Source organism: Dipteris shenzhenensis, chromosome 12 (assembly GCF_047967505.1).
Source record: "Dipteris shenzhenensis isolate YYH24624 ecotype China chromosome 12, Dip_SZ_1.0, whole genome shotgun sequence".
Taxonomy (NCBI): domain Eukaryota; kingdom Viridiplantae; phylum Streptophyta; class Polypodiopsida; order Gleicheniales; family Dipteridaceae; genus Dipteris; species Dipteris shenzhenensis.
In genome coordinates this window covers 54,063,170-54,135,258 of record NC_141607.1, presented here as the reverse complement: position 1 = coordinate 54,135,258, position 72,089 = coordinate 54,063,170, and the positions used below count along the sequence as shown (strand labels likewise).

The following is a 72,089-nucleotide window of genomic DNA, read 5'->3' as shown; positions in this document are numbered from 1 at the left end:
CCCAAATCTGTCTGTCGAACTGTCTCTTGCTAGGGTGGGGGATGTAGTCTCTTTGATCTCTATATTAGATGGGCTATGTCGAGTGGCACCTTGTCTCTAGCGGTCTCTTCTGAGGAGAGCTGAGATAAGCCGGACCCGATCATGCGGACTCTAGTCAGTCTGTGTGGTGTGTGGTCTCCGCGTCCCTCGCTCGGCAGCATCGTGTCAACCTTCTTGGCAATCACTGCCCTCATGTCAGCTAGCTCTTCCATCTCCACCCCACTATGTCTTGGAGCTGACTCATATGCATAGAACCATGACATGTTTCTGTGCTCGGTCTACCTCAGCCACATGTGGTGTTGTCCCTGCCTACTGCTCTCTGATCTATCGCAGTAGTGTCTCTCTGTGTCGTCGCATCTCAATGAGATAGAGCCCAATGCAGACTTGGTCTTAATGAGAGTTAGTAGGCTGGGCAGGCGCATAAGAAATGCTCCTCTGTCTTGACCTCCCCCAACGTGCATAATCTGCAGATCTGCTGCTTTCTGGGTATACCTGCAGCTCTCCTTGCCTCCATCCTCAGCTGGTGGGATGAGACCTGCATTTGTCCAATGACAATCCGCGGTGCATGTGAGACTCCTCTATCGTCGAGTTACTGGGGTCTGATGATGAGTCCATCCTCCGATACTCTCAAGAATAGAATTGAATCTTGGCGGGGAATTCCTGGTTCCCTCCCCAAGTCCGAGATGTATGGAGCTAGAGGATATCTAACTGTATGATACAGTTAATGTCGTCTCATGGGATCTGCTCGAGTGGTGCATTGGAGCGGTGTGTGTGTGTGTGCATTCGCATGCGCGTGCGCATTTGATCTCACACTTGTCTTCGATAGCTTTTAGTCATTGGCAACCTACACACTCGGACTTTCTTTTGGGTCACATTGATGGCAAAGTAAAGGGTTGCCCTTATGTTTCTCGAATGCTGAAATGGAAAGGCAGGGTTACTCTTGCAGGCAACTCGCTCATGGCGAGAGCATTTATTGGTCAAAGGTCTTGCTACCTCCATTTGCACTGTAAGAGCCTAGACGCTCATATTTTGTTTCTTCTAAAAGGATACTTACTGTGGATGATGCTGGTATAGTGATCTCTTTTCCTGAAGCGACCTGAAAGTATGCATTGGGGTTGCGTTATAGACCTCTATGGCATATATTATCTTGCATGCTTCATGATTTTTAGCCGGTCCCTTGTCTTGAGATCTCTGACTGTCTCAATGATTGGGTGCTTCAATCAGATGATATTTGTGCGCCTTGTGTGGCTGCTGGCAAATATCATGGTTGCATCTGTGTATAAGGTACTGGGGACTGAGTGGTGAGGGGCCATGTGGAACGTGGGTGTGGTCAGACCAACTGAGGAGGGGAAAGGTGGCTGACTGAGGGGTAAGGGTGGCAGGAAAGAGGCATACTGTGGTGGGGCATAGGGGGTCGGGCTGAGATGTGTTGAGGCTGCCCCTAATACCAACAATGATGGTGCTGCAAACTCTGGTGCTGGTACTGTCACACTTGGAGATAGTAGTGCTATCACCTCCAGGGTTGGGGTAGGGGATGTCAATGACGATGGGGGTGATGATGAGGGTGATGTGGAGGCCAATGTCGACATTGAGGCTACTTGGGAAGGTCACACTGGCTGCCTTTTGTGTGGCAGTGCGATCAACCTGAAGGTCACTATGGTGGCTGTTCTTGTTCACATCGTCAATCTTGGGCTGGTTCTGTTGCTTCTCCTTCTTGGGTTTCGCTTTATCATTCTCAGTTATGTCCCCTTTTTCCATCTCGCTTCTCCTGTTTTCTTTCCCTCTTTTTGTTATGCAGAAATCTTAAAATTATGGAAGGGGCAAAGGCACACAGCCCTGCACACATACTAGTGCCTGAAGGAGATCAAAGTGGTGGACTGAAGGGGGCACCCAACTGTTCCTTGGAAAGCAAATCGGAGTTGCAGGGCTGATTACAGCAAGTGCAGGTTCGGTTGCAGGTGGAATCTGCTGGCAGTCCTGCACAGACTTCGCGACTACCCTTACAGCAACCTACCTCTGTTTTTTATGCCCTGTGTGGTGCAAACTCTGCTTGTACAACTCTTTTGTGCAAAGCCCCACGCAACCCCCTTCCCTGGCACACCCCATTGATGCATTTTCTTTGTATAAAGACATTTATACATGCAATGGTCACAAGTGATGTATGACTCGTGCTATATAACAAGTGATGTACTTGTTTGAGTTTGATAAGCTTCTTGATTTTGGAGAAGGTCTGATAGAAGCCACTGTGGCAATAAATCACAGTTTGATTTCGTTTGATTTGAGTGCAGAAGCTGGAGGCGTGGTTCTTGATGCAGGAGGAAAGCCATTAGACTTTTCTAAAGGCAGATATCTAGATGTGGACCATGGTATCATTGCAACTAATCCACAGCTTTTAGAGAGACTTCTGACTGCAGTGCAAGCTGCGCTCCAAGCAGAACGCTCTAAAGCTTCACTATAGTGCATATTAGCACCCTTGGCTCAATTTTGTCATGGGCTCATCTGCTTACATTGTAAGCCTGCCTGCATATAATACTTCACTAGAGTTTTTGGTAGTCACCAGAGTACATCTCTTACATCTCAATTGGAGTTCATTCAACACCTAAATATTGATGCAAAGACATTTCTTTTAAAGCTTCACTATAGTGCACATTAGCACCCCATGCTCAAATTTATCATGGGCTTCGTCTGCTTACATTGGAAGCCTGCCTGCATATGATACTAGTCAGCTTAAACTCTCGTGTGGAATTCCTTCAACACCTAAATATTGATACAACAACATTTCTTTTGGATTCGTAACACGCAATGTAGGTGAACTGCAAGCCTGCGATCTTGTATAATGCTAGTGTTGTTGGATGCAACCTCCTCGTGGTGGGAATATGTGGCCAAAATATTTCATACAGATGTTGTCATTTAAGAGATTGTGAGCGTTGATCTTAAAGCAGGAGGTATTGTATCACGCCTGATTATGGTGGTAAAGTTTAGAAATGTAACTGGTTTTATATTCATTATATACAAGATGACCTTTTGCATTTATGAATTGTATATCTATGCGTTACATGAAGAGGGACAAACGGAAGCTAAAGAACATACACAACATACCGAGGGACAAACGGAAGCTAAAGAACATACACAACATACCGTACTTTTTTTTGGATTCCAAAATGAGGGTCTATTCAAATAAAACGAAACAAGAAAAGTGTTGGACAATCTTTTTGAAGACCAAAAACAAAATTGTACAAGATACATCTACATTAACAACATTTACATATTGTCTAATTGAAATAAACAAAGGGGAACATATTCCAAAAGTTAAGATTCCCAAAACTCCAACTCCATGAGGCAATGCTATTGAGCATTATTTGGCTAGGTGACACATTCAAGCATGATCGTCTTTATATTATACCATTAAGTGACAAAATTTATATGCTGTCACAATCAAAGAGGATAGGGACTTAAATGCGTCAAAGCCAATATAGGCCACACACGTGTTTCACAAAGATGCTGATAGAAAGCCATTTATTCATACACGATTATGAAATCCAAAAAACTTATGTGTACTCGACATACATATGTGTAAGCTAGTGGTGATAGACAATGCTCCCACACCAACAAACTATATTTTTGTCCTAAAAGACACAATACAAAAGGAGTCCCGAATCCCACCAAATTGTGCTCCTCTATCACCTCTAGATCCCTAAACTTGCATGCTTCTCATCGAGCTCCTGTAGACTTTAGTCATTGTGCCTTGTCCCATTGAATGTTAGCCTAGGTGTGCAGCCCCTTCTTGAGCTATGTTTGCAACACTCAGCTCCTCTTGATGCTCTTGGATGTAGGCCCAAGACGTATTGTCTAGCTTGCTCTTGAAATGCTTCTCCAGTGGATGAGTCATGAGCCTCAAGGGCCCCTCCAAAAAAGTCAACTAGCTAGCCTTGATCTGGCCGACTTTTGTTACCTCCCTAGCCAATTGGGGGCCTAGCCTTCTAGTCTGTGAAACTTGGCTTGGTAGGGTCCTCTTCTTTAGGCCTTGTAGACCTCGCCTCACCATGTGGCATTTAGTCACTAGCCCAGGTAGATCTCTCTTTGCCCCAACCTGTTCGCGGCTCTTTTGTTGGCCTCGATATGTCTCCAAACAAGAGCCTCCATAGCCTTTCGTTTCACCTTTGTCCAGGTTGTTTGCGACCCTTGGAACCTTTGCAAAACTTTCGTATAATCTGTTGGATGCTTCCATATAGCTGTTCTTGTCATCACCCATGGACCATGTTGTCTTCTTTGCACAAATTGACTCCAACCAATCATTGACCAACACACGGCAATTCTATATCACGTCCACGAATTGGCTCCAAATTGTTAGGTATGAACCCCTTTGTACTACCCACATGACAACCCATGTGCTACCCATGTGACAAACCCATGCACTCATGTTTTGTTGTATGTATGCTACCCACATGGCAACCAATGTGCTACCCATGTGGCAGCCACCTAAGTCCTTAAGTACAACTCCCACATGCTCTCCTCATATGGGGGCTTACAGATGGGGAGATGACTTTTCCAACACCCCCTCTCATTGACACATGTTGGCTTGATCCCAACTTGTGGATAGTAGCTCCCATGTTGTAGCCCTTTGGAACATTGCAGTGTCCAATGTCACTTCCTAGCTATTCATCCAGTGGCTCCCTACACTGCCAAGTTCGTTCCTACACAAGCAAATCACTCTCGTACACAAGTCCAAGGTTGCACTAGATCGCACCACCTTCTCTAGTCACATTCTTGCCTTTGAACTCGAGCAATCCAAGTATCAACATCCTCTTATTGTCCCCTCATGATGGGTTCCAGCCTCCATGCTCTCAAGGTCTATTTCAACTCGTCTTCCATCTAGCAAGGTCTACAACCAAATAACATACTCGAGAAATAAAACCCCAAGCATAAATCCAAATTACCTACACTATCAGCTTCCTTGTGTGGTTTTATAATGTCCCCCTCTAAGTCATGGCCTCCATTTGACTTTGAATCCATAGGTCCTATCGAAGGATTCTCCTCTATGTCAGTAATACCATGAAAGCACCTAGATGGCTCCAAGCGCTCAATGCTATCCTTCAACTTCACAAAGGTTTTGGACTCCTCATCTGACCACATCTCAATGTCAGACATCCTCATCGTAACATTGGGGTTTGCATACGTTATCTCAGCGACACTTGAAGATGTCACCAAGAAAAGCTCTTCTGTAACCTCCACATTAGTTGCATTCTTTGACTCCTCTGAATCTAAATTGGCCCCCTTCTTTTAATCTGCCTTCTTTTTTCTGTAATCCTTTGCAAAATGACTGGCTCATCATAATAGAAGCATTTTTTCTTTTGCTTCCTCTCTTTTTATATTCTTCATCTGAAGAGTCCCCTCCATCATCGGACTTGTCTTCCCGTCCTGAGCTATAAGGGCTTTGACATTATATCCATCGTATTTCTTCTCCTGAACCTCTTACGACACTAATTTGATTCTCATCGTATTCAAGTTTTGCATATCTCATTTTAATTAAGGCTTTTCAACAAATAGACCTTGTTATCTTGGAACAAGTGGTGCTTAATTGTAAATTGTTTAATCTCTCCAATTTTTGTGAGTAATGTAACTAAAATGTCATTATTTGGTGTGATATCTTACACATTTTGTTGTTTATTATAAGGTCTGTATGAAGGATTTCATGCATCATTTGAATATTGTGTGTTAAGGTAAGTCAAGGTTGCATTGATTTCCACAAGAATCTACAATAAAGCATTGATAACTTATGCTCCCAAACTTAAAATTCCACTTGTTATCCTACTATGTCATAGCTTATCTAGCTCTTATAACTCATAAAACTAGTATAAGAAATGTCCAGATCAACAAAGTTTAGAAGAAAAAATTATGATTGATATAGTGTTCAGGAGAAATTCAATATCCAAGGAGGATAAAGGAATATATGTATACATATGCATATACATGTGGGCATGAGATAGGCCAAGACAAGTGTCTTATCTTGGCATATCTCGCACCTGCATACACATCCAAAAGAAAAGAAAATTTTGCTGGCCCGCTTCTCCTTCTCAGGCTCTCCCAACATCTTCCCAACACTGAATTAATCATAACTTATGCTTTTGAACTCTATTTCTTACACCATTATGAATAGAGTGAGACGACCTACAACATGATAGAGATAGAAAGTTGGAAGCATTTTGTAATACTTAAATGACCTCAATTTTATCATTTGAAAGTCTCTATGTCATCCATATATGCTAATGTTTTGCAAAATCTATGTGGTAGATGACACATAGAACTATATTATATGCATCTATAACACATAAAAAAGTGTGTAGTATATGGATGGATTCTATTTTTTTAAATGTTTATTGCTAGCTGCTTTATTATAATTATATCTTTTAACTTCTTTTGTATCCTTGTGGATGTACACCATAGAAAACCTTATTTTTCAAGTCATAGTTTATGCATATCCCATATGGATCCCTTTTACTTTTACATACATGGGTATTCACAAAAATGTATGCACATTACACTTTACAATTTGATATTTGCAAAAAAAAACAACCAAATTTATTTTCCATCTATTATGCCATTTTTAGTTATTTTTTAGTATCCACATATGTCATTGAAACCAATAAGAACAAACTTCACTCTTAAATTTGTATCATTACAAATATACATTATTCTTATAAAAGCATCACCAATCTTTCATAGACAATATAATACTTAAGTAGATAACAATATGATCTTGATTACTTTAAAAAAACATCTCCTTGTACCTCAATTCCTAATATATGTACATGCATGTATATGTGTGCACATGTTTTATGCTTACGGTACAATGAGCCAAATTATATGATCAATGTATTGATCATTCCAATGTTAAAAAACTTTCTATGTTATGGATGATTATGATGCATATAATGGCTTTTGGATGCTAAAAATTATGATCAAACCTTGATGGATATATTAGCTTTGAATATTTTAAAACACCATTCTGTCCACTTCTTTTAATGGAGACATGTGACAACGTTTTGTCGGGATTTGTTCCCATCGTTGTCCTATCCTACTATAAAATTTTGCATGCTTGCATGCCACATCATTTTAAATTGATAAGTGATAAATTCTATTTAATAAATCCAAAGGTTTGGTCTTATTAAAGTTTAAGAGAACTTTTTTGGTTCCTTTCAAGGTCTTTAAAAGTTGTAAAATTGACAAAATGTGGCTAAGAAATTTTGTTAATGGATATTAAAAGATAGCATCCCTTCTTATATTTGGCATCGTTGGGAGTTAAATGAAAAGGAAAACTCACCTAGATATGCCATGGTAGGTACACTTCCAATACATCGATATCAAATTACAAAACAAAAAATAGATTTACATTGTTATTACAACCAGCGATATCATTAAAGCATGTATTATCAATGAACATTGTTGTCATCTCCAAGTTGCCAACTTTCCTTTTTAAGTAAGGAAGGAATTCGAATGATCACATGCAAATCGGTCCTCCCAATTTAAAAAAATTAAAAAATTATTGATTTGTGGAAATGGGAGGAAGGGAGGGGTGGTAAAGGCCATCGGAGAGGGGTGGCATGGACTTTTCACTATATATGAGGGAAGGGATCCGCTACTTTCTTATTTAAAAGAGTAAGAATCTAAAAACCTTTTAAAATAAAACTTTTCACATCATGTAGCCTAGTGGAAAGACCCTATGAAAAGGAAAGAGTATCTTGAGGTCCAACCCCCCTTTGCATGAAATCTTAAAGTATCCCTTAGGCCTTACCTTAATTAGTCTATTTTCAAAAATTTTGCCCAAGAAGTAGATTGAATTCCTTTATTGAAAAATAAAGAACTTTTTCACCCAATAGAAAAATAAAGGACTTTTCTAACACCTATGCATATATTTCGTCTACAAGATCCCACACATGACCTAACACCTAAGAACTACTCTTACTCATGCACAAACTAGTATACTTCATGAATGATTCACATTATTACAAAAACTCAGTCCAACAAATAAATATAAACAATCTCCTAAAGTGGTACATTTTTAGAGCATCAATACAATAAATATTAAGCCAACTTATGGATATTATTGTTGTAGAAAATTCTACCTAGTTTATTATTATTATTATTATTATTATTTTGCTACCTAGTATATTAAATTAAATAATGTATAACCATTGGAGAAGGCTTACAAAATCTATCCAAGAGGTGAAACGATACTATACATTTAATCATCCATGAAGTGCTTAGTTGTGCACTAGGTACCTTAGAATTGGATGTTGATACAATGAACACTAAAATATGTGTGCACATTGTGATCTATATGTTGAAGATATTGAGACTAGGATCTTTAAGCACATTTGAAAATAAATATCTATACTCTTTTATAATGATTTTTATTTCTTTTCTACATTGAAAAAGTTGGTGGGAAGGCACCCACATATCATAGCAAGTTCTTTGGATGGGGGAGCAACCATCTACATTGGTTATACATTATTTAACTTGGGGGAGCAACCATCTACATTGGTTATACATTATTTAGTTAAATAATGTATAACCAATGTAGATGGTTGCTCCCCCATCCAAAGAACTTGCTATGATATGTGGGTGCCTTCCCACCAAATTTTTCAATATAGAAAAGAAATAAGAATCATTATAAAAGAGTATAGATAAGTTAAATAATATATAACCAATGTAGATTGTTGCTCCCCCATCCAAAGAACTTGCTATGATATGTGGGTGCCTTCCCACCAACTTTTTCAATGTAGAAAAGAAATAAGAATCATTATAAAAGACTATAGATATTTATTTTCAAATGTGCTTAAAGATCCTAGTCTCAATATCTTCAACATATAGATCACAATGTGCACACATATTTTAGTGTTCATTGTATCAACATCCAATTCCAAGGTGACTATTGCACAACTCAACACTTCATGGATGATTAAATGTATAGTATCGTTTCACCTCTTGGATAGATTTTGTAAGCCTTCTCCAATGTACAATAATAAGTATTGTCTAGATACAACTTCTTGTGTTCCTCCATTTTTCTACTAATCAATTGTGGACATTACTTCATTTGTCACAGCTAGTGTAGTAGTGCTTGGCATAGGAATTTAGTTGCAAGAACTAGCTGCTTAATTTCTCCATGGAACTCCCAAAATGTCCTTATGAGACTTTTCAATGGATATCTTTCCACTTTACTAGAAGGTAATAAGTCTGGAAAATTGACAAAGCAATGATAACTATACATATGTCAAGTATAATGAGACAAAAATAGCTAGAATGGAAAATCGATAGCTATAAAAACCATAAAATAAATTGTCCTAAAATTCACACAAAATCCTACAATTTGAAGGAATGTCAGGCTAAGCTATAGGATTCAACCCCATGTTATAAGTCATATATGTAAGCTAGATGCTCACAGTTGAAGTCTTTCACCATTTTGCAAATGCAACAATATGTCATTTCAAATGTTTCATTCCTTTGTTTTTATAAATTTTTAGAGATTTAAGTTGGCCAATCATAGAGGGTTCCATTGTGACTCATAACATAAGTGTTAAATTCTTTTGAGTCCAAACATGATTTGTATCCTTCACTTTGTCATACACAAGGGTGGAGGCCTAGCTTTGGCATGCAAGAAGAAATGGGATTCGTCCTACTTGCAACATAAAATCATTTTGAAATATGAAAAAAGAAAGAGTAAGCACTTCCTAAACTTGTTACAACAACTTAAGAGCTATTCTTTCCTTGCAAGAGGTCTTGAATGCAAGGGAGCCATTGGGGGGAGGTATGGGATGGATATTGGTTTGTTTTTTGGAATTTTGACAATTTTTACTTTTTGGAGGGAAGAGGATATGCAAGATTTGGGGCCCATTAGGAAGATGAGAAGGGGTACTACAAGGGTGGGGAAAATTGGGGAGTCATAGCAAATGTTAGAGGAGGGGACAAAAAGGGTGGGGGGGTTGTTGCGGGGGAAGGGGAAGTGGTAGCCTACTAGAGATAGGGATCTCCACCAAATGGTTTTCTCCCTCCAATGGTAGGTCTCTCCACCAATGGGAGACCAACATGGTTTTCTCCCAATTTTAAATGCGAAGCCTTCCTATCGTTTGTTCTATAAACTTTGGATTAAGGGGCTGATTAAGGTGCTGCTTACACTCCTAATCCAAGAGGCCCTTTTTGAGTCTAGATGTCCCTTAGTGGTCTTGTTATTCTTGCTTGGTAACATAAGGTCACAGAATTAGGAAAGCACAACAAGGACTATGGAATGTGCACCTTGCAATAAGCTTAAGCAACATGGATGGAAATAGACTACATAGTACATAACTAAGGATGTAGGCCATAAGTTTGTATCTACACTTCCATTCATTGCATGTGTAGGCATTCGCCTTCAAGCTTTTAGTGACATCATCCCATCCTCAACCTTCACACAAAAAGAGTATGTTGTGCAATATGTGAGCTATTGGTACCATTCTCAAGAGCACGATGAGGAATCGCTTCTGTAATGTGCCATGCAACTACGGTCATGTGTTCTTCAACATTGTTAATGCTCTTGGTGAAAGAGAGCCCATAATTGAACTTCTCGTTCTAGATATAAAATCACCAACTGGAAAAAAGCATATACCCATTTTCATCAACAATGTACTTAAGCACTCAAAGATTCCATCTTTAAAGTTGACATATTCAAAGCTTCTCCACATTCAACGCTTCTTATTGATTCAATATCATTCACAGATGCAGACCATCATGTTATGATGTCCATAAACCCCATGTTAAATTGCACTATTCCTTGCATGCAAATGGAGAGTACTTGGTCTTCTTATCATATCAATTACATGTTAATATTAGCCACATCGATATCGCAACACAAAGGGAAGGGATCCAACCACAATGTAATGGTTACAATGCATGCATGCAACCACATCAACAATTTCCCCCATACCCTCTTCAATAACTCCATATTAATATGATTCTCATAAATCACACCACAACAATTGTGGAACCCTTGTTTGGAGTACAATTCTTACTCCATCATTTCAATTTCCCCTACATTTCTAGGAGCTCTAATGTGGTTAAAGTAAGACAGATTCTCTACTGCATAAGAAGAGCTAGCGCTCTTTGTATGAATGGAGGTGCAGGGGTCCTCCATCTCTAGAATAATTGCATAGTACGTTATTTCTATGAACACAAAAACGGCCTCCTATAGAGCCCATTTAAAGATTTAACTCCTCCTTTGATATTTTTCTATAATGTTTTGGACTTATGGATTTACGTATTCTATGCAACCTATGTCTAAAAATAGCATTAGTGTTGCAACTATCTATAAGACAATTGATAGGAACCCATTCTACTCTACATTAACCAAAACCAGTCAAGAGAATCAACCCCCATCACTCAAGAGAATTTATGAATTCAACCACATTGGAGGACCATTTTCCTCAAGTTCCTTTTTTTGGCTTCAATATCAGACTACCATACAATCAAGAATGGACTTGACCTTCATTCCCTATCCCAAGCGTATGAGTTATGAGTGGGAAAAGCTAGTGCTTTAATTGAATTGGCGATTGCTAAGCCCTAGTTGGCCAAGATAACATACTTAAGGAGACCCTTTGAAACATGGTTTTGTCTGTTGAGAGAAGCTTGTGTTGGAAAAGTCACCTCCCCATCTGTAAGCCCTAATGAAAAGAGCATGGGGGAGGTGTACTTAGGACTTAGAAGGCTCCCACATGGGCAGCACATTGGCTACCATGTGGGCACCATACATAGAGTATGAGGCTGTTAGCGCATGGGCTGCCGTGTGGACAACATAAAGGGATTCATGCCTGGCAATTTCGAGCCAACATGGTGGACACTTGTGGTGTGGAATTGCCATGTGTTAATCACTAATTGCTGGATCAAAGTTGTGCATAGACTATAGCATGGCCCACAAGTGATGATGTTACCAGTTGTACAAAAGCATCCAATAGACTATACAAAAGTTTGCAGAGGTTCTAGGGGGTGGAAAATGCCTAGACAGAGGTGAAATATAGGGCTATGGAGGCGTACGTTTGGAGAGGTATGGAGCCAACAAAAGGGCCGAGAAAAGGTCTGGGCTAGTGACTAGATGCCACATGGCAAGGTGGGGTTTGCAAGGCCTCAGAAAGAGAGTCTTGCCAAGTCAATTTTCATAGACTTAGGGGGTTGGGCCAGAGTTGGTTGTGGAGGCTACAAAAGTCATCCAGATTAAGGTTGGTTGCTTGGTTTCCTTTGGACGGGCACTTGCCCTATAACAGGGGAGCCCTTGAGGTTCATAACTCATCCACTAGAGCAACATTTGAGGAGCAGCACAGTAGTAGGTCTTGGGCCTATATCTAGGAGGATCAAGAGGAGATGACTACTGCAAACATAGATCAATAAGGGGTTGCACACCTAGGCTAACATTCAAGGAAGCAAGGTGTAGGGATCAAGGCACGGTGACTAAAGTCTTGATGCTCGACAAGGGGCATGCAAGTTTAGAGATCTAGAAGTGCCACGAAGGTAGCACGATAACTTCATTTGATAAGGACAAAGGACCACGATTTGGTGGGACTCTGGACTATTTTTGTATTGTGTCCTTTTGGACTGGACGACAATATATTTACTTGGTTCTATATGTCTGTTGGAGCATTCTCTATTTACTAGCTTGCACATATGTATGTTGATAACACAAAGTAAAGAAGTTTTGGACTCTGTAGTCAAACAATTCTATGTGAATTCTTGTGCTTTCCATTAGTCTTCTACTGCGGGTGCCGTCTGCTTGGTCATTTCTAACATGTTATCAGAGCCAGACATGGTATCAAAGCCCTGAAATGAAAGTTCATAAGAAGTGGAGCTTAAAAGGCAAGGACTTTGCTGAAGGACAACCTTGATTCAAAGCTTGGAAGAAGCTTCTTTGATATTTGAAGGCCAATTACCCTCGCAAGGAGGATTTTTCAGACAAGTTCACAACTTCCTAACTCTATCTCTTCTCAGTTTAATGTCATAGCCTAGAGATATGATATTCTTAATTTTGATGACAGAAGCAAGTTGGATGGGACCAATTATACACCGTGGAAGATGAAACTCGAAGCCATTTAGTGTTGTTTGCTTTGACGTAGAATCGTATACATTATTTGTATCATAAAAATGCCTTACTCTATTTGTTTTATCTCAACACCCAAAATGTAATGCAGGAATCATAAGTCATCCATTTCAAACTATCGGCAAAGATTGACTTTGACCTCCTTGATCAGCTTGTTGTTGTTGTCCAGTATGATGAGGTCATCCACATAGAATGCAATGATTGTGAGAGCATCTGCCTTTCTCTTCACATATATCCCAAGTTCACTTTTCTTGAACCCTAGTTGTCTAAAATAGGTGTCAATTTTGTTATACCAAGCTCGTGGGCTTGCTCGAGACTGTAAAGTGACTTCTTTTGGTTTTACACTAAGTGATCGGATCCTTTAGCTATCACATACACACCTCTTCCTATTTTATCTTCCATTGGATGTGTTTTGGCACATTATTGGAGTCTTTGTCTAATGGTAGCCTCAGTCCTTATAGATGATGGGGTTCATGGCTTAAGGTGATCATGGAGTACCTAGAGTCCCACTCGAGTAGATCCTTATGGATGGGGGCAAGTTCTGCTAGAGGGTTGAGGTTTCAAAGGATATTGTCTTTGACACGTAGGTAGATGGGACACTTGGCGAGATCCTATCTACATGGACTTAGCAAGGCCTCCACCCACCTATGGCCTCACACCAATTGATAGTGGGAGAGTCGAGAGGATCCCTTGGATGGAGCCTTTCAAGGGGGACCAAAGTGGAGTAGAAGAGGGAACCATAGACGTTGCACATGTTACTTTGTCTCATAGGCACATGAGGCCTCCCAAAGATGTAATTACATATTCCTTGATTGATATGGCTGTCCGACATAGGTCCAGGGCACGTAGATGAGGTCAAGGTATATAGACAAAATCCACTGAGACTCCACTTAGAGCATGATCACTGCGTGTTGCCAACTAGATAGGACCAATAAGTAGGACTCATCAAGATAGTGGATGCGAGGAATTGAGACAGAGTTACATCAGACTCACCAACAGACTAAGGCATTGATGACATTAGGGGACCTTTCCTCCATGCTCATTACACTAGAGACACTACCAATAGGAGTGATAGTGGTGCTTGTTTGCCATACAAGGCCATAGCCAAGAGACCGCAGTGGACCACACATGTTGATTGCCACCAACACTCCATCACAAGTTTTATGCCACCATAGTAGCATCGAGGGGCTTGGCATTTTGCGAGTTTTTATTGAATTTTTTATGTAGCTCATTGCATGCCATTAAAGAATGTATGGTGTAGAACTCTTACAACCACCTTGATCTTAAGCTACAAGGATTAATTTGGCTCAACCATGATGTCTTTCTTGAATGGGAAAATTTAAGAAGAACTATGCATTTAGCATTGGCAGAAATTTAAAATAATGTTATACTTGTATTCTTACATGTAGAGGACCCAATACAAACAGACACATCTCCCACAAAACTAGAAATTACTGATGTTCAAATATTTGACCTATGGATGACCATCGTTACTCTAGTCCATTGGTACAAATTCCTTGGAACAAAACAAAACTTGAGCTATGTTGCTAGAGGGGTATCAATTCCTTGGAACAAAACAAAACTTTTGATACATGCATGACCTCGTTGAGACCAGAAATGTGCTCAAGAGGCCCAAAAACCTTGAAAACGACTGCAAACATGGGTACCTTTGGATGAAACCCAAAAATGCCATCTGGGAAAAAAGTTTTTGGCACCTTGTCTTTGTAGCTTGCCAATGAGCTATTGTTTCAAGCTATTTCTACTTGGCTCAACAAATGCACGAATGTAACGATGCTTGGCTAATGCTTGCTTGCCTTTGTAGCTTAATGGTGAGCTATTGATTCAAGGTATCTATGATGAGATCTTGTCCTCTGATCGAACTAGCTCTATGGTTACGATTGAGTGTTTTCTATGTTTAAGAAATATATTGCCTGAAATTTTATTTATACTTGCATGGTGATATGCAAGAATTATAACTAGCCACTAGCTATAAAGTTCACATATAAAAATACTTGAAAAACTCGCAAACTCACAAAAACATTTACTCATAAAATGTCAAAACCCATACATCGGCAACCCACTCTTAGGGTGGACATTTTTGCTAGCTCCCATCCCCTCTATGAGATTGGAGAGTTTTCTCTCCATATAGTATCAGTCTCATTATGATCAAGATTATGGGCTTTCTTTTGTATTCATCATGGGTGTTGATGCCTACTTAGTGACTCCACCCCTCAGCCCATTGTATTACGTCCTTTTAGTCTCATAGACCCTTTGGTCTTTAGAATACTTTTAATAGACTCTCTCTCTCTCTCTCTCTCTCTCTCTCTCTCTCTCTCTCTCTCCATGTGGCTAGAATAACGAAGACTTCCACATGGGTAGCTCATAGAGCTTAAGAAGAAGTAGCTGTATGTTGTGGTAGGGTAGCCATGTGGAAAACTTAATAGGCTACCACATGGAATGAATCCCAATTCAGCCACCATAAGCACTAGTAGGGTTTGTTGCCTATGGGACAGAAAACCCTACTTGGTTTAGAACAATTTAATTGGTTTCATTGTATCTAGATTTCTAGTTTGTGGAGCCCAATTGCAATAATTATTTAATTTTAATAGATAAGTTTGTCATTAACACTTGGCTACTACTTTCCATGCTTAGTGGGCAAAAGTATCGTCGTGCAACAATGGTAATATAGTAAAAAGCTAAAGAAAACCCAAAGAACTGTTGAGATATCGAGCTCCACTCGTGATATGCGAGGGTGACCATTGTGCATTTATGTCACTGACTTGTTAGCTGCAGATGCGGTTGGTACACCGCCCATGAATAATAGCTAGATGACAGCTATCTTTATGTACTGTAGTTAGTGGCTCAGTTAGTATGCCACCTAGGTTAGCTGAGTTTGGTTTGAGACCCACATATAGGGTTCATCTATTCCTTTTGTACTAAGAGAGAGTTATTTTGGCTTTCACAGCTAAGAAGAGGAAAATTGTTTTCAGCCTCCACCTTTGTGTGTATTCCCCCATTGTGTATGTAAGAAAGCTACAAATGAGACTCCTTACTTCTCTCCCACTCTCTTCATATGGTATTAGAGCTTGGTTCGTGGTAAGGAGCTCAAGAAAACAAACCAAGTTTGCGGTGTCTTGGTAAGAGGATTAGTGTTGCTTTCCTTTTTTGAGTTTGGGAGCAAATCTCTACAGGTAGCACAGCCGAAAAGTGCAAGAGTGCACTGTCTCATATTGGGATGCCCTTTGCGGTACAGCGAGAGGGTAATATATGATTCTTTATATGCATAAGACTAGAAATAATCCCTCTTAGAAATCCAACTCGCATGTTCTACATGCGAGTTCTACATGCAACTCCTACATGCGAGTTCTACATGCGAGTTCTACATGCGACTCCTACATGCGACTCCTACATGTGAGTTCTACATGCAACTCCTACATGCCAGTTCTACATGCAACTCCTACATGCGAGTTCTACATGCGAGTTCTACATGCAACTCCTACATGCGAGTTCTACATGCAACTCCTATATGCAACTCCTACATGCGAGTTCTACATGCGAGTTCTACATGCGAGTTCTACATGCAACTCCTACATGCGAGTTCTACATGCAATTCCTACATGCAACTTCTATATGCAAGTTCTACATGTAGAGAGAGAATGTCTTACAATTCCTACATGCAGAGAGAGAAGCTCTCCAACTTGTATAAATACCCCACAATGGAATGAAGCCCACACTCTTTAGGGCATTGTGTTGAGTTCTACTTTGGTATTCCAAGTAATTGTCTCAAGTGTCCATGCTTCCTTGCACTCCACGTCCAAAAGCATGTCCTAACCTTGCAACTCCTCCTCCCCTTTCCTCCAACCTTGCAATCCATCCTCTCCCTCTCCTCCTCCCTCCTGCTCCTCCCTCTTCCTCCTCCTCCTCCTCCTCCTCCTCCTCCCTTCTCCTCCCTTCTCCCCCTCCCTCCTCCTCCTCCTCCTCCTCCTCCCTCCTTTCTCTTCTTTCCCCCATACTCTTACACCTTCTTCCTCTCCCACTCCTATGCTCCCCCTAAACCCTTAGTTCCTCAACCCTTAATCTCCATGATCTACAAGGGAGATGAGTTCTCCACCATGTACTCTACTCTAAACCATGGAACCTCTTCTAAACTCTGGAACCTCCTTCTAAACTCTGGAACCTCTCTTTAAACCTTGGAACGTCCTTCTAAACCTTGGACCTCCTTCTAAACCTTGGACCTCCTTCTAAACCCTGGAACCCCCAATGAAGACAAAAGCCTTCATTTCCTTAACCATGATGATACACATTCCTTTTACACATGCATGCACTATGTTTGCTTACCACACTTAAGCCTATGTCTCTCATCGAAACACAACTCGAGGTCCTAAGCTACACGTATACTACAAACAACAACCCTGATATATCTGTAGGTAACAAAAAGCCTCGGAACCCTGAATACTAAGAATACCCTGCTCTTCCTGCGGAAGCCATTTCCCGCGGAAGCCGTGGGAAAGAGCGAACATTTGGCACCATTGTTGGGGAGACTAGTGTCTCAAGTAATGAGCAAGTATGTGTAAAAAACAAACTACTTCGAACTTTCATGAACATAACACTCAAAGACAAGGAGAGTAAAATTTTTTCCATTTCTGGCCAAACATATCAACCCCAAGCATCAACCTTGGGTTACTACCTTAAGAAATTTTCTTTATTTCTTAAAAAGAAGCACTTGATAAACAATTAGGCTAGGTAGTGGACACAAATGTGTAGAGCTTGCAATTTTGATCATTTCACCTTTTTGTAGAAGAGCAAATCGAGCTAACCCGATAAAAAGTTACAACTCGGGAAGAGTTTAGGGTTTAACCCTAAACCTAAACCCATTTCCTATAAATATCCACTCCACCCCCTTATTCTTCATCTTTCACATCTTGCCTCCATCCTCTTCCCCATTCTGAGCCCTACGCAAGACATTCCTCCCTATCCATCGACCACCACCCTACTCCCATTCTCACATGGTAAGTTACCTCGAGCCCATTTCGCAGTGATAACCTAGCCATCCACCCACCGTCCATTAGTCAACAATCGCGTTACATCGAGAAAGACTTGGAGAGCGTTTAGGTGACCACCTCTTCCTTCCTTTGGATTTCCGTCAAAGTTTTCCGTTCGTCAAGTTTTTTCTTTTTTCTTTTTTCTTTTTCCCCTCCCCCTCCACCATTCCTCCCTTTACCACCATCCCCTCCATCCCCCCCCCCCCCTTTTTTTTCCCCCTCCCTCCATTCTCCCCCCCCTCCTCCATCTCCACCACCCCCCCTCCTCCATCTCCACCACCTCCCCCTCCACCATTCCCCCCCCCTTCCCTCCACCCCTCCCATTTCCACCACCTGTTTCTTCCCTTGCCCCACCCCCCCTCCATCTCCACCACCCCCTCCCCCCCTCCATCTCCACCACCCCTTTTCTCACCCCCTTCCCTCCACCCCTCCCCCTCCACCACAACCCCCCTTCCCTCCACCCCTCCCATTTCCACCACCTCTTTCTTCCCTCCCCCCACCCCCCTCCATCTCTAGCACCCCCTTCCCCCCTCCATCTCCACCACCCCTTTCCACCACCACCACCACCCCCCCTCCACCACCACCACCACCCCCTCCCCCTTTGCCCCCCTCCATCTCCACCACTCCCTCGCCCCCTTCACCACCCCCTTTCCCTTGCCCCCCCCCTCCCACCCCCCCCATCCTTCCCTCTTCTCTCTCTCTCTCTCTCTCTCTCTCTCTCTCTTTTCCCCCCCTCTCTCTCTCTCTCGCCCCCCTTTCTTTCTCTCTCTCTCTCTCCCTCTCTCTCTCTTTCCCTCCCCCCTCTCTCTCTCTCTCTCTCTCTCTCTCTCTTTCCCTCCCCCCCCCTCTCTCTCTCTCTCTCTCTCCCCTCTCTCTCTCTCTCTCTACCCCCCTCATCGGTCGCTCCCTACAAAAAACTAACCTACTAAGCAAGGGCCTTAAGGCCCTTGCTACTAAGGCACGACGCCTGTCGAAACAACGACACCTGTGCGCAGTGCCAGCCCAGGGCAGCGTAGCGATCGCCTTACCAATGGCAACGCCCGCTCGCCCTTAGCCCCTCCCCTCTACGCCCTTCCTCCATATGCCATAAAATAGTAACAACTAACAAGTGCTCTCAAACTCCTCTCAAATGAGAGGAAAGCGTATAGTCACCCTAGGCCTTAGCTGCAACACAATCGGTACTCGTAGACGATCGTGAGGAGTTAACCTATACTAACACCTCATTGTAGGTGCGCCATGCGTGCGTATGATGAGTAGAGGTTCTAATAGATTTGCCACACACCTCATAACGACCAATTGATGATTGTTCTTTCTCCTCCAGATTCATATTGTCTCCACACATCATAGATGCTTTTTTCCAAACTTCATGATAGCCGACATGAATATGACTTTAAGGGTTGGGGAAAGGGCACTCATTGATAGGAGCCAATATGAGTATATAGTTAAATTTTTTGATATTCAGAATAATGTATAACTAATTACAGTTCGAGGATGGTGGAGATGGATATATTATGAGTTGAAGCATAGCCTTGCATATAAAACAAGGGTGCACAAGTGTGCATGGGCACTGCCTCCTAATATAGTGGTAAACCAAGTGCAAAAGAAGAAACAATGATTCTTAAAGGGAGTTAGAATGATCTCCATAAGTGGCAATATGGAACACAAATTAGTTAAAATTTTAAAAATTACACATGGAAATTCACAAAAGAGTTTCAATCTTCCACTACAGCACTCCTTCTAAGGAGGCACTTTTAATAAATGGGACAGTTTTAAATTTCAAAAAACTTACTTTTTAATGTTTAAAAGTAGCATGCTTTTTCTCTTATAAAAAAACAATATACAACTTATGAAACAAGACTGCACACGTGGCCATTTTTATAGAATGTTCTCCATAAGTGACAGTTTGAAACACACAACTTAATTAGTTATAAAAATCCACAAATGGAAATATGAAATCCTCCATTGTAGCACTCCTCTAACGAGGAAGTGCTAATAAAATAGAAGATCCTCATTACAAGTGGTTACCACCTAACGTATAGCATTTTTAATATGGCCTCGAATCTCCCCTCCCCCCCCATCGCCGCCCCCCTTCCCTGCTACCCCTCTACCCCTACCCCACCTAAAAAAACTAAGCCAACCTTATTTAATTCGTGAACGTGCAACCCCCCTGCACACATGGCCATCTATGAGGGGCACATCCGCCCGTGGCCTATGCTGGCAGCAGCAAGCTTGCTCTGTAACCTACTAGGGTGGGTTCGGGTGAGGTCTAAGACATCATGTCATGGGTGTGTAAGACCGTAACCTAACCGAGGAGAGAAGGGCAGTAGAGCACGACACCTCATTCCCATGCTGACTCGTCACCTCTCCCTCTTCGCGAGCATTAAGGTTGCCTGCTCGATCACTTTCGGTTGTCCTCCCATTCATAAATTTTGCATTTTGCTGCCTTCTCCTTCTTCTTCTCCTTCTCCATCGACACCATGTTTCGGGCTGCCTCAGCCTTTTCCTCCACTGCCAGGTACTCACCTCTCCTCTCCTTGTCTTTCAAGTACGTTTCTGCTTGAGGTAGGATCAATGCCCCTTTCCGATCCTCAGTTCTGCTCTTGAGTTTTCTACGCATCAGGCAAATTAGCGCTGCCAAATCCTACTTTGCTAGATCCGGGTTGCGTTCTCCAGTCCTCGTAATTGCGCAAGGCTGCGGTTGGTTGTAGCTTATCTCGATAGAAATATAGAGAAACGAAAGATGTGCCAACGGGCATAGCCATCCCAAAAGCTTCTTTATCATTTATGGGCGAAATCGCTAAACATATGAGACACTACAAGTGAATCGATTATCGATCGCACAATTATTTAAATTATTTCGTGCATGGCTACAGGATGCATAATTTTTGTAATATCAACCTGCACACTGGAAAGGGAAAGTAACTTAGGGCCTTATGTCATGGAGGGGAAATAGCTATTTTTGTTATGCCGTGCAAATACACCAGGGGAAATAGAGTGGGACCACAGAGTGGGACCACAGGAGACAACACCCCATGCTCTAGACCTCATGGTGCTATTTCCCCTTGACATTTCTCTACTGTTGATGTGACATTTCCTTATAGCCCTCTCTCATTTTCCCTTGAAAAATTATGTAATGCATCATGGGAAAAACATCTAAACTAGGCTCTTTCAAGGGAAAAACTTCCAAAATAGCCATCATTATTTCCCTCCTTTTTCCCCTTCATGACATAAGCCCCTTAGACGTTCGGTGGGTTGGACATATAGAACAACATCATATAGTAATTAGCCCATACTTGGCAATACTCTCACATGTTTGCTCCGTTTGAGCTTGTCGTCGGGAGTTTGTTCAGATACACTTGTTATATTTTTCAAGTGACCGTTGTTGATCAATCCGATCCGTTCGTGTGTGGAAAGCTCACAAAGGGAACCTTGAGCTTGTTGCCATTGAATTTTCTGTTTTTTGAAGTCTCTCTTTTGACTCCTGGAGTATCATCAGGCCCATGGAGTGTTTGGATGATTTTCATTCTAGTATTGTAAGAAAAGATATAGCCCTTTTCTACATGTATATTGTGTGTGTGCGCGCAAATGCGGTGAGACTATCAAATTACTTTGCCGTTTGTGACCCGTTCTGTTGACTTGTTGCAGGCAAGGCATGGGAGTACATGTACGCTCTTTTCTCTCAGCTTCTTTTCTTTGGCGACCCTGTTCTTTCTTTCGTCTCTAGGGTTGAGCTGAGCTTAAAGTGTTGCTTTATTAACCTGGTATTCAGGACATGAAAAGGTTCAACTGGGTTAGAAGTTATGTGGCAAGGGATATTAAATCTGGTATTGAGGCTCGAGCTATGATGCTTCAAGGAGCGGAGCATGTCTCAGATGCTGCGAAAGATACCAAGGGTCCAAAGGTAGGATGTGATTAGTATTTGTTCATTTATCTGTTGGGGAGTAATATTCATAATATGTAATTGTTGAGGCAGCGAATGTACTCACAACTGGATATTGCAGTCCATAGAAGGTCCAGGCCTTGCAAAATTGCAATTTTACAGATGTATGGTCTGTAAGGAATATTGATAGGGAAGAAGCTTTGTGTTGTCAGGGACTGCCCATGGCAACGGAGGAATTTTTGGGATCACCAAACGTTACCAGGAATGGAATTACTGCATCAAAGAGGACAGAATTTAATCGTAATGGTAGGTTTGGCGAAGCAGATATTTATTGATGTTGACAGTTGTGCTTGACGTTTGGAAGCTCTGTTTACCTGCTAGATGTAGTAAGTCAAATATTTCTCACAGATTTATAGAGTGCTTAAGAATCTTAACATCAGATTGTGCATGATTGTACACTCATATCTCTTGTGAGCTCTTTTTAAAAGTTAAGCTACTTTTCTTTTTCAAGGATGCTGCACCCACCAGCATGCTTTAGTCGCTTTCTTGGACTTTAGTTGGTGAACATAGTCCACTAGGCTATTGTTGTCTCCCAGACTTAAAGCTCTTTTGTGTGCGTGTATGCGTGTGTGAAAATAGTTGTTTACTGCAGGACTGCATTTTTAAAGCTCTGCTTTCTAGTTCTAGCCTGTTTTACTCTGCATGTACATGTGTATGGGAATAGTTATTTGTTACAGGACTACATTTTTTGAACTCTGCTCTGTAGCTCTAGCCTGTCTCACTCTGGACTTTTCCCTTCACCTCTGAAGAAATGATAGAAACTCAGTCTGTATATATTGTAGTGGGTGTATGTGTATGCATGTGACCTGCAACCACTAAGGATGTATGTATACATTGCTAAGTTTATTTATTGAAGCGTTATGAATGCCTCTGAGAGCTTATTTCTTCTTTGTACTGTGGCTCAAGATGTTTTTCTGATATTGAATATTTGTGAAATGAACAGGTGGGATGAATGCAATGGATCCACATAGAGGCATTGACACAGCAGGGGATGCTATTCTACACTTGAAAACTAGGGCGAAGGTGACGAGCACTTCAGAGGAAATTGCTCAGGTACAAGGGAAGACTGTTAGCATCTCTATGGGAGCAGTGAAAAGGGTGAAAGGGGGCCCGGGAGGAGGACACAAAGAGACATAACCAGACTACCTTTTTTATTTGTGTGCATGCATATTTATTGATGAAATATGTTTATTTGTGTGAATGCTTATTTATTGATTATCTTGATTGGCATGCACACATCGGCACGACTGTGTCCCATGTGCAGACACGCTAGGGGAGGGAGGAAGGGCAGAAGAGTTTATGTCTTCAGATAATCAGAATAGTATATAGGAGCACTGAGATGTTCAAGAGTATCAGACATGAATGTATTGTATGAACACTTTCTCCTCCTCACACCAACACAAGTACAGTTAACAAGATGATCTACAAATTAAATGAGTGAATGCCACTTTTCCCGAGTATATATGACTTTGAGCCAAATATATATTGTCCTCTTTGTTGACACAAGCTGGTAATGGGTTTACCTGACACCAAGTACTTGCTACATGAGGCATGATACCTGACAATGCATCAGTTGCCGGGCATGTGGTGCTTGGGTTGAGATGAGGGCATTCGTTCCCCCCTTGTAGATACATTCTGGAACTTGAAATTGGATTACGTCCTTTATATTTCCTCAGTTACTAAGAAAGCGATAAAGTCTGAGATCATGCCTTTTTCATGAGGAAAGTAATCAAGTGCATCAAAGCATTCGTTTTCATCATGTTCAAAATGTGATGCAGTGGGAGTCAAAAGTTTGACGCTCATTCACCCTGCTAAGAGCTTCTTGAATATATGTACAATGCTTAGAAAACTCTTGCAAGTTTCAAGCTGCCCATTTTACTTGTCATGTGCTACATGGATACACTAGTTTCCAAATTAGTAGTCCCCTTATTTTAAAGAAAGCTGATTCATGCTCTTTCAGTACCATTTTCGTTTGATACTTGATCCTCAAAGAATGAATGTTATTCATGCTCTCAGTACCATTTTTGTTTGATACTTGATCTTCAAAGAATGAATGTTATTGTCTTATTTGACTTTGTAATCTTTGTAACCTTATGCATGTTCCTGGATTCATCTAGATACTTGTTCCCGCCATATTAATGGACACGCAAATTTCACCTTTTGAAGTGTCCAGTTTGTGGGCATTATGCTCAAGATTGTAGTTTTGCATCTTTGTAGTAAGCGGTACATAAGTGTAAGGAGTCCATTTAGGTTTTAATTTTTTTAAATAAGAGAGAGAGAGAGAGAAAGAGAGATTGAGAGAGAGAGAGAGAGAGAGAGAGAGAGAGAGAGAGAGATTTTATTTCTGTTTTTTGGAAGATTTTGTTTCTTGATTTGCTTGTTTATTTTTGCTTAGTCACCTTTTTCCTTTCTTCTTTATTTCCTGTTTTCTTCTCTTTTGTTCATTTGACGTATTTTAGTAAGCATTGGGTTTGTCCAAGAGACTCCGTGGGTCTTTAGAAACCCAGTGTAGCTGCTTATGCTTGGGCACTGATGACGACAAAAGTGTTGCTTTGCTTGCTAAGTATGTCTTCCTTTTGTTTTTCAAAAAAGCTTTTGTTGCCTCTTTTTTCTTCTCTTTCGTTGTCTCTTTTATTTTATGTGTAGATTTTTGGACTTTAGAACAACAAAAAATCTAAATTTGTATGATTGGATATATTCTAGTTTTACAAAGGTATATTATGCTCAGGATCTCATCTTCTTAGTTTTGAAATCAGCCCGAGTTTGATTTGCAATCTCTGGCCATTGTGCTCATCACCACATGCCATTAGTTTTCAAATTGAGCCAAGGTGATTTGCAATCTCTAAAATGTGTGGGAGCTTTTGTGTGTGTGCGCACGTGCGAAAGAGAGAGAGAGAGAAGAAGAAGAAGAAGAAGAAGAATATATTATCGTCCTCTGAAGACCAAAACCGGCCTATGGGACCTGAGCAATACAATATCACAAGTACATGAAAGCTCCTCCCGAAGATAAGAGGGTGGAAAGAGAAACCACCTTCTAGGATTCAGGTGGATTCCTATGCTTGAAGAGCTTATACACAAATGTTCCTAAAGCTGAAGGTGACCCTTTATGCAGCAAATCAGCCAGTTTGTTATGTCCCTCAAGGAGGTGATTGAACTCTTCCCTAATGTGTGCATAGTGAGGGCATATCATTACCATGTGTTCTTCTGTTTCAACCATACCTTGATCACATAGTTGGCATATTCTACTCTTCCTTTGCATCTTTTTCCATCCCCCTGTTTCTATTTGCAGCTGGTGTGATCGGGTGCGAAGTGAGGCTAAAGCCCTCCGTTTATGCACTGCTATAGGTGTACATATGTACTTCTGCGTTGTTGTCTCCCTTCCTGTATAAATTGACCAATATTCGGGGTTGATATATGTGCGATAGTACTCAAATTTATCTTTGTTTTCTGCTGTTTGCCATTTCCTGTGTAGTGCATTCAGCAGGTCATAATGAAAAGCCTCTTCATCAATCTCCTCTGAAGAGTAGTTTAAATACTCTTCTACTTCCCACTTCTTGAACCATTTTTTTAGGTCCTGTGCCCATCCGGATGTCAAAATCTTGCCCTTGTTTGTCTTTTGAAGCTTCTGACTTTCATTCCATGCTCTCTTTGGTAGCCTTTCATTATCCATGCACTTGACCTTTGTGATGTATCTGAGTACTCTCTTCAGAGCATGTAGCTCTATGGGTATACATCCTGTCTCTAGGAGTAACAAAGAGTATGGTGTAGTAGCCTTGATGCCCAGGTGCCTCCTAATGAAAGACTTTTGCATTTTCTCTATCTCATTCCATGTTGATGGAGATATACTCCCACCCCATACCTCTACTCCGTAGAGAGAGAGAGAGAGAGAGAGAGAGAGAGAGAGAGAGAGAGGGAGAGCCATTGTGCTCATCATCACATCTCATATTTCAACTCGACCCAAGGTTAATTTGCCATCTTTGGCCATTTCTAAGCATTTTTTGCTTAGAAATGCTCGTTTGTGAGGGCCAAGAATGAAATAATATAGTCTTCACAAGCAGTCGTAGCTTGCATGAAGAGAATGTGGACTACTTTTTGACAAGACTTCTCTTGCCTTAGTCAGGGCTGAGTTTGTGCTTCACCTTCAGGGTGTTGACAGAAACTTAGTACGAAGATGTTTGTATAAACGGATGCTCAGAGTATATGTGGGTGTGTGGTTATGCATATGTGAGAGCATACGTTTATATTGTAGTCTACACCCAGTCGGGCGCTGATGATGCCAGTGGGGATGTCATAGTATGTGTGGGGGTGTGGATTTGTATGTGTGAGAGCTTATTTTTATACTATGGTGTACACCCACTGTTGGGCGCTCCCCGCTATGCAAGATGGAGTTTATGATTTTCAGGGTCGGAACTCATCGGCAAATAAGTTGAGAAGATCTCATGTCCTTCATGCATTCATCTTTTCGCATAGTATGTCCCTGCATGCTACATTAATATTAGAGCATGGTTCCTTTTGATTTGAAGAAGGTTGGAGGGAGTCCTGGAAGCAAATCACAATGATGGGGACGCAACCAACATAGGAGGGAGCATGGTCGAGATATCTTCTGATCGTGCATTTAAACCTTGCAGCAGAGTAAAATTTTTTTTCTCTGGCAGTCATTGGCGCAGCAATTGATGGGTCTAGTAGTCTTTCATCATGGACCCATCCAACATTGTAGCTCTCATGCGAGCGTTCAGGGAGCAAGATTGTCTCCTTGAGCCCAATTTTTTGAGTTGCACTAGATCCAGATCGATCGTTGGCGAGGTTTATTATTCCCTTAGGGGTCTTCCACCTCACAACACAGTTATGCGGACTATCCCTCGGCAATCGCCATCACAGTCAGTTCCTCTTTAGTTTTCATAGTAGCTGCATGTAGTTCCTTAGGGTCCTTCCTCAACGAGATTATTGCAGCCAGTTCCATAGCCAGCTCTCAAGGGTCTTCCCTCCCTGGAGCCATCTCAGCGTAGTCAAGGGTTAGCTCTTGGGGTTCTTCCATCCCTGGGGCCATCTTAGCTCAATCAACATGCACAAATCAAAGGCCTCTTGGGTCTACCACCCACGGGGATCATCCAGTTTCAGCAACTTATTCTCTTGGGTTCCCACCCGAGGGGATCATTTAGTTAGTGTAGTTAGTTCGGATGGGTTTTCCACTCGTTCAACATCTTCATCAAGTCTAACTAGTTCCTATGGGTCTTCCACGCAAGGAGCTCAATCGGCCGCCTCAGTTTCATGAGGAGATCACACAATTTTCACTGTCATTCGTGATAATTCTCTTGGAGCTTTCTCCCAAGGAGCACCCCAGTTGCAACAACTAGTTGTGATGGGTATAATGAGTTTCTATGGGTTTTCCATCTGTGGATGTCTGTTAGCCACATTAGTTTCAGTCAATATGACTCACATTTCACCTTCTCATCAGGAGTTTTCACAATCCCACTAGCCTTGAAGCTCAAAAGGAAGGCGTGAATGGTTGTCTCAGGATTTCGTAGACTAGTTTCAGGCCTAGCAAGAGTGGGTTCCTTTCCCTCATAGAAGAACTAGTGGGCGCAGCTGGCAGTTGTCAATAGTACGGAATAGCGCAACGGATCCTCAGGCGCCAAGCTCAGTAGGAGGCTTCTGTAGCAGTTAGGGGAGTTTTCCATTGCATTTTTGTATGCCATTCTAGTGCATGTACACAGTTGATAAGGCATTTTCGCAAGCATTTATATATCATAATAAAGCAATGTACAATAGTTAAGAAGATCTCGTGTCCTTCATGCTTGAGGTCTCTCTTTGCATTCATCTTTCCGCATAGTAAGTCCCCGCATGTTACAATGAGTTTGGGCATGTTCTTGGATTCATATTGATATATTTTGTCCTTTCCCTTATTGGAATAGCAATCCATATTGCTGTATGGCCTTGCTTGCAACCTTGAACCACATGCATATTTACTTTTTCTGCTAGTAATCTCTCTTCTTTTGGCCGAAGTTATGACACTGTGCACTTGATCTTGTGACTGCTCGATGAAGTTTCATTTGCCAATTAAGCATCAGCTACCTTTGTTTCACTTGAATTGCGAGAAGTTCTACTTTTGAATGAAGATTTGGCATTCGATTTTCCACCTATTGTTGGTGATAAACCTTGGTTTGAACCTTGTTAACTAGGTTGTTAAAGCTCTTTTTTGTTTTTCCTCTTGCTGTAGAAGATTGATAACATGCCATATGATGAAAGCTTTTTTCTTTGTGATTATGGTATAAAACTTATTGAGAAAGGCTCGACAAGGTTATTCCACAAGATTATTATCATTTACATATATTTCTCAAGATCTTTATCGTAGGGTACATATGCAACAAGTTGATCTTTTGGCTGTCTAGTCTGCAATTAATGATCAATTACAATTGTCCCTTGTCTTTGCCTAAGAGCCGATAGACAAGCGTTGAATGCTCAAATGTATTACAATAACTCTCATGCCCTTGCTATAGGATTGACTGCAAGGTGCAAGAAGCCTTGATTGCTCACATGTCTTGCAAGAATCCTCCACCCAGATAGCTGCCAAAGTGTTTGTTGGGTGAGTCTATGGGCCACCCATTGCCAGACCATGTCATGGAGACAAAAGTTATGCTAAGCTAGTAGGATAGCATTAGGGGAAACATAAAGGGCTAATTATGAGGATATAGCTCAGGGCCATACTTGTTGTCGAGCTACGGAGACACATTAGCCCCCCTTCACCTCCAGCCTTTTTCTATCAGTGTCATTTGCATTCCTCAGCTAGTGGCCATCTGCCACATTGTCAGCAAGTAGATCTCGGCTAGAACAACAGTAAAACAATGCCACCCTGGTACGTGTGGGTTGTCCACAGTAGTGGGGGGCCTTTAGAAGACCCATAGGGTATAGCTCCCTCGTGTAGGCCATTCTATGGGCTATCCATAGGTGCCACTCATTCCTTGTAGGCCTAGTTACAATCAGTTAGGTTTGTTGGTACAATTAGTACATGTACCACTTAGGATAGTTAGGACACTTAGGGCACTTAGCCCTAGGGTTTTGTCATATTGGCTCTCTCTTGAGCCTTCATTCATTGTAGCAGCAATTTCATTACAGAGGCTCGTTTTTTGCCTTCTGACCTCCATTTTTTGAGCTTCCATTGCTTGCCCTAGCCTACAGTGGTATCAGAGCAGGTCAGGGTTCCACCCTCTAGCCATTTCCAGCCACCCGGAGTCACCCGGAGTCATGTTGGAGCCATTGGGAGCCTGTTTGGCAGCCTATTCCTTTGCTGGTCGGCTCATTTTCCTAGGCATTTCCACATGTGTGCACATCCGAGGCTTCTCCAAGCATTGCCATCGCGGGAAGATTGTGTTTTAGAGCATTTGCTGCTGTTTTTGGGCGATTCCTCAGCATTTTCGACCTTCTCCAGCCTGCTACATCTCTGTATGGCGCATTTATTTCTGTCTTTTCCACACTTGTGAGCTGTACAGCTGTACGGACAGCTGTATGGTGCATGCTGTTTGGGGTGAATTCGGAGCTGTTTTCAGGCCTGCAGCAGCCGATTTTACACAAGTGTGAATTTTGGAGCTGACTTGTGAAGCGTGTCTGCGTCCTCAAGCTCTACGTCAGCCGATTTTCAGCTTTGGGGCCTGCTGCTGCATTTCTAAGTGCCTACAACCACAAGAATTAGGGTTGGGAGCTTGTTGAAGTGATCCGGAGGCTTCTCCTTGAGCCCTTTTCTCCTCATTTGGCTTACCCTTGCCTTGGGCTGCGAGTTCCCCTCCAGTGGATCGCCTTTCTCTCATTTCGAGGTGTTCTCCTTCTTGTGGGAGCACTATCTCTTGCTGTAACTCTCATTTCCAGCCCTTACTTGGCATTTTTCATTGCCATTTGCTGTACCTTTTACCTCTCCTACAAGGCTGACCACCTGTGCTCACATTTGGAGCCTTTTCCTTGCTGCATTTTTGGGTCTACATCATTCGGTAAGCACCTACTGCAAGGCTTCCTTCATTTCCAGCAAAACAGTCCTTTCTTTTGTTTTCTTGGCATTTTGGAAAGGCCTACCTGACTCATGCACAAGAATTTGTGGGGTGTAGTGTTAGGCACTGAAAAGAAGCCTAAAAGTAGGAGAGCTGAAGCAGATAAGATTCCTGCCTGGGAACAAAAAAATGAGAGAGATCTTGGAGTGATCGGTTGTGCTTTAGGAGCAGAGTACTTTCATCATTTAGACATTTCAAAGACCGCAGCAGAGAATTGGAAGACTCTAGAAACATTGTTTGGGGTCAGGATGAGACACTCTGACAATCTTGAAAGATTTGATGAAGATTGGGCTTTTTGAGATCATAGTCATGTTTTAGAATCATCTGTTGTGGTGATTGTTCCAGGTGATCGGATTCTGTTGTTGAGTTGATCACATTTTAGATGCTCTAGATGAGTGTGCTTAGCTCTTTCAGGTTCTGTGTTTTACGGGGGGTGTTGGGTTTTCTAGCTCACTACATCCTCATGGGGTGGTGCTTAGAGTTCAAAGGTTATTTTGTGTGATCATATTGCATGTAATTCTCGACAATAGTGGCTCCAAACTCTAATAGAATGTTATATCAAAACAGTCTAATACATGGTTAGAGTTTGCTTCAATTGTTGTATTTCAATCTTTCGATGCATTTGATCCTTACTCTCATTGGGAATGATGTTCAACAAGGTGAGTATTCTCATCAAGAGGAAGATGAGGAGACAAACATTGACCTAGCTAAAATGGAAATAGAATGGTAGAGTATTGGACGATGTCAAGGGACTATGAAATGGAAATAAAGCACATAGTAATTACCGTATAGTAGTGCTATCTAAACCATTATTCCTTTGACCAGCTGGTTGCTCTTCTACTTCGGGAGGAACAAAGCCGTGCAAATCGCAATGCTTCTAAGGCTAGTGATCAAGCCTTTGTTGCCTAGCATAAAAACAAAGGCAAAGGCAAGGTTTCAGCTGGTAACCCCGCCCCCCTCATTCACCTGTTCCTCTTCTTCGGGGGATAACAAGAAGAAGAAGAGATGCAACTATTGCTGGAAACCTAGGCATGATATCTCTAAATGCAGGAAGAGAATTGCCTCTGAAAAGAAGAATAAAGAGTCTGGTCTTGCAGTTTTTGGCTCTCTTACTCCAGAAGATCGACATGAGTCAGCTAATTTTGCACAAGACTAGCATTGGGCTTCTTGGTTACATGTCAGTATAATCGTGATCTTCATGATGTTCATGATGCCTACATGACAGTTTCGGATGTATCTGCTGCATGGTTCTTTGATAGTGGTGCTAGCAAGCACATTACTTCCTGCAGGAAGTTATTCAGCTCACTTGAGCATACATCTAAGGGGGAGAGTGTCACATGTGCCAATAATGCATCATATACAGTGAAAGGCATTGGGCAAGTTGCTCTTACTTCTGTTTTTGGTGGTCTTGTCACTCTAGACAATGTGCTTTATGTTCTAGGCATTCGCAAGAACCTCATCTCTATTTCAGCCATGCTATCAGGGTCTTTTTGATGGTGTTCGGTGTGCAGTGTATGATGCTACACATGCCTTTACTATGGTCTTTACTATGGTCTTTACACATGCGTTGCCCTATCAGCTAGATTTAGATTTAGATGCTTGTTGGGGAGAGACTAAAATGAAAACGTCTAGACTTCACAAGCAGTTGTAGCTTGAATGAAGAGATTTTGGACTACCTTTTGATTAGCCTTCTCCTTTAGTGAGTCTGCCCTTCACCTCTGGAGTGCAGACAGAAACTCAGTACGAAGACTTTGTATAAATGGATGCTCAAGTATGTGTGGCTGTGTGGATTTGTATGTGTGAGAGCATATTTTTATACTATGGTCTACATCCACTGTTGGGCACTGATGACGTCAATGGGGATGTCATAGTAGCTAGTCCCAGCTATGCATGATGGAGTTTATGGTTTTCAACCTTGTGAGTGACTATCATGCGATTGAAATTGCACTATGTTGTGTTTTTAGAGGATGAGTTTGGGAATGTTCTTCATCTAGGTATATGCTTTTGCCGTATTAGCGGACATGCAAATTTCACCTTGTGAAGTTTTCGTCCAAGTTGCGGCTTGCTAGTTTTGTGATAATTCTTTCTATCTTAAATGGTGCGTTGCCCTATCAGCTAGATTTAGATTTAGATGCTTGTTGGGGAGAGACTAAAATGAAAACGTTTAGACTTCACAAGCAGTTGTAGCTTGAATGAAGAGATTTTGAACTACCTTTTGATTAGCCGTTTCCTTTAGTGCTAGCCTTCGTCATCGCTGAGTCTGCCCTTCACCTCTGGAGTGCCGATAGAAACTTAGTACGAAGACTTTGTATAAATGGATGCTCAAGTATGTGTGGGTGTGTGGATTTGTATGTGTGAGAGCATATTTTTATACTATGGTCTACACCCATTGTTGGGTGTTGATGACGTCAGTGGGGATGTCATAGTAGCTAGTCCCTGCTATGCATGATGGAGTTTATGGTTTTCAACGTTGTGAGTGACTATCATGAGATTGAAACTGCACTATATTGTGTTTTTAGAGGATGAGTTTGGGAATGTTCCTGGATTCATCTAGGTATATATTTACTGGGACGTTGACTAGAGGACTGTATAGACTTGATGCCTATGACAAGCTTGGATGATGTTGGACTTGCAGATGCATATGCCTTTGCTGTTGATTCCTCTACCATGGCAGATATCCATTTGTGGCATGAGAGTTTTGGACACCTCAACTTTGGGGCTTTGGTGAAGTTATATAACGATGGTATGGTTGTTGATCTTTCCAAAATGCATGTCTTCAAAGCATGTTTGTGAACCTTGCTTGCTTGGTAAGATGCACCCTTTTGCATTTCCCAAGGATGGGAGAGTTGGTGCCTCACGCAAGCTTTGCTTTATTTGGTTGATAGTGATGTTCATGGATCCATGCTGGTTGCAGCTCTTGGGGGATTTTATTATTTTGTTACATTCATTTATGACTTCACCAGGCATACTTGGATTTTTGCATTGAAATCCAAATCTGAAGTTTCTACATGCCTTGGCTGAGAATGAGAGTGGGCTGCACATTGCTCACCTTAATACAGATAGGGGGGGTGAATATATGTCAAAGGAGTTTGTTGTTTTTTTGGCCTTACGTGATATTCATCATCAGTGCACCGCAACAGAATCCCATGGTTGAGCGTAAGAATAGATCAGTGATGGAGATGGCTAGGTGTATATTAAAAGGCAAGCACTTGCCTAACAAGTTGTGGTTGGATGCCGTTATGTGTGCTAATTACATTTTGAACATATGTCCTACAAAGGCATTGTAGACCATCACACCTTGTGAGGCTTGAACATGTCATAAGCCTAGGATTTTTCACATGAGGACTTTTGGATGCTTAGCATATGCCCATGTGCCTTCTCAGACACTCACCAAGTTTGATGATAAAGCTGTCAAATGCATTTTTATCTCAGAGAGCAAGGGCTATAAGCTCTACCAGCCACGTATGGGCAAGTGTTTTGTGAGTACGGATGTTGTATTTGATGAATCCTCCACTATGCCTTTGTTGGACTATCAAAAACAGCCTGTTGTTGATGCCCCAGATCTCTTCGACAGCTTGATGCCTTTGTTTCCATCAGATGCTCATGATGATGTCACATCTGAGGTTGATCCTTCTCCATCTATTGGTCATTTGCAGCCATATGTGCATCATGATATTCAGCCTCATTTACATGTGCCTTCTCAGACACTCACCAAGTTTGATGATAAAGCTGTCAAATGCATTTTTATTGGGTATATCTCAGAGAGCAAGGGCTATAAGCTCTATCAGCCCCGTATGGGCAAGTGTTTTGTGAGTAGGGATGTTGTATTTGATGAATCCTCCACTATGCCTTTGCTGGACTGTCAAAAACAGCCTGTTGTTGATGCCCTAAATCTCTTCGACAACTTGATGCCTTTGTTTCCATCAGATTCTCATGATGATGTCACATGTGAGGTTGATCCTTCTCCATCTGTTGGTCATTTGCAGCAATATGTGCATCATGATATTCAGCCTCATTTACAGCCTGATATACCTCAGCTTAATCAAGACATTATGCACAGGGCTCTTGACCAAGAAAGAGCTGAAATCCAGGAGCCCAGGAAGGTCCCCCGTTGGCTCCTCGACACATTTAAAGACAGCGAACAGGATAATGTCACATCTGAGGTTGATCCTTCTCCATCTGTTGGTCATTTGCAGCCATATGTGCATCATGATATTCAGCCTCATTTACAGCCTGATATGCCTCAGCTTGATCAAGACATTATGCACAGGGCTCTTGACCAGGAAAGAGCTGAAATCCAGGAGCCTAGGAAGGTCCCCCGTTGGCTCCTTGACACATTTAAAGACAGCAAACAAGATACTCCTCTGCCAGCCCGTACTAGAGCAGCTGTCCGGAAAGAGCATGCTAATTTGGTTGCTTGCGCATTGGTTGCTATAGCATGCAATGAAGAGCCCTTATGTCTTAAGGATGCCTTCTAGAATGATTGTTGGTTGAAGGCTATGCAAGATGAATGAATTCAATCTATCAGAATAACACTTGGGAGTTATGTGACTTGCCTCCTGGCAAGAATGCCATTGAAACTAAGTGGGTTTATAAGATTAAACGAAAAGTTGATGGTTCAGTAGACCGTTACAAAGCCCGTCTTGTTGCCAAGGGCTATGCTTAGCAGTAGGGCATTGACTTTAAGGAGACTTTTGCCCCTACCTCCAGGATCACTACTTATGAGCAGCCAGCACAAGGCCTTGGTTTGGGTACTTCTACTCCTCAAAATAATAATGTGCAGTCCATAAATGTGGCTCAGGCATCTCAGCCATATTTGAGGCAGCAACCTGAATATTTTGGTACAGATACTATCTTTGATGCTATGTTGATTTCACCGCCAATTGGGCATAGAAAGCAAGCCATGTATGACAATGTGGGAATGCAGCCAGGCATGCAAGCCACAGCACATGCTCCCATGCCTAATGTTCAGCCAAGCATGGCTCTCCCTAGTGAAGGGAATGCTGCAAAAATACAGCCATCTTTGGGACAGCCAACATCAAATGTATACAAAGAATTTAAGGATGGTGGTTCTTATGTCAAGTTTGAGACATATAATGGAGTATAGCACAGGTACAAAGCCCTCACATTCCTTCAACAGTTTGGGGGTTTGTTTACAGAAGCATCCAAGATGAGGAAGGTTGCCACTTTTTTGAAGTTAAAGTACTTTCACACTGGCATGACTTGTCATACAAACTTTGCAAGAATCTTGATGATTACACCCAGAGGTTTTGGGATGTTTTGTTGCCATTGAGCTCTTACAGGCATGTTTCTTTAAAAGAGCAAATAGAGAGGTATTGTTGTGGATTTCCTAGTGAGCTACGTGATTATTGCATCAAAACCAAGGTGGGTTCTATGACTCAATTAATTGAGAATGCAAGGACAGCATATGCATGGATGCAAGAGAAGAATTTGGGCTTTATGGACAGCAAGAAAGAAGAGAGCAAACGGGCTGCCAAACACCAAGATAAGAGGGACATCAAATCTGAAAATAAAAATTATGGCAAATGACCGTTTCAAAAGGGAGGAAAAGCCCAATTCAAAGCTGGTCAAAGGCGTGGACAGCCTAATAAACATCCGCGTAACAAGTTATCTGATGAAGAGAGAAAGTCACTCATGGAGCAAAACAAATGTTTTATATGCAAAGGAGAGGGACACTGCTCTTATGATTGCCCATACAAGAAAAGAGACAGGTTAGATGATGATAAGAATGATGATAAACAGGCTGATCGGAAGGGCAAAAGGCCTAGCAAGACTTCTTCGAGATGTGATTGGGAGTTTGCTACATGCATATGATGAAGAGGAACGAAAAACACTGAGATGTGCAAAGCATGGGGAAAAATCAGAAATCAAAATTGTTTGTTTTTCTTTGATTTTGGGGCAAAGGCGAATTTCATAACTCCTGATATGGCAGGAAGGCTTGGCATCAAGCCTGAGGAAACGGGGCCATCCGGCATGTGTGATATGGTCAACCTTGAACTCAACACACCTGTCACTCCTATCATTGGCAAGTTGAGGATGCATATCTAGGGATATCAGGATGCAGAGGACTTCTACATTATGCCTTTGCCAGAGTGTGATGCTTTGCTTGGGATGCCTTGGACGTACAGAATGGGGGCTGATGTGCAGATGAGAAACAAGAAGATTTCTTTAACTCATAGAGGCAAAAATCATGTACTTGATGTAAAGTTGAAAGGGGAGTCTATCCTTGTAGTTTCAGCTTCTTGCATTTTCAATGTAATAAAGCGTCATATTTCAGTGTAGTTGATTTTTGTCAGAGAGGACAGCCAACCAGTTCAGGAAGGCTCTACTCTTTCTGCTTTAGATAGAGAAAGGGCTACTTTTATTTCAGATTTTCAGGATTGTTTCTCAGATGCACTTCCTCAAGAATTACCTCCCAAGAGGCCCGACGATCATCAAATTGATATAATTCCAGGAAGCTCACTGCCTAATATACCTCCCTATCGTGTCAGTAAGGCACAACAAGAAGAGATAATGTCACAAGTGAAGGAACTCTTGGAAAAGTGATTAATACAGCCAAGTAATTCTCCTTACTGCTCCCTTATGTTGCTTGTGTAAAAGAAGGATGGCAGTTGGAGAATGTGTATTGATTATAAGGACCGTTCTCCAATTCCACGCATTGATGATATATTGGATCGGTTGGAAGGTTCCTCAATGTTCAATCGTATTGACCTTAAAAGTGGATACCATCAGATACGGATATGGCCTGAAGATGTCTACAAGATTGCCTTCCGCACTTCATTTGGCTTATATGAGTTCCTTGTGATGCCTTTTGGTTTGACTAATGCACCTGCTACTTTCAATAGAATGATGGACAGAATTTTTAGAGCACATAGAAAGTTTGTGAGCACTTTCTTCGATGACATCATTGTGTTCTCTAAAAATGAGCAGGTGTCACGGGGGCGTGAAATTCTAAGTACTTTAATGTACTACAAGACCGTGACAACTTTGGTTTTAAAAGTCCAAGGGTGGGCTTAATAATGTGTAATTAAACGCGGCATGGTGCCTAGCACATAAGCGTAATTAATCCCTAGGCCCAAAGGCATTCCAAGGAATTAAAAGAGTGGTTGTTGGGAAATGATGATGTGGCATTTTTAATGGGCCCCCTAGAGGGCCATGTACCTTCAGTGGCCCCCCTAGAGTTCCAGGTGGCTCTAGTGCCTTCTACATGCTCCTTTGCCATTCCTGGACCTTCCTGGGCCTTCTAAACTTCACATGTGTGGTTTTCTCTCTCGTCTTCTCCCTTTGTTGAGATTTTGGACTGGTTTTTCAACCTCCTTCAGCTGAATTCCGTTTTTCTTCATAACTCCTCACCCGTTTGGATTCCTCGACTTCCGTTTGGCCCGATGGCTTCCCCTCTGCCTCCCCTTCGTAGTGATATGCTTTTCCCTCCGTGCGTTTGGTAGAACGGGCAGAGCTGAGCACTTCTTTTGCCGGTCGAATTTGCAAAAGTGGCTTTTTCTGGACCTTTTTTTCTTCTACCGCCTCCTGGGCCTCTCCTCTTGCAAAGCTACAGCTTTATGTTGAATTTCGAGTGGTCCGACGCGCTGGTTGACTGGTTTTTCTCAGTTTTGGAGGACTTTCCGGCGATGAAACTTCTCCAAAACCTTCTTAATGCATTCCTTTCTGAAGCACGCTTCTTTTGAGCCCAAGAACTCCCACTTCTTCGCGACAGAAGTGCTTCTTTTCGCATTTTTCAGTGGAATTCTTGCTGGTCGGCTCTTGTAAATGCTCTTTCTTCATGCCTTTGCACTCCTCTTTGGCTGAGAATGCAATTGGGCATTGGCTACTATGTCCTCTTGGCGATTGAGGACTTGGTTCAAGTTTTCAGGGCTTGGTGAGTTGTGATTTTGCTACTGCAATTTCTTTTTGCCATAAGCTATTGGTTGGCCTCGTGTGCCGCCTCTTTCTTGGCTCACTGGTGCCCAGGCAGTGCTACATGAGTCATTCCTTGGTTGGGTACTTTGCTGATTTTATTTTGGAGCTTTGAAAAGCTTTGTGAATGCCATCTGGAAACCACTCAAAGAGAGTGCAGTTGGGGTGCAGTGTGAATGCATCTGGACAGCCAATGGAATTGCACTCGGAAAAGAGAATGCCTTTGGGTTGAGCCTACGGGTTAAGTGCACTTATGTGATGGTGTTATATGCTTGAAAGCCTTGCGAAGGCTTAGTGAATTGGGGCTGCGTGCTTAGTTGCAGGGAAGGTCTCCCAGATGCAACTTGTAATCATTTCACTGTGAAACATAAAGAAATACCGAAAGGGGTGCCACGGTGTTTGGGGCCAATCGGGTGTACTTGTCTATGTCTGTTGAGCAGGGGCATTCTAGCCTCCATCCCTTTTTCAGTGGTTTTGTTTGTGAACAAATGGGTAAATGCCAAATGGTGATCATGCAATGGTTAATGGTTGTGATATATGCTTTGTGAGTTGTAAATAAGTGCTGAAGTGATTAAAGGTTTAGTTCCACTGCCCTTTGAGTGATTAGAGGCCGGTTTCAGCAGGAGCACAGGAAACACCTCACTAGTGTGTTTCAAGAGTTGAAAAGACACAAGCTATTAATAAACACCAAGAAAAGTGAGTTCTTTATGCATGAGATTCATTTTCTCGGTCATATAGTGTCAAAGGATGGAGTAAAGATGGATCCTGCAAAAGTTGAGGCCATAAGGAGTTGGCCAATTCTGAAAAATCTGCATGAAGTCAGAAGCTTCCTTGGGTTGTGCTCATACTATCGGAGGTTTATAAAGTCCTTTGCAGAAATTGCTTCTCCCTTGCATGCTTTAGAGAAGAAAGCTGTACCGTTTCGGTGGGGACCAAAGGAAAATGCTAGCTTTTGAAGAGCTGAAGCAAAAGTTGTGTTCTGAACCCGTTATTATCTTGCCAGATTTTGCAAAACCCTTTGCTGTACCTTGTGATGTATGTGGGAACAGCATAGGAGGCACTTTGATGCAGGATGGCAGAGTGGTTGCATATGAGAGTAGAGTTCTGAAAGATGCTGAATTGTACTTGCAGACATACGAGAAGGAAATGTTAGCAGTGATACATGCTTTGACTACATGGAAACATTATCTTCTTGGAGCTGATTTTTATGTGCAGACAGATCATCAGTCACTTAGATATTTTCTCACGCAGAGAAAATTATTTGAAAAGCACATGAGATGGGCTAACTTCCTTTCAATGTTTCATTTTCAAATTGTACATGTGCGGGGTAACAAAAATGTCGTGGTTGATGCACTTTCCAGGAAACCACAGCCTGAAGTAGTCTCCAAGAAACCCAGTGTTTCAGCAGTGAGCATTGCTTACAACAATGTGTTAGATGTGATGAAAGATCAGTATGTTAATGATGCTCAAGCCCACTTTGTGCCAGTAAGAAAGAAATTACAGCAGATTAAATGGCAAAATTGTTTCTGCAACATGTCTTCAAGTATCATGGGATGCGTGAATCCATAATTAGTGATAGAGATCCGAGGATGACCAGCCTCTTTTGGAGAGGGCTGTTTGAAAATATGGGCACTACGCTGAATTTTTCGTCATCTTTTCACCCTCAGTCTGATGGACAATTGGAGCAGGAAAACTCTACCATCCTGGATATGTTTACAGCAGATCAAATGGCAAAATTGTTTCTGCAACATGTCTTCAAGTATCATGGGATGCCTGAATCCATAATCAGTGATAGAGATCCGAGGATGACCAGCCTCTTTTGGAGAGGGCTGTTTGAAAATATGGGCACTACGCTGAATTTTTCGTCATCTTTTCACCCTCAGTGTGATGGACAATTGGAGCAGGAAAACTCTACCATCCTGGATATGTTTAAATGCTATGTCTCAGACCACAAAAGCAAATGGGAGCATTATTTGCCTTTGCTGGAATATGGTTACAATAATACGGTGCACACATCCACATGTAAAGCACCTTTTGAAATAGTGGAAGGTGCCAGGAAGATCTCTCTCATTTTGCATACAAAAGAGAAAATCTTCGAAGCTGATCGTTTTGTGGAAAGCCTTGAAGAGGCTTACAAGAAGATCAAATATGCCTTGCAAAGAAGTTAGGACAAGTAGAAAAGAGCAGCAGATAAGCACTGCAAGGAATTGGTATTCATAGAGGGTGATTGAGTTTTGCTGCATTTTTAGAAGGCAAGGCTGAAAATTAAGAAAGGCAAGGAAAGGTTGTACACAAAGCTGAATATGCGTTACTATGGTCCTTTCCAGGTTTTTGAAAAGATAAATGAGGTAGCTTAGAGGTTGAAGTTGCCTTCGCATTGGAAGATACATAATGCCTTTCATGTGAGCTTGTTAAAGCAATATCATGGAGATGTTCCCGAGGATTTACCTGATGAGATACAGCCTGAAGTGGAAAAACAACATGAACTTCTGGTCCCAGAGCAGATTCTGGCACACAAAGATAGAAAGCTCAAGGGTAAAGTTATCCGTCGCTACTTGGTAAAATTTCAAAATTATCCATCACTCCATGTGAAATCGATGGAGAAAGGTGAACTGGCAGATTCACTTGAGATATTGCAGCTTCCGGGCTCCTACAGGTAGTTCAGCAGAGTGAGCGTCTGGAGCATTATCTGGTGTTCGAGAGGGAGGTAGCACCTCCACTCCCTCAATATAGACGGGCTCACCGTGATTTCATGAGATCGCTTGATGACACTATATGTTTCATCCGAGATACTGAGCTGACAATATTTCTCATGTGAGACTTCATGATATTGATGCATCTTGACTAATGATCGCCGAGGATCACATAGATTTTGAGCAGTGTATATGGATGGATGCATGCCTCTCCTAGCCATATTTTCACAGTCTTTGTATACTATAGTTGCAGCTTTCTTGTATGCTCTTTCATGGTATATTTCATGCTCGCTTCTGTGTTTTAGGGCAGCAAACTGTGGTTTGCTGTTTCAAGAGAGGGGTATGTTACAGAAGCGTAAAATTCTAAGTACTTTGATGTACTACAAGACTGTGACAACTTTGGTTTTAAAAGTCCAAGCGTGGGCTTAATAATGTGTAATTAAACGCAACATGGTGCCTAGCACATAAGTGTAATTAATCCTTAGGTCCAAAGGCATTCCAAGGAATTAAAAGAGTGGTTGTTGGAAAATGACGACGTGGCATTTTTAATGGGTCCCCTAGGGGGCCATGTACCTTCAGTGACCCCCCTAGAGTTCCAGGTGGCTCTAGTGCCTTCTACTTGCTTCTTTGTTATTCCTAGACCTTCCTGGGCCTTCTAAACTTCACGTATGGTTTTCTCTCTCATCTTCTCCCTTTGTTGAGATTTTGGACTGGTTTTTCAGTCTCCTTCAGTTGAATTTCGTTTTTCTTCATAACTCCTCAGCCGTTTGGATTCCTCGACTTCCCCTCTGCCTCCCCTTCGCAGTGATATGCTTTTCCCTCCGTGCGTTTGGCAGAACGAGCAGAGCTGAGCACTTCTTTTGCTGGCCGAATTTGCAAAAGTGGCTTTTTTTTTACCTTTTTGCTTCTATAGCCTCCTAGGCCTCTCCTCTTGTAAAGCTACAGCTTTCTGTTGAATTTCGAGTGGTCCCACGCACTGGTTGATTGGTTTTTCTTAGTTTTGGAGACTTTCTGGCGATGAAACTTCTCCAAAACCTTCTCAATGCATTCCTCTCTGAAGCACGCTTCTTTTGAGCCAAAGAACTCCCAGTTCTTCGTGACAGAAGTGCTTCTTTTCACATTTTTCAGTGGAATTCTTGCTGGTCGGCACTTGTAAATGCTCTTTCTTCATGCCTTTGCTCTCCTCTTTGGTTGAGAATGCAATTGGGCATTGGCTACTATGTTCTCTTGGGCGATTGAGGACTTGGTTCAAGTTTTCAAGGCTTGGTGAGTTGTGATTTTGCTGTTGCAATTTCTTTTTGCCATAAGCTATTGGTTGGCCTCGTGTGCCGTCTCTTTCTTGGTTCATAGGTGCCCAGGCAATGCTACATGAGTCATTCTTTGCTTGGGGACTTTGCTGATTTTATTTTGGAGCTTTGAAAAGCTTTGTGAATGCCATCTGGAAACCACTCAAAGAGAGTGCAGCTGGGGTGCAATGTGATTGCATCTGGGCAGCCAATGGAATTGCACTCGGAAAAAAGAATGCCTTTGGATTGAGCCTATGGGTTAAGTGCACTTATGTGATGGTGTTCTATGCTTATTTTATTTTGGAGCTTTGAAAAGCTTTGTGAATGCCATCTGGAAACCACTCAAAGAGAGTGCAGCTGGGGTGCAATGTGATTGCATCTGGGCAGCCAATGGAATTGCACTCGGAAAAAAGAATGCCTTTGGATTGAGCCTATGGATTAAGTGCACTTATGTGATGGTGTTCTATGCTTGAAAGTCTTGCGAAGGCTCAGTGAATTAGGGTTGCGTGCTCAGTTGCAGGGAAGGTCTCCCAGATGCAACTTGTAATCATTTCACTGTGAAAATATGGAAAGGGGCGCCACGGTGTTTGGGGCCAATCGTGTGCACTTGTCTATGTTTGTTGAGCAGGGGCATTCTAGCCTCCATCCCTTTTTCAGTGGTTTTGTTTGTGAACAAAATGGGTAAATGCCAAATGGTGATCATGCAATGGTTAATGGTTGTGATATATGCTTTGTGAGTTGATAAGTGTTGAAGTGATTAAAGGTTTAGTTTCACTGCCCTTGAGTGATTAGAGACCGGTTTCAGGGATTTGTAGGAAGAGGTCTATGTTTCCCAACCTCTTGGCTTTGAGGTTGAAGGTTCTGAAAGCAAGGTATGCCGCTTAAAGAAAGCCCTCTATGGATTGAAGCAGGCACCTTGGGCTTGGTATTCGTGGATACACTCTTATTTGCTCACACTTGGCTTTCAGAACACCCTACAGAGGCTACCCTTTACATCCACAAGAGTGGAACAGATTTGCTGATTTTAGGACACATGCCGAGTAAATTGCAGATTTTAATGTTGACTTGCAAAAGACATTTGCTATGTCTGATCTTGGTCTTTTGCATTATTATCTGGGCATTCACTCTATTCTCCGATACTCTCAAGAAGTGGTCGTGGTAGAATTGTATCTTGGTGTGGAACACTTGCCCCCCCCCCCCCCCGCGCCCCGTTTGTGATGTATACAGCTAGAGTAGGGAAGTAGGTATTGGATAATCAGTCCATCCTTTGATACTCTCAAGAAGTGATCGCAATAGAACTGGGTCTGGGTGGGGAGCCCCTAGTCTCCGCCCCAAGGCCATGACGTGCAGAGCTTGAGTAGATCTGATACGGTTGATCTCATGTCGTGAGATTAGGAGGGACATGGCATCCAAACTGTATTGAAAAGGGGGGAGCCGGTCCATCTGAATACCCAATTTGGCAAACCATGAGGATATACACGCATACTAGGCCATGATAATCCCCTCTATCTGCTAGTGTCTAGATGGATCTAGTGCCCACTCGGTGGCCTCCAGCTAGGCAAAGCCCAAACCGTATAATGGTATGTCACTGTCGGTCATGGTAAACTCTACTTGTACTAGAAAGAAAGAAAGAGATATTAATGTCTGCAAAAGGCCTCATGACCCTATGAGACAAGGTAAACATAAAGAAACTGCTACATCTCTGAGGCGAGTTATTATAGAACATACCTATCTTCTATGCTATCATATTGTGACCTTCATTACATTGCTTTGGGCTTGAATTTGATTTCTCTAATCAATGCTTGTCCTACACGGTAGACCGCCCATTTTCCTGCTTTCCTAGCTTCTTTCACTTTAGTAAGTTCAGTGGCTTTTTGCTGGAGTTGAGTCAGAGTGAGCTCCTCCGAAATCCATATCTTCATGCCCTTCAGTTTATGTGTTTGTCAAAGAATATTGATCCTTGCTGCCTCGTCACTGAGAGAAATTTGTATATGTGTTCCTCCTTTGCTGGATATTCTAGATAATGTCTGGATCCCCTTCGACTTGTGCTACCTTCTCCTCCAGATAGTTTATTTTATCTTTTGTGTATTCCCCCATAACAAGGCGGCCATCTAGTAATCCCCTCATGCGTAAGATCAGCTTGAGAGTGAGAGAGAGAGAGAGAGAGAGAGAGAGAGAGCTGATTGATTTACTGTGATTGTAGCAGGTTGCTTGTGTAACTCAATGGCACAATGCCACACAATTGCATCAATTGACCAGATTTGGTATGTGAATTCAGCTGTAAACACATTAAACATCATATCCAGAATTGGCATCTTCATGTTGATTATATGAGCAGCTGCCTGACATTCCTCAATTGATGCAGGTGTCCCATATAAGAATGTCTCTACCCGGTATGTCTTTCTTGGATAGAAGTAGACCTAGTAAACTGACTAGTGTATTCTTTACCATGGCATTGTCTTTGTTATGCTTTTTGAATAAGGTTCCTGAGGAACATTTATAACTTATCTGATAAGGAGTTTCATTCCAGAAGCCTAGGTTGGGTGCAATGGTTGCAAACTCCTGCTCAGCAAATATCTGTGAGGTTCTTTGCAACTGGTCAAGGTGATTATTTATATGGATTTTACTTTTGCTTTTCATTATTTCTTACTTCTTGGATCATAATTTTGAAAATTCTCAGAATTATTTCAAGTTGGCTCATCAAATTTTGCGGATGTGCAGATGAGAAAGCGGAAGTTACAGTGCCTTTCATGGGTGAATCCGTGAGTGATGGGGCAATTGCAGCCTTTTTGAAAAGTGTGTGAGTCCTTTTTTTTGGGCTAGGGCTTTTCTATTTTCACCAGTCCTTCAAGCAGCTCTTCTTGAAATCTGGTTACAAAAAGCACACCTTCATAATATATATTTTTATTCTCACTTGCCTACATCAGTTATAGCTTCGGTTTCATAGCATGTATCGTTTCCAAGCTTTGCTTGAATACATTTTCATGGCATCACATGAGCTGGGCGCACTCTATCAACTTTGAATTAATACTTCCACTGAATATTATATTTATGCTTGTGGCCTACCTCTTTATTAGTCAAGCATACTCTAGTTTTGGGGAGGTATCCTTAGGTCAACCCCACACTGATTCTTCAGGTCATGCTAATTCTTCTCCGAGCTCATCTTGATGTGTTGACTAACTTCACAATTAGTCCTTGGTTGTCGTAGTTTCTGTAAGCACCTTTTTGTAAGAATGTTGGATACGACTGATTGTGGTAATGTATCAGCCAAGAGCTCACACACACACACACACATACACATACACACACACCATGTCTGTGAACTAGATTCCCAATGCATATGCAGCACATGCATGTGTATGTACCCGGATATGGTCACACATGCAGGTTCGAAGATCTTCTCTGTGACGTACACATGCACATGCAACTGGCGCACACATGCTAGCACTTAGTGAAAGCTCATCTTAGAATTCGTGAAGAATGGGTGCAGTTTTCAATATGCTTGGGTCCTTTCTCCTTTGAGAAAGTCTGTTTTGTACATGTATACTTTTTGTCATCAATATCGCTGTTTGTGAATGAGTGCAGAGCCTGGCGACCGAGTGGAAGTTGATGATGTTATTGCACAGATCGATACAGACAAGGTTTTTTCTTCTTTTTTCAAAATTTCTTGTATCTTTCGTTTTTCAAACTGAATTTTTTATTTTAGAATTCTTCAATAATCATTATATACTGTTTCCGTGCGATTTTTTCAGGTGACAATCGATGTACGAAGCAGTGCAGCTGGTGTTTTAGAAAAGGTAATCCTGATCATCGATTAAAATGGGTCTTCCTTGCCAAAATTTGGGGTTTTCAGGAAGGCACTGTTAATGTGTTACATGGGGGCTTTACATTGCTTTGCTTTTTGGACCCAAGACAAGGACCTATTAAAAGTGGGAGTTATAATGTTGACCAGGGAAAATGCTAGGTGGATAAAATGAAAATCAGTCCAACAAAAATTCTAGAACATCACAATAATTGACCAGTAGGAAAGACATCTAAACAGTCTGTGCAAGAGGGGAGGCCTATTTAGGTAAAAGTCAAGCAGTGCAAATGAAAGTTGCACTTTGCTAGTAGAAAAGCTGGAGTCTGGGTATAAGGTATACGGAATCGCATGACAGTAATTCTCTGCCCTTGGAAATGGTTCGTGGTACTTCCTTAAAGGTCACCTAAGTATTGAAAGCTGGAATCTTCTTGGTAGGAATGTGTGACCCTTGAACGGTGAGCAACATGCTGTAAAGTATAAATGAAAAGCACATTTTGCTTGCTGTTTCTTTGTAAGAAAACTGAAAGATATCATATGCTATCATATGCTGTGGATGAGTTATGAAGGGCATCTGTCTTCGTCTGATGGTAAGAGTTTGTTTGCCTCTCTTGTTTTGTTTTGGTTCTTTTTTGGCCTGCCCTCTGGGTAGGTCTAGGTGGAGGTTCGCTTCTCTGAAGCAAAATTCCGAATTTTCGTTTTGTGAGAGTCTTGAATATTATGATGGGGCCAACTCCACATATCTTTCCCTTGAAATCTTCCACCTTTTTCTCTACTCCCCCCCCCCCCCCCCCCCCAACTCTCCCTCTCTCTCTCTCTCTGTCCTTTATCTCCCATAGTCTTCCTACACACCATCTCCACTGTATTCTTTTTTGCTTTTTTGATCTGATTAAATATAAAAGTTGCTCTCTCAAGGACATGCAATAGATAATAACTTTGTGTGTGGCTTTGAAATGGAACACATGCATGCGACATGTACACGCACACACAATCATGTGATATTGTAATTTGCGTTCACTCTGGCATCTAAGCATTAATTCTCTTACTCAACCTCTTAATAAACCATTCATCCTACCCATAAATTTACATGCAAATTGTGTTTTGTGCTGGAATGGCTTATGTCTTTATGATTTGTGAAGCTCTTCTCCGATTTGACTTTTGTTTTCACCTTAGGTTTCTAGCAGTTGGCTCTATTCAAAGGGCTAGTCTAGGGTTAGTTTGAGTTTAGTTGGCCTTCTCACATAACGTTTTAGGCCTATTACGGCAAGCTTCATCGGGAATCGCACTCACCGGGAAGCTTTTGCAAGAATCTGAATCGCAGGAACCGGCAAGTTTTCATCCCGGAAAAGGATAGTTTGTCGTTTACATTCTCTTTAATAGTTGTTGGGTCGACCTGCAGTCTATGCATTTTATGGGTCCCATATTTGGGTACTGTGTTTAAGCCTCTCTTAGAGAGATACACAACTTGTGGGACACTAATGCTCGTACCCCCTTCAATGGAGGTCCACCCTAAAATGCTAGACCCTAGCCAACTAGGACTTGATTGAATAATAGGAAAACACATGCATTCTTTCAGCAAACATCCTAATTTAAAGAACTTGAAATTTTCAGCAAGTAAAGATATGCAATAAATGAATTACCAAGCAAGTGGATATGTCTTTTGTGAAGAGAAGTGACAATGCCACACATTTGCAGGCTTGAACACTGTTAGATGTGCACTCTCAATCTAAAGTCCTGGTCCTACACTACTAGATCTCTCCTCTCTAACCTAACCCCGAGTTGGGCTAAATCCCCAACCCAACCCGGGGGTTAGGTTTGCCAATTATGGACTGGCCTACCCTCTTCTCCAAGTCCCCCTCAACTCCCTCAACCTTCATGTTGCAGCCATGACTCTGGAGATTCAGTGTCTGAATGGAGAGATCTTAGCAACTGCTCTGAAGGGGATACAGAAGTAAAGGGGTGGCTGATCCCTCCTTTAATAGGTGAGGGGCCCCTGAGCAGGTCACGAGGTTTATGTACCTGCCTCCATGAGCAGGTGAGCCACACTCCAATTGGGTGTACAACACACCATATGATTCAGTCCCCAACAGAGCTCTTGTCTCTGCTGCCTATTCTTCTGGAGATTCAGTGCCTGAATGGAGAGACCTTAGCAAGGGGATATGCAAGTAAAGGGGCAGCTGACCCCTTCTTTTCAGATCTGGCCCAACCAGGATTGTAGATGGACCGGACGACATCCCAAATGGGACCCGACTGCCTGGCAGGGCGAACTCTTTTATTGGACCTCCTTCTGACATATCCCGACCCCTCCAGGGCCCTGCTGCAATAGTCTGTCGACCAGCCTCTGCTGGCCGACTGCTCCTGACCTATACCCTCTTGCCTCCCATTCCAGGCCCCTTTGCTGGGCTGTTTGCTTGCCCCATTTTGGGCAATGCTTGACTACGTATGCTGGTCTTGTTTGTGAAGCCCACATGGCTCACACTTCAGCACTTTATGCTGTCCTTGTGACAGCTCTTCTTGCCCCCCTTGTGGCAGACCTGCATGTTGCCCACATGACATCCCTCATGGCATGCTAATGTGTCCATGTGGCATCTAGGTCATGCAAGGTGTCAAGCCCTTTGTCATCACATGGGGGTTCACAAGTGGAGTGTTGATGCTACTACCCCAAAACATTTGACCTCACATTGTTGGGGTCCTTTTTAAAGTTCTACCCATCTCTTCAATTCATAATTGTAGAATTACAGTTGGGGGTGAAATAGCAGGTTGTGTTTTCAGTTGTTTCTGCTTGTGAGCCCACCCTATTCTACATTGTTTGACAGTTTGCTTTTCACTCCTGGGCTATTCTGTTGTCTCGCACAACAAAATCTGTATGTTATAGCTTTGCTTTATGTTAATATTGTCCTTGGTTTCAAATGTATGGGCATGCATTTTCTTATTTTAAAAAAGAAGTGTAGGGTTGTTTTCTTCCTTTTTCCATCTTTAATTGATGGGATTGCACGTCCAAGAATTGAATTGTTTCATTATTGATGGTACAGTTGACAGTGGAGGAGGGAGACACTGTTTCTCCCGGAGTCGTAGTCGCAATTGTTGCAAAAGGAGAGTCATCTATGTCATCTAGAACGACAAAAGAGCTGGATACACCAGCAGCAGCTCCTGATGCAAAACAATCCGATACATCATCGCCCAAAGGAGGGATCCAAACAGATAAGAAAGCTGCAGCTCCTGGTGTTGCTCCCCCTCCCCCTCCCCCTCCACCTCCCCCTCCCTCTCCTCCCATTTCATCGCCTTCCTCAAAAAAAGCACTTACACAAGCTACAGAGCTTCAGCTTCCAGCAAAGGACAGAGAACACAGGGTATGTTATTAACACACATCCTTGTAATTAATGTAATGTGGGTTTATTTATGGTGCAGCTTGCTGTGTCCTTTCGTATATATGACTTAGTCTTGCGGTCTTGGGGCTTTTCCCCTTTCAAATGGACTACTATGTATTCAAAGACATTTTAGAAGTTGTTTAGGCTTGTTGTTTGTCTCTCCATCTATGCAATGTATGGTGGGTTTCTATGCTGGTTATGAAAAAATAGTTCTAGGAGTACTGAGCCATAATTTTGAGAAAGGATTTCAAAGTTGGGTGTTCTAGTGACCATTTTCTTCTCTTGTGTGCAAGTCCAGGTGCCCATGACAAGGCTGCGGAAACGAGTTGCTGCCCGTCTTAAAGATTCACAAAATACTTTTGCACTTCTCACCACTTTCAATGAAATTGACATGTACGCCTTGGCAACCTATGTACTTGTTTTCAATTGATTTACTTGACATAGTGAGAGCAAAAAAAAGATCCATCTTGTATAGTATAAGAGGCTCTCAGCATGGATCAAAAGTTTTGTTTGCTTTGGCCATATTTCGTTAGGGCTGGTAAATTTTCTATCCAGACATTCTAAAGGACCAAGTTGTGATGTGAGGCAAATTGTATATATATAAGAGCTACTGCAAGAGAAGCTTTGATTTGACATGCATTTTAGGGAGAGTATGAGGGTGCGGTAGTTCCCCGTGTCCATGGGGTCCCCTACTTTGTGTATCGGCACAATGGTGGTGATACTCCAAGCAGTGGGGAAGCCATGGAATATTGCATGGTTGAGTAGATTGCTTTGTGTATCGGCACAATGGTGGTGGTACTCCCAAGTAGTCGGGAAGCCATGTCATATTGCATGGTTAAACATTTGCTCCAAGATTGGAGACAGAATCTCATGCCCGTGTGCAAAGTGCTCAGTCCACAGCCCCTCATGGTCCTAGGCTCTCCAATTGTGGAGCCAAGGCAGTGCAGTTCACACATTCTGTGTAGTAAATAGGATGGATGTGGTGGGCCTAGCAAAGATGACATATCAAGTGGTGCGTGGATCGAGACGTCGTAGAGTGAGGTCGGTATGTGTGCCAAATACTTGGATCTACGACGGGGATTGGTACTCACAGAGAGAGAGAGAGAGAGAGAGAGAGAGAGAGAGAGAGAGAGAGAGAGAGAAAGAAAGAAAAGAAATTTTATTAAAGTCTTCGGGAGACCATGAAGGTCTATGAGACTAAAGATAACTAGTACAATGAGCATAACGGTGGTGGTCTCAAAACGGTCTGGCCAACTGTTTCTTCAAAAAAGTTATGAAGGACGGTGTGACTAGTCCTGGTGCAAAAAATGTGTATCTATCTCCAGATGATACAAAAAATGGCACAAAAAAATGGAGTAGAAGGGGGGAGATACAAATATATATATATGCCTGTGGTGATCGTCAAAGGCCAATCATAGAGGGCCCGTCAAATGGGAGGTCGAAAAAACCCTGCGATGGATGATTGGCCTCTGACGTCACGCTGCCTAGTCGAGCTCGGTCGTCGGGGGCGGCGGGAGGCCCTATGTTGAAGAACGAGAGCGATGGTGACCCCGGTAGGGCGTGTTGAGAGCATAGAAGGGATGTCATGGACCCGGATGTGTAAGTCTGTCCGCTGGCGTAGCTGTCGTGGCTTTGGCTCTCGCTCACGTCCGCGTCGTCGGCTAGACTGAGGAGAGGTATCCTGTGACTGGAAGAAATCAGTGATGGGTCGTTGAGTGTCCTCACGCTGTGTGGGCTGCGCATGCTGTCGTGCTCGGAGAGATGCATCTCGGTGGCGGGTCATCTTATGTAAGAAAGCGGCTAGGCACCGCTGGTCTGGGAACTACAGCATGCGTGTGAGGGGACCGAATCCGTCGCGGAATAGGCAGTGGTACCGGCCTCGGATGGCATAATAGATAGGGCATCTGAAAGCAAAGTGCTCCTCCGACTCGATCTCCTGCAGGTCGCAAAGTGGGCAGATGCGGCCCTCTTGTGGGATACCCTCTGCGCGTCCACTCTCGATCCGTAATCGGTGTGACGAAACCCTAAACTGGCCGAGTGAAATCCGGAGCGCATGCGGTAGATGAATCTGTGTATAGCCCGGGGGCGTGATGCAACCCTCCTGTGAGATCTGGAGGCAGTGTCGGCGATAGCAATCGAGCTTCATAGGGATGAAGAAACCAAGTCCTCTAGGTGTGAAGCTGGAGCAGGTCCTCTCGGATGATCTGGTTGATCTCACAGAGAGAGAGAGAGTCATATTAATGACCACAAGAGACCTCACGGGTCTATGGGACAAAGTACAAAATGTCAAAAAGACTTACAACATCTGAAGCTAGAGGGTCGAGGAGTGCACATGGCATCTCAGCTCGATTATTATATCACACCGATACATACTAGGACTATAAAACTATAGAAGTGGCCTTCATAACATCAGTTTAAGACTGAGAGTCCTTAGGTTTAGATTTGAAATCTCTAATTAGTGTTGTTCCATCTTGATACACAGCCCATTTTCCAGCTTTATGTGCATCCATCATTTTGGTGAGCTCGACACTCCTTTGCTTGAGCTGAGCTAAGGTGAGCTCCTCAGAGATCCAAATCCTTGTGCCCTTCAACTTGTTTGTTTGTCGAAAAATGTTAATTCTTCCCGCTCTCTCCTCGAAAAACACTTGTACGTGCATTCCTATTTGGGAGACACAACTGATATCATTATGATCCCACTCTACTTGTGGTATTTCCTTCTTGAGACATGCAATCCTCTCGTTTGCTGTGTAATCCTCTTCTTCATTAAAAGGGCCAAGGCAATCCTTAGGCAGCCCTCCAATGCGTAGTATCTTCTTATTGTGTGCTATAGCCTGCTGCTCTTTTACTTCTGTGTACAGATCTGCTTTGGAGCAGCCTTGTGATAAGGCATTGCAGGCTCGTGAGATGCAGATGGAGTAGAGTGATGCGCCTCAAGCTTGGCTGTCTGCAACAGTGGCCATGTCTTCCTTGGCTGAACTCACCTCAGTGTTGATCATTCCCTTGACCTTGGAGACAAGAGTTGGTGCCGGTGGAGATGTGCTGAATTTCTCCATAGCTTCCGCAATAATTTCTTGCTTGCCTTTGTTCTCCATCTCGTTCACCTTTCTGCTAAGAGCTGCAACTAGCAGCCTGAGCTCTCTGACTTCATGCTCCAAGTGGTAAATGTGCTCCTGAGGGTCTAATCCGATCCTTTTCCTGTAGGTCAATGCATAGGGGCTGGGTGTTGCTGCAATGTCGGAGTAAGAGGGCTTACTGACGGGGGTCGTGGTGAAAGTCTTCACCTTCGGGCAATCCATGGTGGCCTTGCAGATTCTCCAAGCCCTTCACTGAAGCTAACCCCCTAGGCTGAGCCAAGGGCTCAGCTTAGCCGGGGGTAACAGGCTGTACGGAGCAAGCGGCTGTTGTACGGACGACGGCGACGAGCCATGTACGGTGACCTGCTGTACGGTGCTGGTGTACAGCTTGTTGTACGGGCGGCCACAGAGAGAGAGAGAGAGAGAGAGAGAGAGAGAGAGAGAGATTAACGTCCGCAGGAGGCCTCGTGGGCCTATGGGACAAAGTACGGAATCAAGTAACTCATACAGACCATTGTGGGTCGGGGCAAATGGCTCACTAAGGCCCTTGTTGAGTACTAAAATGCTATAGTAGTACAAAATAGCAAAAAAGTAGCAAAATAGCATGAGGGTGGCATGAAAATATCAAGTGCTCAAAGCTAGAGGCCCAAGTGCATGAACCGGCTCCATGTATTGAGGATCCATAATGGCTCTCTGATGAGATGCAAAGAGCTCACGTATTTGCATCTGTCGGGATGTCTCTTGTGGTGGTGGAGGACGTGGTCTCCTCGATCTCTGGATCCGATGGGCTATGTCAAGGGTGATGCCTCGCCTCGGTCGATCTCCCCTAAGGAGAGCTGAAATAGGTCGAACCTCGATCGTGTGTGCTCTGGTCGCTTGTCGCGCTGTGTACGGTCTCTGTGTCCCTCGCCTAGCAATGCTGTGTCGGCTCTCTCCACCGATCCATATATCTCTCATGTCGGCTAGCTCCTCCTCCTCCATTCCAAAGTGCCCTAGGGTCGAGTCAAATGCATAGAAATCCGTGACTTGTCTTTGCACTCGGTCTACCTCAGTACCCTGTGGTGCGGTGATCCCATCCTGCTGCTCTTTGATATGTCGTAGTAGTGTCTCCCTGTGTCGTCACATCTCCATCAGGTAGAGCCCAATACAGGCCTGGTCCTGGAAGTGGATCAGTCGTGAGAGTGGGCCAAAGCCGTACTCTTGAAAAAAGGCAGTGGTAGCACCCTCGGATCTCATAGTAGGCTGGATAGACACATAGAAAGTGCTCCTCTGTCTCGATCGCCCCCATCGTGCACAACCTGCATGTGTGCAGCTCTCTGGGTATGTGTGCAGCTCTCCCTATCTCGATCCTCAGGTGATGGGACGAGACCTGCATCTGTTCGATGGCAATCCTTAGTGCGTGTGAGACTCCTCTGTCCTCGAGATACTGAGGTCTAATGATGAGCCCATCCTCCGATACTCTCAGAAAGTGGTCATAGTAGAGCTGGGTCTTGGTGGGGAACTCCTGATCCCCCCCCCCTCCCCAAGTGCGAGATGTGTGGAGGTGGAGGAGATCTAACCATATGATGCTGTTAATCTCATCCCGTGGGATCAACTCGGGCGGTGCATCCATGCTATATTGAAACGGGGGAAGCCTATCCATTTGAATGCCGTGATTGGCAAACCTGGCGGTGATGTGTGCAAACCATGCTGTACCTACCCCACTCTTTGCTAGTTGTATGGAGGACTCTAGTGCCAGCCTCGGAAGTCTCTTGCGAGGTAGGTCCCAAACTCTGTGGAGGAAAGTCATTGTCTGAAAAATGGCATCAACCTGGAGAGGGGTCATGGCAAACTCTGCTTGTACTATCTGATGGGGGACCGAGGGCTTACTCCAAATCATCCTAGAGCCCATAATCACCTGTAGCCGCTCAAATCTCCTCCATTTCGCTGCTGAAATATCACACCCCCAAAAAGGTGCCGCATACATGGCAGTCGGCCTCACTAGGTGTTGAAAAGCCAACACTTCCTTGGTGGATCTTGGAAGTGCGCCTAGAAACACTGTCGCTCTAGTCGGGCCAAAGCACCATGCCCTCATGTGAGTCGTGCTCTGGCTACGTGGGTCATCGTGAAAATTGGCCCTGTGAAAACTGCACCCAAGTATGTGTAGGACTGCACAATCTCCACCGGCTGACTCTGGTATGTAAAGCTATGTTGGTGAAGCATTGTGTAAGAGGTGTTGAAGATCACGACCTTGGTCTTCCCAAGGTTAACCATCAGGTCTCTCTCTTTATAGAACACCTCTAGGGCATCTAGATGTCTCTGTAGTCCCTCTGCCGAAGATGATAGGAGGACTATGTCATTTGCATATACTAGAATCTGTATCATCAAGTCTGCTAGTGGTGCTCCCTCGCCTCTAGATGGTCTATGAAAGATGTAATCTCATCAATGTAGAGCCCAAAGAGAGTCAGCGAGAGACGGCATCCCTGCTTTACTCCGATTGTGCTCTCAACCCAATCTAATAGGCCTCCTGGGACACGAACTCTCCCTCTGACGGACTCGTATAGGCTCACCACTCCCTTAATAAGAACCTTTGGAATCTGCATATCTTGTAGTCACCTGATCATGCGGGATCGCGGGACAATGTCGAAGGCCTTTCGAAAGTCTACAAAACAAGCATAGACTTTTTGGTGTCTCGACTCAATGATAGTCCTCAGGGTGAAGATGTGGTCTAGAGTGTCGTCTCTGGAAACCTGCCTGCCCTAGAGCACGTTGCCCTTGTGCCTCTGTATGGCTGCTGATCTCCTTCTTCAGTATCGATCCACGAGAGAGAGAGAGAGAGAGAGAGAGAGAGAGAGAGAGAGAGAGAGAGTCTATTAATGTCCACTAGAGACCAAAAGGTATATGGGACAGCAAGAAGCCCTCTAGTACATCTGCTTTAGGGAGGGCACATGGCAGCTCCCAAGGAGCGCAAAAAGCAACCCATATTATTTAGGATACCTACATGATAGTCTAGAAGAGTAAACAGCCATACATCAGTTTAAGACTGAGAGTCTTTTGGTTTTGATTTAAACTCTTTGATTAGTGCTACGCCTTCATGGTAAACTGCCCATTTTCCATCCTTTTTGGCAGCCCTGACTTTAGCTAATCTAGTTGTCTTAATCTTGAGTTGAGCTTGTGTAAGCTCCTATGCTATACATACTTTGGTGCCCTTCAACTTGTACGATTGTCGAAGAAGCTTGATCCACATATCTTTTGACTTCAATGTAAGGATTGCATGACCTTTATAGTGCAAAATAGAAGCTGGCCTAGAGTCATCATCATCCTGCTCATCATCATTCACCCATTCAATGTTGGGCAAGCTTGCTTTGATCTTTGTCAATATTTAACTATATGTGTCCTCCTCTTTGTATCCTGCGGGCGCTAGTCCTTCCATTGATGTCCCCAAGTAGGAGGACTTCTCCGCAGATAGAGAAGTCAACAATGGACTGATAAAGAGCAGCAAATGGAGATGTCTCATCCTCACCTCGAATATCTCTAGTAAAGTGAGAGGTCTCAGGGGGAGAAGTAGCAAACTGCAACAAACAGGTCCCGGTTGTCCATGTGCCGAATCCGGATGCAAAGAAACCTGGAATGTGCATCTCTCTGCTCTACTCAAATGGTCCCTAAAAGTGTGGATCTGTAAAGGACTGTGACCCCCCCTGTATCCCTCGTCTCATCTCTGTAGGCAGACTCCCATGTATACCCGTTGACATACGGAAGTCTGCTGCAAGCTGTACCTAGGTGACGAAATCCGCCAGGGGTGTGGAGGGGTCTTCTCGTGCGCACTAGCATAAGCTGAGGCAGAACTATGGTCTCGCCAGGCTATAAAGTAGAAGGTACATCTTTTAGAAAGCTATGCTTTCTAAAAAAGCCCACCCTCCCAAACTTGGAGGATTGATGCTTTTTTTAGCATGCCCACCCTCCCAAACTTGGAGGGTTGGTGCTTTTTTTAGCATCCAACCTCCTCGAACAGCAGCCTGGCCGCAATCCCTCTCCAGCTTATGGCGCACCCCTCTACACTCTCCTACATGCGTCACCTAATCACTGCGCAGCCCTAACCATACACGGGATCCCTTGGGGTTCCCCTCAACCCTTCGCTTGCCTAGCAGCCCCTCTCATGCCTCTCCTACAATCCTCTCCACTCTCTCCTAGCTACACCTCACACTCTCTCTGACCTAACCCCACTTAGCAGCCTCGAATTCACCCTCTCTCTCTTCTTCCTTCCTTCTTTCCCTAAATCTTAATCACTTCCCAAAACCGATGAACCAAACAAGCACTTGCAAGGTATTGAACATGAATTTCGAAATTAGGGCATACCTGGAGAAAAAAATCGTCCAAAATTCTCGCAACAGAAGTTCCAGAACACACCAACGTGAGGAAACTGAGCAGGCCGCTCACCACCCAACCATGACATCTATGGGATGTGATCCTGAATCAGGAGATGTCCCCTCCGAGCCACGAGCTGAGCTACTGGCACGAACTCCCAACCAGATCCTAACCAGCTTGGTGTCCCATACCACCAGGTGGCGCTGTGAAGCCTGGGATCTGCTACTGGGCCTTGGGCTACGCTATGATGCAGGCGCGCATCCGCGACTCAATCCAGGATCAGACCTAGCACCTGGGAACGAAACTTGCTCCATCGGCTCTCTGAAAACTGAACCTCTAGGCCCCTTATATAGACTCGGGCCCCAAGCGCCAAAAATAGCGAAGACCTCTAACTGGTCCGTACCCTTGCCACTCAACCCGAGAATCAAGCATGCCTAGCTCTAAGCCTCCCCAGGCTACCTGAGCTAGTCTTGTGTACCCAGTACACGTCAGATACCAATCCGTTCACCTGACAGTCTCTCTGTGCCGACGCATCTCCATCAGATAGAGCCCAATGCACACATGGTCATGAAAATGGATCAGTCGTGATAGTGGGCCAAAGCCACTTCCCTCTAGGTAGAGACAATGGTAGCATACGGATCTCATAGTAGGCTGGCAAGTACAAAGAAAATGCTTCTTTGTCTCAACCGCCCCCAGTGTACATACATACATACATACATACATACATACAATATAACCAGACTGACGGTGAAAGACAGCTATAGAACGGGATTTATGTTCTCAAAAAACTCTCCCTCACTCCCTCTCTCTGGAGATGCACTAGGGCCCAGGACAAATTGTCGGGCTGGACCCCCCCGAAGGTCTTTATTCATTCCAGAAAAAAAACTGTTACAGAAGTTCAGCATAGAGCTGTCTCGTAAGTCTCTCTCTCCTTTTACAAAGCGTAAAAAAAAAATCCTTCTTTTACAAGAGCTTCAAGCTCTATTCAAATTGGCAACATGCCACTTGTCTAAAATCTAGACTAAGTCCTATTACATGCCACTAAGGGCCACTCTGGAGTCTTCAAAGCACTTGGTCACACGAACCGCTTCCTAGATGCTTGGCAGGCTCCCATTTCGCTTAGGAAAAATAATCCTTGCTAGTACCTGCAACAATCAATTAAAGCGCACCACCATGGTACCCATTAATTGTTAGCGCTTTGCATGCAAATAACACACTGTGGACTAATCCTAGTCACGGTGGGCGTCCCCACTAAATATATGTGCACATCTAAACAAATATATATACAAATAAATATATATATTTTCTCTGGTTGATCGGAGTCAACACTCTTGATTATAATTAAAGAGCTTTGACCAAGGGTCAAGGCGCCTTAATTATAGCCAAGTCTCTCCAACCGGAGTTGGCACATCTTGGTTAACCGGGGTTAACCCTCTTGGCGCATGCCAAGTCTTGTTGACCGAAGTCAACACTCTCTGACCGCAGTCAGATTTACTTGACTGGAGTCAAGTATCTTTGACCGTAGTCAATCCTTTGACCATTAAAATAACTCTTTGACCATAATTAATACATATAAACTTCTTTAATTATGATCAAATAAATGGTCAACTGTACTTTGACTTAGGATATTTACATTATGGTGACATCCCCTCGGCTTCTATTCAGTTGACCTCAACTGAAAAGCTTCCTTGTAAACACCCAAAAGCTGTGGATGATCGGATAACATGTCTTCGTCCATCCACTTGGCATCTAATGCGGTATAATTCTTGAATTTTACAAGATACCTGTAAAATTCCTTACCCTGAGGGCCTTTACGTACAGTATGGTACACAATTTGCTCTGGCTGAAGGACTTCCTCCAGCTCATCCACTTCTGGTGGATCTTTTGATACTGGTTCTGTAGGCTCTGGTCCCTGAAATTTCTTTAGAAGACTCACATGGAATGCATTGTGAATCCTCCAATGCTTCGGCAATGCTAATCTGTATGCAACCTCATTTATTCTTTCTGTAACCCTAAAAGGGCCATAATATCTGGGAGATAACTTTGCATACACTTTCTGTTTGCCTTTAAACTTGCGGAGCCTAGCTTTTTCAAACCTCAAAAGTACCCAGTCCCCTTCCTTGAGATCTAGCTGTCTCCTATGTTTATCTGTAGCCCTTTTATGTTTCTCTTGAGACCTTTCAATTGCTGTCCGGACTTGGCTGTAAGCTGTCTGGAGGTCTCTTACAAACTGATCAGCTGCAAATATTTCATCTTTAGTCCTCAATATAGGTGGCAAAATCACCTTCCCATATATGACTTCAAAAGGGGCTTTCCCTGTAGAGCTATGTACTGTATTATTGTAAGCAAACTCTACTAATGGTAGGTACTTTTCCCAATCTAAACTTTGGTCACCCACGTAGCATTTCAGCATATCCAAAATTGTAGAATTTGCTACTTCACTTTGACCATCTGTCTGAGGATGGAAAGAAGAAGAAAAATTCAGATTCGTCCCCATGTTATCAAATAAAGCTCTCCAGAATAGACTGGTCATTCTGGGATCTCGATCACTAACAATGGACTTAGGCATACCATGATGTTTAAAGATTTGTGCCATGAACAACTTAGCCATATGATCTGCCTTTATGGTTTTGCGAACCGGAAGGAAATGAGCTTGCTTGCTGAATCTATCTATGATAGTCCAGATCCCATCATTCCCTGACTTTGATCTCGGCAAATCAAAAATAAAGTCCATTGTAATACTTTCCCATGGTGCCTGAGGCACGGGAAGAGGCATAAGTAGGCCAGGTGCCTTCCGTCTATCATACTTCACTTTCTGACACGTAAGGCATTCCGTAACAAACTGATGTATATCTTTCCGCATTCCTGGCCAAAAGAAATATCTCTCCAGGGCTAGAGTTGTTGCTGTAATTCCTCTATGTCCAGCATAGGGAGGTGCATGGCATTCGCCCAAAATCTTTTTCCTCATCTCCTGGGTGATGCATAAGCAATCATCTTTCATTAAATACCCATCTTTCAGGGAATAGTGACTGGTGGATTGCCCTTCTTGCATCTGCTGTAAAATTTCACCAAAATCAGAATCATGAGCATATTGTTCCCTCATGCCTTCCAGGTCCTGATGATAAGCAATAGTTACATTATTGACCTGGGGTCTTCGGGACAAGGCATCTGCCACTCTGTTCCGAATTCCTGGGGTATGGACAATCTGAAAATGATACATTGACAGCATGTTTGCCCATTTCATATGCTTCTCTGAAAGCTTGGTCTGAGTCAAAAAGTATTTCAGACTCTGGTGATCTGTTTTGACAGTAAAATCTGCACCCAAAAGATAATGTTTCCAGGTATGGATAGCATGAATTACAGCCAATAACTCTTTCTCATAGATTCCTAAATATCTTTCCGCATCCCGAAGTCGTCTGCTTTCATAGGCTACTACATGACCATTCTGATGCAATGCAGCCCCAACACATTCTCCACAAGCATCGCAATCCACATCAAAAGACTGATATAGATCCGGAACTACCAGAATAGGCTCTGTAGTCAACTTTTCCTTGAGTGTATTGAATGCTTTCTTCTGTGATAATCCCCATGTGAAGGCTGCATTTTTCTTAGTGAGGTCATGTAATGGAGCTGCGATATCAGCAAAATGTCTGATAAACCTTCTGTAGTAAGAACACAAGCCTAAAAAGCTTCGAACTTCATGCACAGTTTTCAGCTCTGGCCATTCCTGAATGGCACGGATCTTCGCTAGATCCATTTGTATCCCATTCTTGGATATTATATGCCCCAGATAGTGGATTTCTTCCAGGAAGAATTCACTTTTCTTGCTGTTTGCATAGAGCTGATGATTTCTCAGCTCTTGAAACACTATAGCAAGATGTTCTCTGTGGTCTTTCTCTGTCTTAGAAAAAACTAAGATATCATCAAAGAAAGTTCCCGTAAAATGCCTGTACTTCCGGAAGATACGATCCATCATTCTATTGAATGTGGCTGGAGCATTTGTCAACCCAAAAGGCATCACTAAGTATTCATACAACCCGAATGTTGTGCGGAATGCTGTCTTATGCACATCCTGAGGCTGTATCCTCACTTGGTGGTAGCCACTCTTTAAGTCTATCCTGCTGAAAACTGAAGCTCCATTTAACTGATCCAGGACATCATCAATACGCGGAATAGGGAATCTATTCTTGATGGTCATTTTATTCAGTGCGCGATAATCGACGCACATACGGAATGAACCATCTTTCTTCTGTACTAACAGTACAGGGGAACAAAAAGGAGACGAGCTGGGCTGAATCAACCCTTTGGACAGCAAGTCTTGTACCTGAGCCATAATCTCCTCTCTCTGAGTCGCACTGACTCTATAAGGGGGTCTGTTTGGTGGTTCACTACCAGGCATTAACTCTATCTGATGATCTTCTGGTCTCTCTGGGGGTAACTCCCCTGGCAAAACATCAGAAAAGCAATCTTTAAAGTTTACAAGAAACTGGAACTTATTTTTGTCTGCATCATTCATTTCAGCATGCATATCATTCTCTATTTCTTTTACAAAAACCATGTACGCAGAAATTGCAGACTTTATTGCTTTACTGCATGAAACATCAGATACAATGGGGATAGTGTCCCCTTTATTCCTGGCAATTAGACGCTGATTTTTCCCCCTATGCACAAATTCCAGCACTCTTTCAGGAAGAGTCAACTTCACTGCCTTGCGGTGAAACCAAGGCATCCCCAAAACTACATCATAATGTTTCAGTGGAGAAATGAAGAAGTCTTCCTGATCCACATAACTCTGAACATGTAGACGGAGCTTCCCTATCAAGGGAGTAACTGGCACAGGATTCCCACAAAACATTTGATCGGCATCCAAAGCCCTGCCTAACTCTTCCGTCTTTATTCCCAGCCTCAGGGCTAGATCCTCTGATATGAAATTATCAGTAGCCCCTGGATCAAATAAAATTAGCGCTTGCTGGTCTCTAACTTTGCCCCATGATAGCAGTAATTCTCGTTCTTCTGGGTTCAAAGCATGACCCAGTATATCAGGAATTCCTCCTGCCATTGGCTTTTGCGGTCCTCGTGGCTTCTCTGCCTCTTTTCCCTTCGATGTTGAAGGCTTTTCTGGGCACTGGGCAGCCACATGCCCCTCTTTACCGCACCTGAAGCATTTCCCATCTCTACAGAATTCCGCTATCTGTTCAGGGGTGAATAGAGATTTGCCCTTATAAGTCTTTGAGAACTGAGTACCCCTCGGCTTCTGAGGCTGAAACCCTTTCTTTTCAGCCTTGGGGGACTCTTTCTTTTCTGATTTTGAAAAATCAGTTTTCTTTTTATCAGCACGTCCTGCATGCAAGGATGGCACTGTAGATGGATCTTGTAGCAGCACAAGACTCGCTACTGAGGCTGAATGCATAAGATCTTGAATATTCTTTGCCCCCAAAGCATTCACTACTGCCTGAATTCTTGGAGTGAGACCTGCTCTGTACTTCCTCATCTGGGTGCCTTTGGAGATCTTTTTGAACGGTGCAACCTGCTAATAAGCATCCCAAAACTTTTGGTTGTACCCATCCACTGTATCTCCTGCATCCATGTGCAAGCTGTCCCAATCTTGAAGAACATGGTCTCTAAATTGTTTAGGCATGAACTGCTGGTAGAAGGCTTTCTTAAAGCCCTTCCACTTACTTGGGGCTGACCCATCTGTGGTCAGTGCACTCCACCATGCACTAGCCGTTGCTGTCAAGTGTAAACTGACCATTCTTAATTTGGAGGATTCTGAAAATTTCTCTGTACCGAATGCAGCATCAAACTGTCTGATAAACTGCAATGCTTTGTCTGTATGACCATACTGTCCATTGTAGGTCATAAACTTGATAGATTTTCCTCCCTCTTTAAATTCCCTAGTCGCTTTGGAAGACTTTCTCTTCCCAGACTTCTTGTGTTTCCTTCTTTTCCTGGATGGTTTATCTGATAAGGAAGAATAAGACACAGAAGTCGAACTCGAGGTGGACGGTGTTGAACTAGGAGATCGGTGATGATGCCTCGATCTCTTTTTACTATGGGACCGTCTCCTATGAGATCTATGAGATCTCTCTCTCTCAGACTGTACACGAGAGTGTGCCTCTGGCATTGGCACATCATATACTGGATTAGGCATAGCTTCTGCTGGAAACAAATGCTGAGCCCTGGGATCCCTTTTTAGATTTTCCAGCTCTTGTATACGAGTGCATAATACGAGTGCATACCATCTGTTCAAATTCTTGTTGAGTTTGCGGCACATTTCTCTGTCCTGGATGTACATCCCTATCTTGTGAATCCCACTGGATAGGTGATTGATCCATATTCTGAGATCTGCAAATTTCTCACACAGTGCGGGTAACTGATGCACACTACTTTTGCTTTTTCAACAGAAAAAGTACCTCAACAAGAGGTGTTTTGCATTTACAATCTATGCCAGTATTGTCTGTCAGTTCAAGGCATATACCCACACAATTGCCAAAGCATCAACAATTTATATTGCCCTTTTCTGGCTACTGCAGATGGCTTCAACAGGCATCTGTTTTTCCCTCTTTTTACTGCTCAAAGGCATGCATACTCTGTTTCTGCAAATCTCTGTTTTCTCTGCTTTTCTCTGGTTTTCTGCTACTTTTCTGACAGTAAAAGTCTGACAGGCAGGTGAAATCTGCTAGCAGAAACAGTCTCTGCAACTGTCTTTTTTTTTTTTTTTTTTTGTGAAACAGTAACCAGATGAATAACTACTGGTTACTCTAACCAACTGTCTGGGTCTGGTCTGGTTAGTCTGCAACTAGACTAACTGGACCGGTTACACCAACCAAACTGGTCTGGTTAGGCCAGATTAACTGGACCAAAGTTGAACTAACTAGGTACTGGTTCAACTAACCAGAGTTAAGTAACTGTAGTTAACTTAACCAGGGTTTCACTAACTACGGGTCAACCAACCAGGGTTTACTGTACCAGGGTTAACTTAACCACTGGTCTGCCAAGCTGGCTGCCGCGTGTCAGTGCCACGTCATCTAGTGCGCTGTCTGCCACGTGTCAGTGCCACGTCATCTATTCGTGAACCTGCTGGCTGCCACGTCAGCTGCTGGCTACCACATCAGCCGAAGGTTCTAGACCTTGGCTGGTAATTAACGTCAGGCGTCTCGCGTCGCTCCATCAAACACGAATCTGCACGTGAAGGCATCACGGTCCCTCCAACTTTCCGTCACAAGATTTGAAGGTCTAAAAGTCGTGTGCGCCCATGTGGAGGTCTACGTGGCCATCAGATCAGAAAATACGCCAAAACGTTAAGGCGACGGTGGAACCCCCTCCCCTGCTCACGTCGGAACCTGTTCTGTCGCTGCGTGTAGACCCGCTGCTTTGCACATTCGCTACACTTTGTTAGCCATTGCGAATTACACTTGCAGCTTGACGCACAACAATAGGGGCTCCAAACAAAGAACAAGGTCTTCTTCTCGCAACGTGAGCTCCGAATAAAGTCCTGTCACTTATGCTTGCTGCGTGAACGGAATCTCTGCGTCAATCTTTCCGTCAACGGAGCTGCTTCCTTCCCGTTCCTTTCATTAGCGCCTAGCTTTGCACCATCTCAAATCCTTGCGCTCTTCACGCCTTATCTACCCGATCGTCAAAGCTTGAAAAAGCCTCGAAAACAAGCTCTGATACCAATATAACCAGACTGACGGTGAAAGACAGCTATAGAACGGGATTTATGTTCTCAAAAAACTCTCCCTCACTCCCTCTCTCTGGAGATGCACTAGGGCCCAGGACAAATTGTCGGGCTGGACCCCCCCGAAGGTCTTTATTCATTCCAGAAAAAAAACTGTTACAGAAGTTCAGCATAGAGCTGTCTCGTAAGTCTCTCTCTCCTTTTACAAAGCGTAAAAAAAAAATCCTTCTTTTACAAGAGCTTCAAGCTCTATTCAAATTGGCAACATGCCACTTGTCTAAAATCTAGACTAAGTCCTATTACATGCCACTAAGGGCCACTCTGGAGTCTTCAAAGCACTTGGTCACACGAACCGCTTCCTAGATGCTTGGCAGGCTCCCATTTCGCTTAGGAAAAATAATCCTTGCTAGTACCTGCAACAATTAATTAAAGCGCACCACCATGGTACCCATTAATTGTTAGCGCTTTGCATGCAAATAACACACTGTGGACTAATCCTAGTCACGGTGGGCGTCCCCACTAAACATATGTGCACATCTAAACAAATATATATACAAATAAATATATATATTTTCTCTGGTTGACCGGAGTCAACACTCTTGATTATAATTAAAGAGCTTTGACCAAGGGTCAAGGCGCCTTAATTATAGCCAAGTCTCTCCAACCGGAGTTGGCACATCTTGGTTAACCGGGGTTAACCCTCTTGGCGCATGCCAAGTCTTGTTGACCGAAGTCAACACTCTCTGACCGCAGTCAGATTTACTTGACTGGAGTCAAGTATCTTTGACCGTAGTCAATCCTTTGACCATTAAAATAACTCTTTGACCATAATTAATACATATAAACTTCTTTAATTATGATCAAATAAATGGTCAACTGTACTTTGACTTAGGATATTTACATTATGGTGACATACAGAGAGAGAGAGAGAAGTAGAATTTATTAGCGTCCTCAGGGGGCCAAAAAATGACCTATGGGACCCGTCTCGATACAATGTAAAAAGAGTCTTCTCAAGGAGAGGGGTCAGGAGTCTATGAGTTCCTGACAACAGGTAAAAAGACGAGTGAGAAAAGATCCCAATGTTGCCGGAGAGGCAGTGAAGAGAATTGATGTCAACTGAGCGGAGTCCCCGAGTATCTGCTGGTAGTCCTCCCTGATATGTGCATATCGGGGGCACTGTAGAGCTACATGTGCCTCCGTCTCAACTGTCTGCATGTCACAAAGGGTACAGACTCTAGCATGTCTGGGCTGGTGTATCCAAGCTCCCTGCTCAATGGCAAATGTATGAGATCTGGTACGGAACCTGGCGATGTTTCTGCGATATAGAAGGGGGATAGGTGTGCTAATATAAGACTGAGCATGAGTCTCTATGGACATGTATGTAGACCAACATGTGGGATTTATGTTGTCTTGGTAATATTCCAGCTTTACCCTCTTTTCACTTGTCAACCAGTGATTCCGCAAAGGGCTCAGTAAAGACAGTTGAAACTCTTGCATGCTGACCTTTTCAGGCGGCATGGTCAAATATGCTTCCACTTTCCATCTGCTGAACCATTTTCTTATGTCGGTTGCCCATCCTGTGCAGATGACCTTACTTTTGTAGTTCTTTTGAAGCTTTGTGCTGGCATTCCATGCTTTATGAGGCAGCCTATCAGGTTGCATTTGCTGCACCTCTATTAGGTAGAGAGAGAGAGAGAGAGAGAGAGAGATTATTAAAAGTGTTTGAAAGACTGCAACATAGTTGGGTCCGTACGTGTATGGTTGGCTGAACCATGTGCGTATGAAATAATTATCCCGTACATGTATGGTATGCCAATCATACTTGGTTTTTTTTTTGGGGGGGGGGGTGGGGACCCGTGTTCCCAGACCTTTATGAAACATTTTTTAATCAGTTTCTTGACTTTAAAATTAATACAAGTTTGAAGTTGAAAGTTTTGTAGCTCTTTGTAAATAACTTGTGTACAATGCATATCTTCCTGTTTTGTTTTTTGGGTAAGATTAGGGTCACGTATGATTCAGCCCTAGGGGCTGATCCTCCAATCATACTTCCTACTTCTGTACCCGTATGCAGTATGCGTATGGTAACGTATGGAAAAAACTATGGACCGAAGGGTCTATGAGACTTCAAAACCTGATACAATGAGCTGAAAGGGTGGAGCTTCTAAGTGGGCATCAATACCCATGACGAATACAGAATAGCCATAATAATAAAGATACCCATATACAAAGAGAAATCTCTGAGCTCAAGGAGAAGATCATCCGGAAGCTAGTGGAGAGGCCAAGCCTAAGAGGGGGTTGCATGACGAATACAGAATAGCCATAATAATAAAGATACCCATATACAAAGAGAAATCTCTGAGCTTAAGGGGAAGATCATCCAGAAGCTAGTGGATAGGCCAAGCCTAAGAGGGGGTTGACAATTTATGAGGCTGTAGTGGCATAAATATAGTGATAGAATGTTGGCAGCTGTGGTCTGCTATGGTCTCCTAGCTATGGCCCTGCGTCGAACAGGTGCCACTGTCACTCCCTATCGACCACACCTCTGATCTGGTGAGCATGGAGGGAAGGTTTTTGTGCCTCAGCTCGTTGGCGAGTGTATCATGTCTCTCGCTTTCGTCCTCGGATCCACTATTGCCTTGAGTCATGTTGGTTCATTGGAAGAAGGTAGTGACCGTGCTTGGAGTGGAACTTGTCTGTACATTGTGATCTCGCCTATGCGCATTGAGCAAATGCTCCTTGTGTCGGATGGCCTCATGGATGAAAGCTGTCAGGCATCTCTGATCTGGGTAGGACAAGAAATTTGATAGGGGTATGAACCATCCCTAAAAAGACATTGATAGCGACCTCGGATCTCATAGTATAGTAAGCAAAGTGCTCCTTGGACTTGATCTCGTGCTGATCACATAAAGTGCAAATGTGACCCTCTCTGTGTATGCCCTCAACCCATCCACTTTTGATCCAAACTCAGTGTGATAAACGTGGAACTGCGCGATTGATATCCTCAAGCAGTGGGGGATGTGCATCCTAGTGGATCAATGAAGCCCTTTACTGAAATCTGCAAGCAGTGCTCTCTGTAGAAGCTGAGCTTCATAGGAAGCTCTCTAGGTACCAACCAAGTCCTAAATGTGTGTAGCTTTGTGTGTGTGTGTGTGTGTGAGACTAAAAAAAATGTGTGTGTGTGTGTGAGAGAGAGAGAGAGCTTGCTTTGACATCAAATTTTGATTTGGAGATATAGCTTGTGGGTGTTGGGTTGACGTAAGAGAAGGAAATTGTGGGGGTGAGATAAATATGCCGTCAGGTATTAAATGCTTATGAAGGTACTCTTTGATTTTGGCTAGCTTAAGCTGGCTATTGGTGCGTTATGATATCAATTTTTTTTTTTGATTCTGCTCTAGGACCAACTTGCTTGAGCTGCGGTCTCAATATAATGAAAAGTTTCAAGAGAAGCACGGAGTGAAGTTGGGTTTCATGTCATGCTTTGTAAAGGTAAGAAGTGATTGAATCCAAATGTCATTGGATGTTGGAAATTGGTGGTTGTGATCAAGTACTGCTGACAGTTTTTGCAAAGAAAAGTCAAAATGGCCTTTCTAAATTGCTGTTATGCTTTCCAGGCAGCTGTGAGTGCTCTTCAGCAACAGCCAGTTGTGAATGCTGTTATTGATGGTGATGATATTATCTACAGAGACTACATTGACATAAGTATTGCTGTTGGTACAAAAAAGGTGTGCTATGAAAGGCTTATTACAATTAAGTTTTCATGCTTTTTATCTTCTTGGTTTCTTCTATCTATTCTGGTGGTTCTAATCTCTTGCATCTTTTATTGCAGGGGCTCGTAGTACCTGTAATTCGTGGTGCAGAGAAACAAAACTTTGCAGAGATAGAAAAGACTATCAATGATTTGGCGGTGAAAGCCAACAATGGGTCGATTTCAATAGATGAGATGGCAGGAGGGACCTTTACTATTTCTAATGGTGGTGTCTATGGTAGTCTCTTAAGCACACCGATCATTAATCCTCCTCAGGTAAGATGCTTGATGTTATTGATTATTTTTTTGGACTTGCATATTCAGAAGCAAGTCACTGAATGTGGCGTGTCTTTTTCTGTCATTATGTAGTCTGCAATTCTAGGGATGCACACAATTCAGAAGCGACCTATGGTGGTGAAGGACAGCATAGTTGCTAGACCGATGATGTACATAGCTCTGACCTATGATCACCGGCTTATTGATGGAAGAGAAGCTGTATACTTCCTTCGCCGCGTCAAAGATGTGGTTGAAGACCCACGACGATTACTTCTTGACGTGTAAAGAATAGAATCGAGTTAAAGACATCCCTTCTTTTGGAGGGGTGTGGATGGTATGACCGTTCTTTGCACATGACAACATCAATTTTGTGTCCTTAATTTGTCCTTAGGGCTTCAGAGGGAGTCACTGGCTTCTTTGGAACCCATTCCCAGGAAAGCTTTTACCCAGCCATTGATGGCCAAAATTTTTAATAGGCTTATGACAAGCTCGTTAAGATGAGTGTATATAATTAAATGTCGGGTGATAATATTCCTAAATAAAGCTAGGTATCATATTTTTCAGGTGATAGTCAAACCTTTGTAAGGACCATTTGACACCAATCTGCTTGTTGATTGGGTTCTACGTAAAGGATCCTCTTTGTAGTCGTTTAGATGTCATATATGTGAACATAAAATTTATAAAGCTGAATGGAAGAAGCATGGCTATTGATGGGAATGCTCAAAAGTCTCCTAGAAGCTTTTAATTGGTAAGGCAGTCCGTGCTAAATGTTTAAAAGGAATCACCTGCAGTGATTATTTGCAGAAGGAAAACCTGGACCGCGAGTGCTTTGTAGGTATAAACGGTGCTTCAAGTTTGTGATGTCAGGTCTCTATCTCAATAACAAATTTGTAGTTGGCACATAATTGGTTTGAAAACTTAGTAACTGCTTTTATTATGATCCGTACATATTACCTCTACAAACAGTGTTATGTTGCTTGGCACACTATGGATACAAACCAGCTGTGCTATTGTAACTGCAAATGTTTTTCTCTCTCCCAATGGAATCTGATATTGTGGCTGGCTTTTGTAATTTGGTGCATCTGTTGTGATGTGAACTTTTTAACATAGGAATTCGATTTGCAGAGACTTCCTCAATTCCAGCCATGCAATCCAGCATCACGAGGAATTAATTAAAAATGACTTGTGTGTATGTAGACAGAGAGTGCACTGTCAGCAGCCTATGGGAAAACAATTATGCTAGCATTTACCAAGCTCAAGTCTTCGAAATCCAGAGTGTAGGGGTATATGATGTACTAGAAGGATGCGGATAGTACGAGTGCTCCCAGCATGCATACATTTTGGCCTTTGGAATAAAGTTAAAGATTTGAGGCAAGTATATTTATGGGGAGATGTGATGCTTTAAGCATGAAATGTTCCACATGTAGTTTGTGTTCCACAGCAACTCAGTAATGTTTGTTTGTGTGCATATCTTACAGATGTAGTCCATGTCAAAGCTTCAATGTTGTCACATTTTGATTATTTTCTGTGGTGACAAGCAGCCATGGAGCCAATTGTTGTCTTTTGTTAGTGGTAGGTGATGCCAATGTTTATGGTATTAGATTTTGCCTTCTAGTTGTTTGTCATGGCAGAGGTTTTTTTGTTGAAAGAGTGTTAATTTATGAAGTAAATGCCAGGACTCGTGACTTTTCTACCTGCGACTTATGGATTTGTCAAAGGCGCTGCCCTTTTATTAGGACACTCGACTGACAGCTATATGGCATACTCTGTCCCAAGGGTTAGACACCTTTTCAGAAGGGTTATACACCTTTTCATGTACACAGCTCTTGCTGCTCATGACTCTTCGGTTGTACCGCTTGACTCCTTACATAGAAAGGCACCAAACTTCTTGAGTGGATCTCAATCACTCGTTAGTACACGCTTGCTTCTAGTTTCTTTCTATTTGCTCAATACTGATAAATCAATTAGGATTCTTGTCAAAATTTTTCGCTCTTGCTTTTAGGGATTCCCTTCCATCTCTTTGCCTTTTCTATTAAGTTATACATGGTGTAAATGCTCACAAGTGCAAGGCTTCAAAGAACAAGGATGGAGATAGCGATGCTTTGAATATACTTATTTGCCATCCATTGTACAATGATATGATTCAACGGCCACTTCATCCCTTCACTTGTAGGCCTGCAAAAATATCATAAGGTCGCCTCATCCCAAACATGTAATGTCTTCTTGTATGCAGCTAATGCCATGCATGCATAATCATTCCTCTTGGCGTGCTAACATTTCAACTCCCTTTTGCATAGATGAGCCCTTCTGCTTTTGCACCCCTTCTTTAACTCCATGTCCCCTTCGTGAACCCTATTGATAGCTTCCCTATAGAGGATCATGTTTGACAATCATCAATTGCTCATCATGAAAGTCATTTGCGATTTACTCACACTACAAATTTATTATCCCTCATGTTTTTTTTGGTTCCAATTATGTCTTCTCTCATTCACACTCGTCTTGTTCTTGGATGGGGATGAAGGGACAAAATTGCTAACAAGATACAATTGTCAAGGGAGTGAGGCTTTCGTAAGATGTATTATTAAGAAAGGCATGCACTATGAAAAAGGGTGCACTATGAAAATGGGTAGTTTTTTCTTGTTGAAGGAGTTGTTCAGAAGTTATCTTATTTAAATAATTCCTACTAAAGCAACAATTGGACTTTTTGAAACAAAAAGGACTTAGTTGCCTTTCACTTGGGCATTGTTGTTACTCGGCATCTTGTCTTACATTGTTTACACGTCACTTCCTCTTAGGCATCAACTCCACATTCTTGCAAGGAAAGATAAAGTTAACATATGTGCTTAAAATAACAATAACTTGACCGTAGCAATGATAACGCAATAGCGACTACCCATAGCAACAAATATCACTATACGGTTGAGCTTGTCTTTCTTAATGACATTGAGGATGTTCTCCATGCTTTGCACCTTGTGGAGGGAAATTGAGAATACTTGACAACGATCACGATCACTTGAATTTCTTCTGAATACCTTAAGTATTGTTGGTGATCCCAAGTCCTCTTCACTTTAGGTGAGGTCCTATTCCCCTTTTGGAGGCAAGGCTCCCATGAATCCTCCTAATGCTATTGACAATTCAGAATTTCTTCACATCAAGTGAGATCTAGTGGCCACCACAAAACTAGGCAAGCGTGCATGGGTAATAACTAGTTACTTCTCTCCTTTTATCTTTATTTGATGTCTTTTGTTCTATGGCTTGTTGGGGTTTTCTATGTTTGACAAACTTTTGTATTGTCACAGGTAACTCTTTAGAGGGAACTTGGAGTTGGGGTCTTGTGATTGAGATGTTGTCACATGTACTTGGTTTGTCGGAACCTTGGCACGTTGATCATATTAACTTCGGGTGCACATTTAAAGTAATAGTCTCAAGGTGCCTTCCTAGTTTGCCTTTAGCAAGCCCAATATTGTAGTCACCATAGCTGAGCCCTTTATCCTTTGTGCAACTCTAGTAGTGTTTGAGGATGAATGGAGATACTTAGGTCATAGAGTTGGCCATTGTGATCATTTTCTTTCTTTCTTTTTTCACTCACACACACAAAGGGGGGACTTTGGGCCAAGAAACAATACTTGGCTAGGTCAACCCTATATGGGGTTTGAACACCGTTGGTTGCTCAAGAGGGCTAGTGCCCAAACCAACTGTGCTCCCATTTCTTTGTCT

The 72,089-nt window shown here is 42.9% G+C and overlaps 2 protein-coding genes across 2 annotated transcripts in view; both read left to right on the top strand.

The window, feature by feature from the left end:
- Nucleotides 1-2,753, top strand: part of SAL1 (SAL1 phosphatase-like protein) — a 17,444-nt gene extending 14,691 nt beyond the window's left edge. Inside the window, exon 8 of the mRNA XM_087382479.1 lies at nucleotides 2,328-2,753. Within this exon, the coding sequence (XP_087238605.1) occupies nucleotides 2,328-2,497 (170 nt within the window). The 3' untranslated portion in view covers nucleotides 2,498-2,753. The remainder of the gene's footprint in view (nucleotides 1-2,327) is intronic.
- A 17,738-nt stretch (nucleotides 2,754-20,491) lies between these two features.
- Nucleotides 20,492-69,018, top strand: LOC147896400 (dihydrolipoyllysine-residue succinyltransferase component of 2-oxoglutarate dehydrogenase complex 2, mitochondrial-like). The gene is made up of 17 exons (XM_087382443.1): nucleotides 20,492-20,710; nucleotides 21,841-21,859; nucleotides 21,965-22,096; nucleotides 22,288-22,381; nucleotides 23,079-23,188; nucleotides 44,292-44,349; nucleotides 44,451-44,478; nucleotides 44,616-44,689; nucleotides 44,807-44,881; nucleotides 45,671-45,726; nucleotides 45,838-45,882; nucleotides 48,917-49,234; nucleotides 49,551-49,645; nucleotides 67,747-67,837; nucleotides 67,963-68,073; nucleotides 68,178-68,372; nucleotides 68,466-69,018. The coding sequence occupies exons 1-17, from the start codon at nucleotides 20,673-20,675 to the stop codon at nucleotides 68,655-68,657; spliced, it is 1,731 nt and encodes a 576-aa protein (XP_087238569.1). The 5' UTR covers nucleotides 20,492-20,672; the 3' UTR covers nucleotides 68,658-69,018.
- Nucleotides 69,019-72,089: the final 3,071 nt, after the last annotated feature.

Coding starts and splice junctions, on each gene's coding strand:
- LOC147896400 (XM_087382443.1), top strand. CDS start 20,673: ATGTTTCGGGCTGCCTCAGCCTTTTCCTCCACTGCCAG. Junction 44,479..44,615: donor TATAAGAATGTCTCTACCCG/GTATGTCTTTCT, acceptor GTTTCATTCCAG/AAGCCTAGGTTGGGTGCAAT. Junction 68,373..68,465: donor CGATCATTAATCCTCCTCAG/GTAAGATGCTTG, acceptor GTCATTATGTAG/TCTGCAATTCTAGGGATGCA.